Here is a 72089-nt window from a genome sequence, read left to right on the forward strand (position 1 = left end):
TCAGCAGATGTGACTCACTGTTGAGAAAAGTGTACATTATTAAAACACTTTAAATGACATATTTTCATAGGACTTTGAACTGTTTGAACATCACTTATCTAATTGAAATACATCTTTGTATACCTAGAAAACTTAACGAATATGGCTATAAGTTTGACTATTTTAGATGACTATGAATCTCTATTTTTAATTATACATTACATTTTCAAACGAACATAATACCTTAAATAAGAGTAGAAATAAACATACAGTACAACAAAGTTGATTTTACATGTGTATCAATAAACTAAAATATATATCAATGTAAAATATTTTGATATTAACAATTATTTTTTGGATTAAAATATGCTGTGGCATGTTCTGTATGGCAAATGTGTTGCTGATTGATTAGTCAATAAATAAAACACTGATTGGCCATTGGCTAGGCAGGAAGTATAGGCGGGACAAAGAGGAGAATAAAGTTGGGAAGTGGAAGGCTGAGTCAGAGAGACACTGTCAGCCGCCATGATGAGAAACAACATGTGAAGATGCGGGTAAGCCACGAGCCACGTGGCAAGGTATAGATTAATGGAAATGGATTAATTTAAGCTGTAAGAACATTTAGCAAGAAGCCTGCCACGGCCATACAGTTTGTAACCAATATAAGTCTCTGTGTTTACTTGGTCGGGTCTGAGCTGCTGTGGGACTGGCGGGTGACAGAGATTTGTCCTGACTGTGGGCCAGGCAGGAAAACTTTAGCAACAAAAATAGATTCAATAATCTAAGCTGTTCTTCATCATAATAATCTAGCCTTTTCCCCACCATTTCTATTTCATATCCCCCTTTCTTCTTCAGAAAGAGGTTGACTATGACCACCAATAATTTATAACCAATCCCCCTTATATGAAAACAAACATTCAAAAACAATATTTTGGGAATTTGAGCATAATTCTCTAGACCATTTCCTGTTGATTGGAGGTGTTAATAATTTTATGGGGATCCTGAGAAAATTTGGAATTATTCTCAAGTCCTGACTTGGGTATTTTGTGCAGCTGGTACATCTCAGCCAGCAGCCTTGGAGCTGTTTTGGATGCAGAATTCAGAGGAAACGATAACAGAGGTATATTGAAATGTTGGATCATTTGGGTCATCCATCCACCATTTTACTGGTGTCTGGCCCCTTGTTCTGAAAATATATAAGCTTTTAAAGGTAACATATATATTTCTGTTAATATAAGTATAAATTGTGTATTGTACAAAATCCAGCCAAAGATAATTTTTTGTTTTATGTTTGAGCAGGTAAAATATACATCACATGTTTTATAATTAATTTAGGTTTATTTTCCCATGTCTGTAGTCAGGATTTTCAGGGGGTCTTCCTCAATCAAACCTGATCTCTTCCAACCTGGAATGAATCCATACACTCTCACCTTTTGTGGAAACAAAAGCAGAATCTCCTTCCCAAAGTATTACATCCCCAGACTCAAATTTTGAAGTCAAGATATTTTTAAATTATATAGGTTGGTTTAACCTAGCAGACCCACAATGAAATGTCTCTCAGCAGTTAGCTCATTAACAGTCAAAAAATCCAAAGAAAACATAACAATATACATCATCCAGACTGTATTTTCTGTCATAATGTGGCTCATTTTCTTTATATTATTTTACTCCCCCTTTTTGTTTTTGTTTTGTTTGATGACTCTATTTTTTTCTTTTCTTCTTATTAAAACATTTTCTATTCCTTTTACCTACTAATCACAGATTCCCCTCTCCTCCCTCCTCTTACCACCCAGCCTTCCTCCTCACTTGATCCACCCCCGATTCCCACCTCCTCCAAGGCAAGACCTCCCATGGGGAGTCAGCAGAGCCTGGTACATTTAGTTGAGGCAGGTCCAAGCCCCTCCTCCCTGCACCAAGTCTATGTAAGGTGTCCCACCATAGGCACTGGGCTCTGAAAAGCCTGCTTTACTCCCGTTTATAAGCAGTTTGTTTTATTATTTTAAATTCATATTTTTAATCTATGTCTGTATATATTTTTTTTTCTTTTCTCTCTCAAGCCTAAGTACGTCTTTTAAACACACCATGATCCATTTAGAGGCCTTTCTGTCTGAATCTGTTTTTACTGTGTTTCCTTTATTTTTTTTTTAAACTTTCTGAGTTTTATTTTGTCCTCCAATTGGAGATTCATTTTTTCGGCATGTATTTTTTTTTTTTTTTTTTTTTGGTTTTTCGAGACAGGGTTTCTCTGTGTAGCTTTGCGCCTTTCCTGGATCTCGCGCTGTAGACCAGGCTGGCCTCGAACTCACAGAGATCCGCCTGCCTCTGCCTCCCGAGTGCTGGGATTAAAGGCGTGCGCCACCACCGCCCGGCTTCGGCATGTATTTTAAAATAGTTACGGGGGCTTGGACTGTTCAGAGTAGACATTAGACAAGCACAGGTTGAAAATTTCTGTTTAAAAAAGTGGAACTTGCAGCCGGAAATAGAGAGGTCACATGTGATGAGTGGTACTTTAATCATGAGGTCCCAAAGGTGACTCCAGATTTCATTCACATTCTGTGTTCAGTGTTCTGACTTGCTACAGAGATGTGCTCAGGGGATGGGCTCCCCCTAAATGTATGGGCTCCCACTTCACAAGATGCACGTGGGTAAGTGACAGACTCTTCTAGTGTCTCCCCAGCCTCCTTTCTGGTGTCTTGACCTGTTGAAGGACAGCTAAGTCTCAGTTCCCCTTGAGTCACTCTTCCTAAGTGGCATATTTCAGAGAGGGACTGGGACCACGGCTGGAAGACTTGGGGCAGCTGTCTAAAAGTATTTCCCTTTGGATCCCAACCTCCATTACTACCTCTAAGAAGTGAGGTCTCTAAACTCAGGAAACGACAAGCCAGGGCTCTGAGAGTTGAGTACACTGTCCTTTGTGCCCGAAATACTTTTGAGTAGGTCGAGTGCTAGAAACAGCTCATGCTATTCCTCTCTCAACATGAATTAATAAAAGGACAACCGGGAGATGGGATTGACTACTGAAAAAGACCTGGGTCTTTGGTACACCTTCCAGGCAAGCCTGGCACACTGTGAAGAGGGGAGGGCTTGGCAGGACTCCAGCCTCTCCTGCCTTGAGTGTTGTCAGGGGATCTGTTCAGGCCTAAAGCCCAGGATGAAGAAAAGTGGAGGGGGAGGGGGAGGGGAGAGGAAGAGCTACCTGTGGGGCAAACTATGGTGCCGCTGAGAACAGCTGGGGTCACTCATAGAGCCCGTCACAGACCAGTAACCCCTGAGCTAGATGTGGAGAGACTGAGCATTGCTGCAGAACCACCCTCCTTGCCCATCCCTGCATGCCTGACACTGGGAAGGGCTTAGACTGGGAACACAGACTCTGGCCTTTATTTAGAGTCTGTTAGAGTTTCCATAGCACCCCTGCTTCAGCTGCATGTGAGACATACATTCTCAGCTTCACACTTTCCATAGGAGGGATGGGGACCAAAGAAGTTGTTTACAATTTTGAGAGGTAGCATTCTGTTTCACATGTTCTTTGTTTTCCTGGCAGTATTGTTGAGTGGGTTAAAATATTTGAGCTGTGGTTTGGTGGACTTGATACTGTTTTTTAAAAGTTCATTCTCTGTGCTGTCTTCAAAACCTCAGGTTTGGCCCTCTGATTCCTTTGGCATTTATATGTTTGAAGTCTATTTATCTTGGTTCATAAAAGTTTTCTTCCTCTTTGTGACAAAGTGATCTCTCTCTCTCTTTTTCTCTCTCTCTCTCCCTCTCTCTCTCTCTCTCTCTCTCTCTCTCTCTCTCTCTCTCTCTCTCACACACACACACACACACACACACATACACACACACACACACACACACACACACACACACACACACACACACACACACACACATTTATCTGCTCCCTCTTTTCTGAGTCCCACCATTCACTTTATGGACAGCAGGTGTTGAGAACCTTTACTTCACTCTTCAGAGCCATGAAGAATGGCCAAACCATCTTATGACATCCAGAATCATTTTGGGTCTGAACCATAAATAGCTCTTTAAGAATAAAGACCCAGACAACTGGGTGAGGCCTGAATGTGGAAAAGGGAGGAAATCCTCTTCCCAGCTCCTCACCCTGCCACTTACTACATAGCATCCATTTACTATGTTTCTTAACCCTTTTCGTCTATCTTACACCTGTCAGAATTGCTAAGATCAATAACAATAACAGCTAATGATGGAGAGAATTTGGAGCAAGTGGCATGCTCATCCATTGCTGGTGGAAGCTCAAACTTCTACAGCAACCATGAAAATCATTATGGCAATCCTCAGAAAGATGGGAATCAATCGAGCTCAAGATCCAGATATTCCTCTCTTGGGCATATACCCAAAGGACATTTTACCTACCACAAAGACACTTGCTCAACCATGCTCATTGCTGCTCTATTCACAATAGCCAGAAATTGAAAAAAATAACCTAGATGTCCTTCAACAGAAGACTGGATAAAGAAAATGTGGTATATTAACACTATGGACTATTACTCAGCTGTTAAAATAATGACATCATGAAATTTACAGGTAAATGGATGCAACTAGAGAAAAGCCATCCTGAGAGAGCTAACTCAGACCCAGAGAAATGATTAAAGTATGTATTGTCATATAAGTAGATATTAGCCATTAAATAATATAATAAACAAACTACAATAGACCCAGAGAGGCTAGGTATACATGAAGGGACTGAGGAGACATATGAATCTCTCTGGAAGGGGAATATAGGTTAAATTTTATGGGTGGACTTGTGGCAGAGTGTACTATTATGTGAGCATCAGGCTGAGAGTAGGAAGGAATGGGAGGAGAGACAGAATTTGAGGGGTGGTGTGCAAACCTAGTTCAGTGGAAACTTCCTAAAATATGTGAAAGTGATCTTAATGAAGTCTCCACATAATGAGGGAGACAGAATCAAATCTGGCCATTTCTTGTCATGAAACAAAGCTTCCAATACTGGGACTGGGTTATAGTCAATTGAGTTTCTGGACAAAGGGGTCACGCGGAAATCTCCAAAGACCTCAGGCTGTTGCCAAGACAATAGATTGCTCCCCACAAACTAACAGCAAGTCCCCATTGTAGAAAACAATACCCACACAACTCTGACCATGTAGAGGTTGAGCTAGTGCCTACATAAAAACCTTCAATCCCACATTCTAATGTCTTTGGTATGGGAAGGTATTATATAGGCTACGAAAAGAGAAATGTAAACACTTAGCCATCCACAAAACCTTTGATCTACAATCCTATCCTGCCTGAAAAATGTGCTATGGCAATGGTGGCACAAAGTTTATGGAAGTAACCAACCAATGTTTGTTTTCACTTAAAGCCCACTCCATGAGGTGGAACCCATATCAGGCACTGCTTCAGTGACCAAGAATCAGACACTAGATAGCATAGAGACCTAGGGTAAAACCAAATACTGTTGGTCCAAAGAAAACTATAAATGGACTTCTCATTATATTCTGCTATACTCCTATCAGTACCTTATTCAGCCATCATAAGAGAAGTTTCCTCTGCAGCAGGTAGGAACAAATACAGAGACTAACAGACAGACATTACACAGATTGAGAAAGAGAGATATCTTGGAACACACAGCTCGAAATGAGAAGTCTTCATCAAATTCCTCCCATTAGAGTTCAGGTAATTCCTAGGAAGAGGAGGCAGAAAGAGTGTGAGAGGCAGATGGAATGGAGGACACCAGGAGAACAAGGCTCTCTAAATTAACTGAGCTCAGCTCATATGAACTCTCAGAGACTGAAGCAGCAAACACAGGACCTACACAGGTCTGTGTCAGGTACTGTGCATACATGCTATAGCTTTCAGTTTAGTATTTTTATGGGCCTCCTGAGTGTGTGAATGAGTTGGGCTCTGATTCTTGTGCTTTCTATTTGGGATTTTTTTTCCTTGTATTGGTTTGTCTTTTGTGGGACGACTCATCCCTAACAGGTTTGAGGGCCAGACGGCCCAAACAAGTAAAAAAGATACTTTCTGAGAGCCAGCCTGGGTCTGCCTGATGGTCTTAGCAACAGCAGCTGAAACATGATCTGGAGATGACCTGGACCAATGAGAGACAGCATGTCACACCAGCAGATGCATATTCATCAGACCTTCCCCCAGGGTGGGGTATATAAATAAGGCTTGCCTCTTCCTGAATAAACTGAGCTTGTTGTTTTGACATTCTCCCAGAGTCTGTGTGGTTTGACTCTGCACCTACTTGGCCCCCACCCGCAAAGGGAACAACAGCAAGGACCCTGCTACATCTGTTGCCAAAACCCGGGAAATTTGGTACTTGAACAGGGTCTATTTGTCTCCCTTTACTCATGTGCGGCACTGGTTGAGAAGTCCCCTTGAGCGGTATATTTCGGTGAGTAGGCCCCTCTACGTTGTGTAAATTCGGTACCTTCAGCAGGTAAATGCTGGGACCCCCACTTTCTTCTTTCTGTTTGTCTTGTTTGTGAATCTGTCTGTACGGTAGGGTGGCATATACTTTTGTTCACGCTTGCCTAGTGTTTCCATATAAGGGCTGGACCCTCGGGAAACAACAGCCACCATCTGATTATTTTTAGTTGTGTATGTGTGTGTATGTATATGTATATGTATGTGTGTATGTGTGTGTTTGTGAATGCATGCGTGTGCTTGTGGGTTGTGATGCCTGGAGAGATGGATCAGTAGTTGGTAATGCTTGTTCCATAGATCTTTTCAGAGAACATGTGGGAACCTGATCTGTGGATAAAAATTCTGTTCCTGGCCAGAAACAGTGAAGTGGCCTCAAGAGTAACTCTCCAATTGTTTGTTATGCCCATTTTGTTGACTATAATCGCAGGCCTAAAGTCATCCTCTACTGAGGCCCACAATAAACACTACCAGAAACAATGTAACACTAACTTGTCTTTTGCCTTCATTCCATCCATGGCTGTTATTTCCTCTGCCTCTGCTGGCAAAGAGAGGCATGAGAATAGGCATAAAGTAAAGGAAAGGGATGGAAAGGGAGAGGAAATGCTTGCAGCAGCATCTAAGCCTATACCGGCAGCCCTTCTCTCTGCTTCCCCAATGCCTCGAGTGCCTACCCCGCCACTACAGTATCCATGGAGTGATTTGCCTGGATGTCTGCCTGCCGAGCCAGCTGCTCTGCATACCTCCCAGCCTCTTCTACCTATGGTGCCACACGTGCCCACCATGGCATTTCCAGTTAATGTGGGCCCCAATGCATCTAACCAACCATGGATACCTACCCCTCTTGTAGACCTGTCTTTGGTCCATAGGCTGCTAATGAATCAGGTCCTGACTCACCATATTTTGAGCAAGTCCTACGGCAATGGGCAATGCATTTACAGACTTATTATGACTGACACCATTTGATGAAGGCTGTGTCGGAGCCTATGGTCTTCCTTAATTGGCGAGCTGCCTATGATAACCAGGTTGAGGCTCAGGCTCATTTTAATATACGGCACAACATGGCTATTTCTCTTGAGATGCTGACAGGCCGAGGACCGTATGTTCACCCTGACACACAAGACCAAATTGGACAACACGCTTATTTACTTGCCTTGGGGGATACCATTGCCCTTGGTGCATTGAAGGGATCCTATCACCCTTTAGTGGCAACACTCTGTTCCCCTATTAACCTGGGGGCAAGGATATGCTTGCTTTTTTCCCCAGGATACCACATCAATATGGGTACCCTCCAGAGATGTGCGTCCGGCAACAGACCAAGAGACTTTGGACAAAGAAAAAGCTTCAGAAGGGTAATATATGATTTACCCTGATACTGTGGTATTAGTAAAGGTCATGTCATCACTGGCATGTGACCCTAGATATTAAGCAATTGCCTCACCCCCTACAAGGTCACTAATGCATCACCAGAAGGACTTTGATTGGCGCAATAAAAATGACTGGGGTCCCATCCATGTCATTGAGATTGAAATTTTTGACTAATCCTTCTCTTGTTCAAATATCTTCTACAACAGGTTCACCAACGAAAGGCAGCCACAAAGGCGACTCTACAGGTTTTATTGGCTCTCAGACACCTAGATCAAAGTCCTCCTAGAGAGATAATGCATATATGACTCACTGAGATACACAAGGCTACTGCCTAAAGTCCACCACCCAGACAGCTCTCCAGGATTGATGCTCTTCCAGGGCTGGTAGTCAATGACAGATATGAGCTTGTTTGGCAAGCCAATCTAAGACAGGCACAGCCCATTATGCTGAGCTCTCCTGAGGTGGGGTCAACAAGGTTAGGGCAATGCACCCTAGCTCCCACTGAGCATGTCCTATGAAATAATGAAAAGGGGTGGATATGTGGGATGACTCATCCCTCACAGGCTTGAGGGCCAGACGGCCCAAACAAGTAAAAAAGATACTTTCTGAGAGCCAGCCTGGGTCTGCCTGATGGTCTTAGCAACAGCAGCTGAAACATGATCTGGAGATGACCTGGACCAATGAGAGACAGCATGTCACACCAGCAGATGCATATTCATCAGACTTCCCCCCAGGGTGGGGTGGAGGGTATAAAAGACTTGCCTCTTCCTGAATAAACTGAGCTTGTTGTTTTGACATTCTCCTGGAGTTTGTGTGGTTTGACTCTGCACCTACTTGGCCCCCACCCCCAAAGGGAACAACAGCAAGGACCCTGCTACAGTCTTTGCAACTTTGATGAGATGGTTTTTGTTTCATCTTATTATATTTTATGTTGTTATATTGTGTTATCTCCTAGAAGCATATTGTTTTCTAATCAAAAACAGAAATTAGTGTATCCAGATGGGAGGGGAGATGGGGAGAACCTGGGAGTTGTAGAAAGAGAAGGAAATTTAATCAGGATATATTGTGTAAGAAAAAAATGAATTTTCAATAAAAGGAAAAATAAAATAAATCTCTAACAGAAAAAAAATCTTAAATCTCTTTCTTGTTGACAAGTAGATGTTTCTTGATCTGTTCAGTATGTGTAAAAAGAGATGAACAAAACTACATATGACAAGGATGCTTACATGAACTTTCAACAATATGATAACCTACAAAAGACATACACAAGATCATACTAGTTGACATGTCAACATGACTGGGGGACATTTAACAAGTCCCACCCCTAGATAATATGTGATAGGCTGTCAATGGCTGCTGAAGCAGATAGAATCATTTTTTCCATGGTAGAGCCTTGTGATATCTCAATCCTAAATGCTCATCTGTAAGCAAAGGGACATATGAGTAACACTAATCAGACTTATTACATTGTGTATATGTGTGTATAAATATATTGAATAGTAATACTCATAGCAGTAGAATTTGTAAATTTTTGAAAGGATGGTAAGGGAAATAAGGGAAGAGGCAGAACAGAATGGGGTGGGTGGTAGAAATGATGTAAATAGGGTGACTCAAGTGTGAAGTTCTCAAAGTTTAAAATTGAAATTAAAATTTTATAATAACATTCTTTTTAGAAAGTTATTTATTTTAACTAGAACTTAGAGAACAAGGGAAGTTTGTTTGATTAGACACATGGGCCTCAGCCCTCTTCAATATCCCCCCATCCCTTCTCCCAGCCCTTCTTATCACAGTTGTATAGGTGTTCAAGCCTTCTGACAGGTTAGTGTTGTGGTTGATATATTGTGCACCCCAATAAACTTATCTGAGGATGAGAGAACAGAACAGCCACTATATTAAACATAGAGGTTAGGCAGTGGTAGCACATGCCTTTAATCCTAGCATTCTGGAGGCAGAGATACATCTGGATCTCTGTGAGTTCAAGGCCACATTGGAAACAGTCAGGCATGGTGACACACACCTTTAATCACAGGAAGTGATGGCAGGAAGCAGAAAGGTATATAAGGCATGAGGACCAGGAACTAGGGGCTTTTAAGCTTCTAGGCTTTTAGCAGCAGTTCAACTGAGATCCATTCGGACGAAGACAAAGGCTTCCAATTTGAGGAAACAGGATTGGCTGAGGAGTTGGCAAGGTGAGGTTAGATGTGGCTTGTTCTGCTTCTCTGATCTTTCAGAACTCACCCCAATATCAGGCCCCAAGTTTTTTTTATTAATAAAACCATTTTAGAAATTCATGTTACATAATGTTCCATCCATGACTATACTTCCATAAACCTGGGAAATTTTTTTCAATAAACTGAAGTTCAATAGTTATGAATCAACTAAGTATGGAAGAAGTTCGAGCTTTCAGAAATAAAGGTCTTAGTACAAACTAGCTCAGATTTTATTTTTGTTTTATCTACTAACAATTCTACTGACTTAATATAATTTAAGTATTTGTGTATTTCAGTTATTTCTTACACAAAACAGGATTCCATAAAGAACTCCAACATCATCTTGGATTTTGCAGGCAATATGGGCCCATCCTTTACTTTATATGTTGGTGTTACATAATCCTCTCCTCAGAAGACACAAACAAATAAATGTGCACTTATTCGAGAAGGAAACAATGACAGATCAAAGTAACAATTCCACAGAAGTCTATCTTGGTGAAGTAACAAGTTGACTGGGCTTAGAGGATCATGGATAAAGGCTTAAATACAGGAGCTATGGGTGGTCTCCAAATGGCCACATCACTTAAAGCTTAACTCTAGTATGAATGATGGCACTTCCATGACCACAAAGATGGAGCATCACCTTCAGTTAATCTTCAACAGTCTCTGTCCTCCAACACCTCTGGAAGTCATATATCTGTGACTCAGAATTACATGCAGTTGAGGGGAAGGACGAGGAGAGTGTGCTTAGAGAGTCTGGTGAGGATCTAATAACCCTTTCCAGTTCCTCTTAAGGCAGTGGTTCTCATTCTGCTGGTTGTGACCCATTTGGAGGTCAAATGACCCTTTCTGAGGTCACCTAAGACCTTTGGAAAACACAGTTATTTACATCATTCATAATAGTAGCAAAATTAGTTAAGAATTAGTAATGAAAATATTTTTTATTATTGGGGGTCACCACAATATGAGGAACTATATTAAAGGGATGCAGCAGTAGGAAGGTTAAGAACCACTGTTCTTAAGGGAATATGAACAAGCTCAACGTTAATTCTCTCTTAGGCTAGGTACTCACAGCATTCTGAGCTTTTATATTTGAATGACAGTTACACTACACTTCCACTGCATGAGCTTGGGCATCTTCAGGACATTCTCCAAGTGATGCAAACCTTTCACAAGCCTTAGTTTGTTGGAGTCTTGATATAATTAGAGCTTGAACTAACCTCCATGTATCCCACTTCATTGAACTGTGTTTATGAAAGGAAAACAATACCTTTCTGTTTATGAATTAAAAGTTTATTACATTAAATGGTATTACATGCTAGGCTCAGTTCTGGAACTAGGCATACAGAGATGTCTGGTACACTGCTCATACTGTAGGAGCATAAAGACAAAGGAAACATGTTACCATTTATATGACAAGCATGTGTTCAAACAACATAACATTGACATGGTCACTGACATTTGGAAACACTATTTTGAAAGAAGGCAAAAGTAACTTCACAGAAAGGCATATTTAAAAGTTGCTGCGTTAAGTAAAAAATAAGTATTAGATATTTTATTAGATTATGTTCAATTTAGTGATGCCACAATTAATACTTAATATGCATGCTTATGTGTATGCTGTACAGGCATAAATAATACAATGTAACTTGTACATTCCCTGTGCAATTATATTTACTTATAGCAAATAAGGAGATGTACAACAAAAGGGTAAAATAATTTCCCCAAGATCACAGGAGGAGCAAAAGTTCAAGCTGTGATTTGATGTAATTTATGCAAATAATATAAATTAACATTTCCTCAGAAGATCTGATTAGAGAGCATTAAAGGAGTTAATACAGTTTTATTTTTCCAAACATCATACAGTATGAATAATTTTGACCACATGCATAAGGATATGACACATACATACATAGTCATACCTTAGAAGAACACTTTTCTGAAGGCATGGATTAAAAATGGATAAAAAAAAAAGAAATGAAATAGTCTTCAGTCATGCATTGCACAATCCCGTCAAACATCTTGTAAGCACTCTAAAAAATTAATTAGAGTTTTAATTTTTTGTTTAAATTATTATCATTTAAAAACTTTAAAATTACCTATCTGCATATCCAAGTAGATGAAATAATATGGGGGACTGGACTTTCTGATGGAGCTAACGGCTTTGTCTGGGATTTTGCAGACCAGAAGTGAATCTCATTTAAAAAGCAGCCAGAAGGCAATGGACAGAATTCAAACCCTGAATGCAGAAGAACAAACATTTTTACCAGCGTCTGTTTGGTAAACCCTGACAGCTGAGCATCTGGACACGATAGAAAACAGGACTTTAAAGCTATCATTGAAACCTGTCCATGTGAAATAGATAATCCATTCTCTGTAATTAAGACTAAGTCCTCAGTATCTGTCACAAGCAACATTAATACAAATTAATTCAAGAACCTTGGAAGAGACATGCCATGCTGATCTGTGTAGCATGACCCTGAAGAGCACATTTTATTGTGAGTAAGATTTCACTGTCAGAGAAGAAATGTCACTCTCGCAAATGTTGAACAAGGCAATGAAGTATTTCAGTGAGTAAAGTGCTTATCAGTTAGATGTGAATTGGCATGCTGAGGACTCCATTTGATACATGACTGTTTTCAAAAGTCAAATGGTACCCTCTTCTGTGGAAGAGTTACTCACTCAAGAGTGAGGACATGAACTTGAAAGAACACCCTGTTACCTTTAAGATTGCATGAACTTGCTCCTTTAAAAGTGGCATAAGATGTTTACACCTTTTAAGTTTGGAAGTGCAGACTGAAGGACCAAGGTCACCTTTCTCAGAAATCTTGCCTTTAGCCATCCATATTGCCAACAGGATTGGGATCTAACAGAAGTCAACAGTGATCCAACTCTCATAAGACAGTGTAATTTCTACCATCTTCAGGACTTCATTCTGTAAAGTGGCGCTGAAGGCAATTAGACCATAGAGAGAAGCCACACATGTGTTTAATTACGCAGTTCACATTCATTAACTATACACTGGTTTGGGGGGAGGAGGGACTTTGTTTACACATTAAAATTCCAGAGTAGTTCTATCACCCTTACAGTTAGGCTTCTAGGCACTAACTGTCTGTGCCGATCATAAAAGAGGCAAATTTGGAAGAATATATGTTTTATGTCCCTAAGAAATCTTCAAAAAGACATCTGCTGGGCTATCGTCACCTGCTGATTTGCATTCTAGATTGTCTTCCACGTTCTCTCCACTTTTCCTCTCTGTTTTGGCTCATTCTTCTGTGCCTCTGCTTTAGCTTTAGCTTGTATTCACTAGTGCCTGCTCATGTGACCTGGTCCGAAAGCAGTGTCACCTGTATCACCTCTGAATTTCTGTCCCTCATAGTCTCTTCTTCCCCTTAGTTGTCACTTCTAATTTTCCATCTTAGATTTCACTATTATTTTTCTTATTTTAAAGCTAACTTTGCTAAGATATGGTTGACAAAATAGTATACAATTAGAATAGAGAATACAATGTTTCTGTAATGCATATGCAGTATGTATTATATATACATATAATAAAATAATGAAATCAGGCTAATATACATATTGTCTCTCTTTGCCAACACATTTTAAATATCAAGAGCATGTCATATCTGCTGTTAGTAATTTCCAGGCATGCTGTATTGTTAATGATGTTTACCACATAGTATAGAATAAATCTCTACATATTGTTCATCCTACATAACTGAATGTTTCCACCATTTGATCAATATTCTATCACCCTCAAAATACCCTTAACCCTTTGCAGCAATGATATTGTGTTTCTCTGTCTGCAAACTAGTGGCATAGTAAATCAAGTGATATTCCAGTGCAAGTCCTAGAGTCTGAGAACCCAGGGAGACAATGGTGCAAATTCAGACAAGAGAATAGAGATGAAATGTCCCAGTTTAAGCAAGAAAGCAGGAGACCAAAAAGAATTCCCCCTCCTTTTATTTGATGGCACCCCATCCCTAAATAAGTTAGGTGACACTTGACCTCACTGCACAGCAGTTTCTAATTAACTGATCACAGTTATACCAATTGTAATATCCAACCTGCCTCAAATGAATGTACCAGGCTAGGCTGACACCCCAGGGGAGACCTTGCCGTGGAGGAGGTGGGAATGGTGGGTGGGTTGGGGGGGAAGGCTGGGGGGTGGGAGGAGGGAGGACAGGGGAATATGATATACAAAACGACTAGAAAATCTCTTATATAAAATAAAAAATTTGTAATATCCAGGAATATCTTCGCAGACATAAACATAAATAATGCAAGCAATGCCATTAAAAATGATATATTAAATCAATTACCCTGTCTCTCTAAATGTTTATAATGCAGCTCATATATAGAATTTTCTTGTTCTTCTACAGCATTTTGTTGATATTACTTAATACAAAAGTTTTATTGATTTGAAATTGTATATTTAGTATCATTTTTACTACTGATAAAAGCACGCTTATTTGCCCATTCATTCTCTTTTTTAAACATTTTGATTATGTTTTAGTGTATTTGATTATATTTTAGTGTATGTGTGCACATGAGCACACATGCATGCCTGAATGCCATGGACACATACGTAATTCAGAGGATAACTTGAGTGATTTGATTTACTCATTTTGCCATGTGGGTCCTAAGTTTGAACTCAGATCTTCAGGCCCGGCATCACCTACTGAGCCATCGCATCAGCTCCTTCCCATTCATTCTTAAATGTGTTGTACATTTTTTCTGACTAGTCAAGCCTGCTTGTGAAAATATTCGTGTAATAGCAGGAAAAGGTAGGAGTTAGGAAAGAAGGGACTCTTTTCCTTCCTTTCTCTTGTCTAAATGACTCAGGGAAAAGTCAATAAGATACCCGAATTTCAGTTTGTTACTCTGTGGTCTCATTCTTCCAGACTTCTCGACATAAAGGGTGACTTATTTAATAACACAATCCTGAATCCAATTAAAACTATCTTCAAAACGAAAGTAGGATAGAATATTTCTAACAATTGAATTTACTGTCTTTGTTTTATATTTCCTAAAGGTAATCAATTCATGATTAACTGCATTGTTTTAATTAGTTACACTATGGGGTAGATCTAATTTAGTCAATTGAGAAGATTCTGTACTGAAGTTCCAGCCCAAGACAATGATTTGGAATCTTTTCACTGTCTTATACAACAAAAGTATCATTATCTGTGCTTTATTATTAGTCTAAATACTCTTCTCATTAGTCAAATCAACCCTTAGGCTTGTATCCATGAAATTATGTCAAAGATAAGGAAATTCTGCTTTATATTTCATTAATATAATTGCCAAACCTATTAATGAGAGCTCATCAAGTCCTCACATATTAATATGGAAGAGTCACAACCACACAAAAATAAAATGATATCTGATGATTGTAGTTTAATGTGATAATGCATTTTACCAGTGTTTTTAGCTACTATGATTGATTTAACTAAACTTCCCATTTTAATCAATGGGAAGGGACAAATTCAGGTAGGAAGTCAGAGCAGTCTTTAACAAGTCAAAGAAAAGGTGCTGATGATTTCTCTAGGAGGAAAAATATAACTTTTCTGTTAATCTAATTCATATTTCTCCACTGCTCTTGCTCTAATTCATTGCATCCTATTTGCTTTTCTCCATCAGCTATGTTTCTCTTACTCACACTCCATGAAACTTGACCTGATTTGCCCAGGAGAATTTGACACACTGATGAGTATATAGTATTTGGGAGACACATCTAAGTTAGACTCTCAGTTCTGCCAGCTGTTAGTTTGATGAACATGGAACTCTCTCATTTCCAAATCATAATTGATAAAAACAATATGTTTCACAATAGTATTGTAGATCTTATTTAACATTGGATAATATTTATCAGAGTGCTATGATTCTGTTGCTGATATTGTTTGCTTCTGTGCTTTGTGTATGTAAAGTAGGGATCTACGCTTGAGCCTTACCCTCTAAACCACTGTTATTGGTTGGATTTGCTTGCTTGTTTTTTGTTTTTTTTTTCAGGCAGGCATAGGCATAATTCCATTGTTTAGTTGCAGTCATTGACCTTCAGGTGCTCTAAGCAATTCCAAGATCAGTGTATGGAGACATAAATATATAGAGGGTAAGTTTGTACTTCCTCAGACTGGAAAAATTGAAGGTTAAAAATTGATATTTTCATAAGAATTTCCATCATGCAGTCTTAATAACAACCACTTCTTATTGATGCTTAATAGGTGGGTTCTAAAGACAAATGATATATGATATTTCAGAGAATAATTAGCCTCAAAGCAGTAAATAACATTTAAATCATCTTTGCATTCCCTCTAAAATATATTCTCTGCAGGAAATCCTTAAACTACAAATGGATGTATTTGATTAAAATGGAAAACTCTGCTACATTAATAGGTAATAACAAACTGAAAAGGCTATCCACAGAAGGAGATTATTTGTAAAAACATATGTGATAAAGGAATAATATATACACTATGCAAAGAACTTCAACACTTCAACAACAATAAAGACAAGCCAATTAAAAAAATAAAACACTAGCAAAATTTATGAGTAAGTGAGTTTCTGAGGAAGGTACACAAATGGCCAAGAGAAAGATGAAAAGCACGGAGTATCAAGCATCACGAAGAAATGCAAATTACACCCACATCCAAATGAAATGCCATTGGATATCAATTAGAGTGATTGTGGTAAAGAAAAACATAAAAAAACTAAATGGTAGGTTAGTGAAGATATGTGGAGAATTTAACTAGGATCATTGTATGTTGAATATAAAATGGTACAGCAACTGCAAGAAAGAAATATAACAGTTGCTCAAAAAGTATTTTTGGATTGTTCTAAGGCTGTTATATATAATTATGGGCATATCTCTCCCCTAAATGAAAGAGCAGAAAGCAAAAATGTATTGTGCTTTTGCATGCAGGTGTCCACACCACTGTGTATCAAAAGAACCCAGTACTGTCATCACTAATTTAACTTCTTCACTATTAAGACCTGAAATTTCTTGATTGTTGCTAGAGTTTTCCTGCCTGGCCCACAGTCAGGACAAATCTCTCTCTCCCGCCAGTCCCAAGCTGTTCAAACCCGATCAAGTAAACACAGACACTTATATTGGTTTCAAACTGTATGGCCGTGGCAGGCTTCTTGCTAACTGTTCTTACAGCTTAAATTAATCCATTTCTATTAATCTATACCTTGCCACATGGCTCGTGGCTTACCGGCATCTTTACATGCTGTTTCTCATCATGGCGGCTGGCAGTGTCTCCCTGACTCAGCCTTACTTCCCAGCTCTATTCTCCTCCTTGTCCCGCCTATACTTCCTGCCTGGCCACGGGCCAATCAGTGATTTATTTATTGACCAATCAGCAACACATTTGACATACAGACCATCCCACAGCACTTGATCATTAATTCAATTAAGTAAACATTCATAATTTGAAGCAGTAGAAAATCTTTCAAGTTTACATCAAGAATAATGTATGTAAAGCAGAAGCAGATGTATTGCTCTGAGTTTGGGACTAAACTGGTCTAATATAGTGAGTTCCAGAACAACCAGAGCTATACAGTAAGACCTTGTTTCAAAATAAAACAACAAAACTACCTGTCTGTAGTGGGTAGCTGTTCCAGCTTCTACCTGGAAGTACTGCCCCCATTGAGGCTTCCAGTAACTGTCACGACTACCTATGGCCTGCCCCTGAGGCAGGACCTAGACAGGAGCCCTTAAGACCCAAGATCCGGATGTACCAGCTCTCTTGGTTCCTGGTGATCCTGGACACTGGATGGTAGACCTGGTGGAGTGGAGTTCTCCAGAGAACACTGCTGGACTGCACCCCACCTCTCCTAGATCCTGTAACCAACCTTTACTAGCTGTAAGTTACCCCCCAAAATAAACCTTCGTTTTAACTATGTGGAGTTGCCTTAATAAATCCTCCAATCTCTCTCTCTCTCTCTCTCTCTCTCTCTCTCTCTCTCTCTCTCTATATATATATATATATATATATATATATATATATATATATATACATACTTAATTTATATGAACAAGTTTTCTCCAGTATCTGAGTAATTATCATTATTATACCTATAAACAAGGAGCCCTAATGTTTTAGCTGTCTGTAGTTCACAGGTGTATTAAGTATAGTACATCTCATGCAGGGTTTATTCATGTAGACAGTGCTGCGAGATAAATAGGGAGAGTACAAAAAAGGCAAGTGAAATGTAAAGAATTTAAAGCTTTCAAAATATTTTTTTCATATTGCACGTTAAATATTTCCAGATACACATTTTATTTATTTATTTATTTATCTATTTATTTATTTATTTTCGGTTTTTCGAGACAGGGTTTCTCTGTGTAGCTTTGCGCCTTTCCTGGAACTCACTTGGTAGTCCAGGCTGGCCTCGAACTCACAGAGATCCACCTGGCTCTGCCTCCCAAGTGCTGGGATTAAAGGCGGCGCCACCACCGCCCGGCCCAGATAAACATTTTAATAGTAGACACATGCATATAGATTTTTAGAATTGGTTTAATAGACTTTGTTCTCAAACATACTTCTTAGTGTAATGATAATAACATAGAGTTCCATGGTTCTTCTTGTAGGCTAACTTTCCAGACAAGTAACTCAGGTCAAATAGGTTTATGAGAAGCTTATCAGGGAAGGGTTTTAATATCACTATGTATGAGTGGAAAGGAAGGAAGCAGGATTGATCAGGATTGAGGAGAAGTTATGCTGTAACACAGCCTGAAAAATGGTACACATTTTGTAGGGGCTTTGGGGATTTTCAGCTAGAGGGAACCATATAAATTGTTAATATGTTATGCATGAACCTAGGAATGGGATGGGATTGAGGACCCGAAGAGAATCTTCAAGTCAGTTAAGTCTAAAGCTGACATCTGAAGTCTGTTTGGTGGCAATGGTGATGGAATCAGAGAAAATGTGATTATGGGATGGAAGTAACATCTGGGCAGCAAATCATGACACCATAGAATATTTCCAGGTCAGATGCTATATGTTTTTGATGATCAGGGAAGACAGCCGAGACAAGTAATTTCAGCCCAGCTGTGAAGCAAGTTGATAATTGGAATTGGCAGTTAACACACATGCTAATAATTTTTATTAAGTGCGTTATTAACCTGTGTAAAAAATTTAGAGGTAGTACAAATGTATCTACTGATGCTGGAATTTCTAGTATATGTTTGAGTGATTTAGAGTTGGTATGAAGAAAAATATTACATAGAAAACATAATTATAAAAATAGAGATAAATTTAAAGTCATTGACGAGGAAGATCAATTTCTGAAATTATATATCATCTACGGCTAATATGAAAATTTAGAAGTTGGTAATGAGAGTAGACTTAGTTAAACATCAGAGGAGCAGACAGAAGCTATTCTTTGCTTCCTGTCCTTATTTATTTCTTTTGGTTTCTTTTAAGTTTTATTCTTTTTTTTGTGCTACATCTTCAGACAGGCTCTTACTAAGAAATGAAAGGTAGACACAGCAGTGGATCATGTTTTTGACAAGCCTAAAGCTTGATGACCCATACACAATATACTCATCTGATGCCTTTTGTCAATATCTTGACAAGGTCATCATGCATTACAAGGAAACTTTCAGACTCTAACACACTAATGCTCACTTTTTCCTGAGGAAAGTACACAAAAGGTATAATTTTAACACATCACCATTATTTCTGACTACATAGTAGGCAGTTTTGTTCAACTTAAGTGAAGTTCTTGCATGCAAATACATCAATCAGAAACTAAAGTGTTCCAAGTAATAGCAGCAACAAAACACAAAGATTCATTATCTGACCTCCAAGTATCATTGTGGCACAGAGCAAAACCAGGCATTTTTCCAGCATGGTTAGTGTTAGAACCCTTTCATTAAATACAAGCTAAAGACAGAGTTTTTGCTTCTGAGGGTGTGATCCATATGTCAGACACATAAACGATCAGAACAAAATAAAGATTGTAGAAATAAAGTTGCACATCCACAGTCAACAAATTTTTGAAAAATACAGAAGAATATAAAACAGGAAAGATTATCTTTAATAAGCAGTGTTAGAAATATTGCATGTTCACATACATATATATAGAGAAAACATACCTGAGTGTGTGTATATATATCTCCAGGGCTTTAAGTACACTAAACAATTGTCAAATTCAATTCAGAATGTATGAAGACACCAATGCTAGTATTCAAAGAAATAAAAAGGACACTCTAAAACCTCTATAGAATAAAAAAAAAAAAAAAACGAATACAAGGGAAAAAGAGAAATAAATATTCCAGACAACTTACTTCTTCTGTTTATTCCAAATAGTTTTTTTCTGCTTCATAATTTAGGTTTAAATGTTAAATGACCTCAGCTACTCTTAGAGCAAATTTAGAAAACTAGCTTACTCTTTATCAAAGTTTAGAGCATATAGGGACTAAAATCTCAATGTCTCAGACCCCATATTGACACAGTTATAGTATGTTTGTTGCTACCTAATGGTGGTATAAGACAAGCTTTTGGACATTTATTACTTACTGCGTTGTAATTCTCCGTTGCACCTTCGTTCTCTTTCTGTGTGTCTCTTCACATTTTTAACGAAGAAAAGTTGCATAGTTGCAGTTAAGTCTACAGAATAAAATATAATGAATATTTTTCTAATATGGCGATCAAACAGTTGAGAGTAACTGGCATTCCTATAATATTATTCCTGTTACAAAATCTGAATAATTATATGAAAAGATGGTGATTGTAAATCTTTAATTGATGTACAGCAAGTTCCTCTGTAATGGCTGCCTACGTTTTTCACAGGCTGTAATCTTATATCTGAATGGGGCACAATTTCCTCAAGGCAACAAGTCAGACAAAGACATTATAAAGACATTTTTAATTCAAACCAGCACACTTGTCTTGTACAGAACTCTCAGAGATGGTATTAGCAAGCAGAACAGAATATGTAAATTCATAACACATAAGTTCAGTAACTGCTTTGCTATGAATATCATTGGTAATTTGATCTCATATAAACTCAGAGACTAAACAACACTTCACTGAATGGTTGTAGGATTAATTGAAAAATCAAGAAGAAAATTTTAAAACTTACTAGAACTGAGTATGCATGAATTCACAACATGTTAAAATGGATGGGACACAATTTCATCAGCGCTAAGTAAGAGAAAAACCTACAAAGTCAATTTAGAAAAAGGTCAGACTTCAGACAAAACTTAGGCAAGAGTCATACACAGGAAATGATAAAATACAATTTAAAATTTATCAGATCACAATTATTAATTTAGCGATGAACATGCAGGCTAGTCAAAAGAAAATAGTGCAATAGGAACAAAACCAAAACAATGAACTAATGTAAGATTCAGTTGGCTCAGGCGGGTGGTGGTGGTGCATGCCTTTAATCCCAGCACTCGGGAGGCAGAGCCAGGCGGATCTCTGTGAGTTTGAGGCCAGCCTGGGCTACCAAGTGAGCTCCAGGAAAGGTGCAAAGCTACACAGAGAAACCCTGTCTCGAAAAACAAAACAAAATAAATAAATAAAAGATAAAAAAAAAAAAGATTGAGTTGGCTCTTTGAAAAGAAGATCAAGATTGATTAACCCTTAACCAACTTAACCAAATAAATAGAGGACCCAAATCAATAAATTAGAAATAAAAGATAGATATTAAGACAGATATATATTGTGCAGACTAGTTTCATGTCAAGCTAGAGTTATCTGAAAAGAGGGAATTTCAATTGAGAAAGTGACTGCTTCGGCATTTTCTTAATCAGCTGTAAGGCATTTTCTTAATTAGACATTGATGGAGGACAGCCCGGCCTGGTTTCAGTGCTGCCATTCCTGGGCTGGTGGTCCTGGGTTTTATAAGAAAGCAGGCTGTGCAAGCCATGAGGAGCAAGCCAGTAAGCAGCATCCCTCCATGGCCTCTGCATTAGCTTATGCCTCCAGGTTACTTTCCTGCTTGAGTTCCTGTCCTGGCTTCCTTTGGTGATGAACTGATATGGAATTGAAAGCCAAATAAACCCTTTCCTCCCCAAGTTACTTTGGTCATGTATTTACTACTCTAAGTGATAGTGGGACCTGGGAGAATGGAGTCAGTAAATGAGGCAGACTGAAGTCTCATGGCCAACTTTATTCGGACAATTTATACTCTAAGTGTTAATAAAAATAACGTGAATAAAGTGTGCAGCCATGAGGACAAGCTTCATGTGGCAAAAACATGTTTTTCCATGCAGGTATATAAAGAAATAACAATAGCCAGTTCTGATTAATAACCTGAAGCAAACTTAATATATGCTTCAAGGGGCATTAAAGCATATCTCAAGAACAATTTTGTATTTTGAAGAAAGTAAGGTCGAGACGTTTGTTTGTTTTGTTTTGGGTGCTTTCTCACAAGCACTCAGAACTCCCCTTGCATGACTCCATTCTTGGACCCTGTGCTGACAGCCAGAGTGTTTCATCAGAACAATAGCATTTCTATCCCCAACACATATGAAATTCAGAATAAGGTAAGATCACACTTTTTAAAATCCTCTATTCAACAAAATTGTAAAATTAAAAAAAATGAATTCATAAAAATGTACAATATTTAAAATCAAACCAATATGAAATGAATTATTTAAACAGATTCACAAAAGGTATTTGAATAGTAGTAAAACTTTTTCAAATAAAAATGGCCCATAACCAGGTGTATTTATAGAAGAATTCTAACAGAACCTCAAAGAAGAATTAATAACCATAGCACTCAAATTATTCCCTGTAACAGAAAAGACAGGAGGGCTTCTAAATAATTTTGATGCTGCCAGTATCACCCTAATACCAAAAATGAATAAAGAAAAAAGAAACAAATCTGAACTAAACAACAAAATACAATGCATTCTTCCTAATGAGGTGAAATCATGCTCATCTTAAAAAATGTCATTAATCATGGCCAGGTTGGTTTCACATGAGAAGTGCAAGAATGGTTCAATATATCAAACAATACATATTATCATTGTACAAATAGGTTTTAAAAGCAAATTGAAAGATCATCTCATTAGGTACAGAGACTTGGACAAAATCCAACATACTTATATAAGAAAAGTTATGAAATCTCTAGAAATAGAGAACACACCTTACCATAATAAAGACTGTATATGCCATGCCTATAGTCATTATCAAGGTACTAAAGAAATGCTCAGAGGAGACACTAAGTCAGGAACAAGAGAAAAGTGCCTACTACCTATACAGAAGCATTGTCTTCTTAATCAATATAACTAGAGAAGCGAGAAAAGAAAATTAAGGGGGTATAAATAGGAAAACAAATTGATACATACATACTTACAGATAGTAGGATTCTTCATATAAGAACCCCTAAAGATTACAGTAAAAGACCAGACCTCTGAGAGATGAAAGTTTCAGCAAAGTAGCAGGTTACAAAATTAATATATAAAAATCAGTAGTCTTCTTCTAAATCAATGACAAAAAAAGTCTGAAAATGAAAGAAAAAACAATTCTTTTCACAATAACACACACCCATACACACAGAGAGAGACACACAGAGAGAGAAAGAATAAAATGTCTGGTAATAAATATAAGCATGGAAGAAAAATATATACAACCAAAACTTTAAGGCACTGAGGTAAACTAAACAAGGTGAGCACTAGAAATTGGCAAGTCCTTCCATAGTCATGGTTTGGCAGTACAGATTAACACTATCTCAATCAAAAGTTGCCATAAGTTTCAGAGGAGATTTTGAACTTTGGACTTAAAAACAAGTTTGATACTTTAACAAAATTGAACTGGATGGATTTTATATTATCATAAGGCTACGTGCCTTTGGGGGCCGGGGAGTATAGCCCGAAGTTTCTGTGGTCCTGCCCAGCCTGCAGTTGGGACGAATCTCTTCCACTCGCATCCCACAGCTGCTTGATCACAAGTAAACACACAGAGGCTTATATTATTTACAAACTATAGGGCCTATGAGTCAGACTTCTTGTTAGATATCTCTTGTAACTTAATTCAACCCATTTCTACTAATCTATATGTTGCCACATGGCCATGGCATTACAGGTCTGCTAGCATCTTGCTGTTCCTTTGGCAGCAGCTGGTGTCTCCTCCCCTCCTCTCCTTTCTTCTATCCATATCTCTGCTTGGATTTCCAGCTCGCCTCTAAGCTGCCTTGCCATAGCACAATGCAGCTTTATTTATATGAACCAATTAGAGCAACACATATTCACAGTATACAGAAAGATATCCCACAGCACTTCTGCTATGATAGGATAAAACAGAGAAAGATGGGCATTGAAGACATTCCATATGGAGTTTATCTTCTTCTTGGCACAAAATGGTCTGCTGGGCAAAGAAATGCTTTTGCCTGGACTGCTTGACAATATACTATATAAACTGAATATGCAGGACCCACAGAAAAATGATCACTAAATATTGCCAAAACAAGGCGAGATGGTCCTTCAAGTTCCTGTTTCACAGAGGAGACTGCCAGATATTCTACAGGACACAGGGAGAAGTAACTAAACATCTCCAGGCCTATAGGCTGAAGATGGATCCTCCCACATTACAGACAGACTTTGGATGACTCTCCAAGCAGCTAGATGTCTTTGTCATTTCTAGAATTATGGAAGTTGCTTGCAATGCATTTCCTGTTTATTTAAGTAATGTTATATCCTTCTGGGTTCTTTGATGTAGTTGAAGACTGAATAGTTATAATTATAATTTTCCTTGGTTATGATAAAAGATAAATTATATATGAAATTTTAGACTCATGAAAATAGGATAGATAATAAAATATTTTCTTTAATTTTGTCAAATACAAATAGACTAGACATTATAACTGTCATTCCTGCTTGAAAACTCTTCTATTACGTGTAATTTTACTATGTTAAAGTTAAAACCTTCCGTTTTGATTAGACATAAAAGGGGAAGTGCTATGAAGTATCTTTCTATATGCTGTGAATATGTATTGCTTTGATTGGTTGATAAATAAAGCTGCATTGGCCTATGGCAAGACAGCTTAGAGATAGGCAGGAAATCCAAACAGATATATGGAGAGAAGAAAGGAGAGGAGGGAAGATGCCAGCTACTGCCAAAGGAGCAGCAAGATACCAGCAGCCTGGTAAAGCCACAGCCACGTGGCAACTTATAGATTAATAGAAATGGGTTGTTATAAGAACTAGCTAGCAAGAAGCCTGCCATAGGCCATACAATTGGTAATTAATACTAAGCCTCTGAATGATTAATTTATAAGTGACTGAGGAACCTCAGGGGCGGGTAGGACCAGAGGACCACAGGACGGCGGATCTGAGAGGGACCTGAGAAAACTTACAGCTACAAGAGAGTAGAGTGTGATTGCTTGAATAGCAATTACCCCTATAGGCTCGTATATTTGAATGCTTAGTCACCAGGGAGTGGTACCATTTAAAAGGAGTAGAAATATTTGGAAGTGTGGCCTTGTGGGATTAAGTGTCCCTGGGAGTGGTCTTTAAAGTTTCAAATATCCATGTGAAACCCAGAGTCTGCCTCTCTGTCATTCTCCCTAAGGATCAGGATGTAGCTCTCACCAGGAGCTCTAGCACTTGCCTGCATGCTACCATGCTCCCTGCCATGACAATAATGGACTAAACCTCTGAAACTGTAAACAAGCCCCAAATTAAATGTTTTCCTTCATAGCAGTTGCCTTGCTTGTTCATGGTGTCTCTTCACAGAAATAAAACAGTGACTAGGACACCATGAATAAAATAATAAAATAAAGGACCAAAAGACAATGGGAGATGAGGGATTTGGTTTGAAATGTCCTGTATGCTTCACGAGTTTAAGCACTGTCATATTTCATTAAAGGAATTAGCAATGACAAAGAAAGCATCAGTTTACATATTTTGCATTTTATCTCTGTGCTTAATAAATGCCATTATTAATCTTTTGTTCCACAAATATCCAGGCAAATTTAAACACTGTCTTGCTACTGTCACCCTCATGGATCTCAGAGGGGTCCAGTCAGAGGAGCCAAAGAGGTATCCACAGAATCATTGTCATTACAACAAGCCAATAGTGGTAACAGCTGCCAGAAGGAAGCACACAGTGATGATCCAGGCACTACAGCATTCAGCATCTTGTTGAGCCTTGAAAATCCTATGCAGTGTGCTGGGCTCATAGTGCTACCACCAGTGGGAGATGATGTGTTTAATCATCACCTGGCAACATAGTGCTTCATTGTAAATATGCTCACTGCCGTGTCTTTTAAAGATTTCAGCTTTAAGGAAGAAAATAGTTACACTAAAAATATCATATATATAATAATTTGTATATATATATATACTCCAAATTTGCAACACTGAATTTCTAATAGAATGTTGTTATAATAGTTCTGTTGCAGGCAATGTTGGTAACAGTTAAGATTAACCAATAAACTTGACACTGCATGAAGTAATCATTAAGCATGAGTAAATTCCCTACTCCCTGTCATCCTGGCACAGAAAACCTGCATTGCTAATGTTATTACTGAATTTTCTTTAATATTTTACAAAATTATGTCTCTCAAAATGACAGTGAACAACAAGAAGCTGCACAGTGTTTTACTTCCACAATTTAAATGGAATATTTTTAAATGATAAAAAAAATCCCTGAGTCAAATAAGTGATATAAACCAGCAGTTTTAATTGCTTTTGGCAGAACATAAAATTTAACCTTTAAGACATTATTATGTGGTCAACATTTATGATTGTAAGCCCTAAAAAGTCAGTGCCATTTACATATGTTTTTAAAGAAGACTGTGAAATACTTTCAACACATTTATGATTCTGATTCAAACAGAAATCCCTTTTAATGGTAAAATGTCAGACAGAAAAGACAAGAGGATGCGAGCAAGAGTCAGGGCCACACAGACACTAAATAACATTTTGGAAACCGAGGCTTCGATATAGCGTCTAACTGCATGTTGTGGGTTGCAGACAAAGACTCAAGGAACACTAGTTCTGCTTTATTTGGAATGAACATTGCTGTGGGATGATCTGTATGTCAAATCTCTTGCTCTGAGTGGTCAATAAATAAAACACTGATTGGCCAGTGGCCAGGCAGGAAGTATAGGCAGGACTAATAGAAAGGAGAATGGAGAGAACAGGAAGGCGGAAGGAGTCACTGCCAGCCGCCGCCATGACAAGCAGCATATGAAGACGCCGGTAAGCCAAGAGCCATGTGGCAAGGTATAGATTAATGGAAATGGATTAATTTAAGCTGTAAGAACAGTTAGCAAGAAGCCTGCCACGGCCATACAGTTTGTAACCAATATAAGTCTCTGTGTTTACTTGGTTGGGTCTGAGCAGCTGTGTGACTGGCGGGTGAGAGAGATTTGTCCTGACTGTGGGCCAGGCAGGAAAACTCTAGCTACAGAACATAGTAGGGCACATTGCAAGCTGTTCTGTTTCAAGAAAACTCACAGCATAATGTAATTAAAAGTGGTATTAGAGGAGGTTTAATGGAATCTCTCTGATACAGATAAGAGAACAAAACCTCCTAACTCAAATTAAACTAAGTTAAGGAAATAATTTATAAAATATAAAATCTCAATGTATTTTCTCAATATTATTCCATAATATTTTATCTCTATACCCTTTGTCCACAAAAGAAACATCTCTCACCTCACAGGAAAAGAAATAGATGGCTTATAGTGGAGTCAAATATGAGTGGCTATGGCTTGGTTATCCACAATAACATGCTCCAATGAGGGAGCAATTTCATGAGCTTTTCATAGTACCAGAGCAATAGTCACAAGTCATACATCAAGACACTTTTCAAATACATCAGTGTGTATATTAAGTCAGTGGGTTATAGTAAGGTAGAAATACTTCTGCTATAGGCCTTAGCTATGGTGTGCTTAGTACCGTAGGCATTTAGTTGGTGGAAACTAGGGGGTCAGTTTTTATGTTCCAAATGATTTGCCTAATAATCACAAAAGATGGTAGATCCTGTACAGAGAAATGCAATAAATGGCCATGAAGGGGCTAAAGATACCCTGAGAAAATTTGTGTTCTAGTCAGTCATTCAGATAAGAGTCAAGAATAAGTCGTGGTTCTTTCCAGTAATTCTCACTCACACAGATACATATAACTCCTGAAAAGACGGAACCTAATAAAATTTACCCAACGAGTGTTTGTGACTATAACTCACATTAAATCAACATTCTTGGTATGCTTTGCGCTGCTACAGCATTCCTGAAATGAGGCCATTTATAAAGAATAGACATCATTATTTCTCTTAGCTCCAGATCAGGTACAGGCCCAGAGTTTGGTGAAGGATGTAGCAGGGAGTAGACCTGAATGAGGCATGGAGCCTATGCTATGAAAGCCTTAATCTCCTGTAGGAATAGACCCTCTCAACTGACCAGTTCTTATAAGTCCACGTCTTCAAAGGACATGTTAAAAACACATGAATTGTAGAGGAATACAGAAATTCAAATCATAAAATTGAGGGATATATTTTAAAAATATATTGCTTTTAATGTCTTCCCAGACCCTGGAAAGCTGGGGTTTGAATTTTCAGACAATCGCACCCAGCCCAGAATGCATAGCATGAAACATTCTATGGGCTCACTTAGTCTCACAGGCACTCATTTCTGTTCCTTGCAGTATTTGCTTTGTGTTTTCTGGGCTTCTCTGTTGATGTAACAAAAATGCATAACGTATTTACCCCTGTATTCATCAATGTTTATTTCTTATAAGTACAAAACCTGGAATATAAGCACATTAAATGCCCACCATGTCATTCTTAAACAGAAGAGAGATCTGTATTCACAACATAAATTTTATCTTGTCTTCCTTTTTCACCCTGGGTAGAATCTGAAAACAAGAATCTCTCCAAAGATGTATTGCGGTCAAACACCAGGTGTCCACATCATTACTTGGATTTATATCACACTTTTCTATTGATTTCTCTCCCTTGTCCACTCTACTACTTTGAGTTCATTTCACCTATCTCTTCCCTGGTCCTTTACACTTCATTCCTATTGTCCCTGAGACAAGCATGCTGTTGTTCCTGTATCTGTTTCCATTAGAACATAGAAGAAAAATTGTAGATCTCTTTTAATATAACGAGTTTCTCACATTATAGTTATGGATGAGCAGTCAAATTGTTGACAATTTAAATTTGAGCATCAGCAAAACTGTACCTTTATGCAAGCTATGCACACACTTCACAGTGTGGATCTTTGCCGTCACGCAGAAAAAAGCTACGTTTGCAAGTATTGATGATAACACAAATAACACAGTTTTATTTTTAATTCCAGGACATTTATAGAGTGACTCAAATGAAAAGTAAATTGTGGTTGAATTGCAATTAAAAACATCTCAGTGTATTGATTCCTACCTAGATACTACTGCAACCAGTGGCAATAATACTGCAAATAGCCATAGTTAACTACAGAGAGTAAATAGTCTTATCATTAACAATTTAAATTAGATAATAATAGTAATTTTGAAGCAGGAAACACACACAATTTTCCTAAAATACTGGAGCTTAGATACTACATAATTAATAATTTACTCCAAATTCTATTGATTGGGTTTTGGATCCTATCACTCTGTGTGATGACTTTTACCATAACACTGTAATATTGTTCTGAAAATTTACATGAAATAAATCAAATGACTTGATAATCTATAGTTATATACAAATATATAGAAATATAGATAAACAAATATATGTCTATATATAACTATAGATTATATATGTATATATATATACATTTATATAATGTAGTTAAAATATACATACTTTTTAGTGCAGAAACTTGAACCTGAACCTTAAACATTCAGGGTGAGCACCCAGCTATTCAACTGCAGCCTCGATACCTTATTTAAAATATTTTAATTCCAAAATGAAATTGATCTTAGCATTACTGCTAACAAGAAATGCCTCATAATTAGCAGGTCCATTGAGAACTCATGTAAAATTCTGATCACATTCTCAGACAGTTTTGGTACACATTAAGTGACAGACTGTAACATTTGTCTCCTTATCTGAGCTTTAGCTACTGCAAACTCTCCTCAATTAGAGATGAAATGCTGACTCTCAGCCATGCCAAAGGACTAAAGCACTGATAATAATTCTTGTAGAAAAGAAGTACAATTAAAATTGATAAGTAACTTTTTATTTGTTGTGGGACATCTGGATTGTTTCTGTTTCTGGGTATTATAAACAAGACAGCAATGAACATGGTTGATCAAGAATCTCTGTGGTGGGACAAAGTGTCCTTTAGTTTTATGTCCAAGAGTGTTATAGCTTGATATTGAGGTAGGTCAAGTTCCATCTTCCTGAGGAATGACCACATTAACTTCAGTGGGGGATGGTAGAAGTTCATACTCTTACCATCAATGAATGAGTGTTCCCTTTACTCCACATCCTTGCCAGCATGAGCTGTTACTTGTTTTATTGATCTTAGTCATTATAATCGGTGTAAGATTAAATCTCAAAGTATTTTTGATTTGCATCTCTCTGATGACTAAGGATATTGAACATTTTTTAGATGTTTCTCAGCCATTTGAGTTTCCATTTTTAATAATTTTCTGTATCCCACTTTTCAACTGGATTATTTATTTTATTGATGTCTAGTTTGTTTTGTTTGGTTCAGCTTGGTTCTTTATACATTTTGGATATTATCACAAATAGAATGTGAAGTTGGTAAAAAATATTTTCTCATTCTTTAGCCTGCTGCTTTTTCTGAATGCTAATGTCCTTTGCCATGCAGAATTGTCTCAGTTTTGTGTAGTCCCATTCACTAATTCTTAGTCTTAGTGCCTGTGCTAATGGTGTTTTGTTCAGAAAGTATTTTCTTATGCAAATGAGTTCAAAGCTCCTTTCTTCTTTCTCTTATAGCAGTTTCAGTATGTCTGATATTAAGGGAAGGTACTTGATCAATTTGGAGTTGAGGTTTGTGCAGGGTAATAAGTATGAATCTATTTGAATTACTCTAAATGCATCCATTTTGAGCAAAACCATTTGTTAGAGATGTTATCTCCCCCCCCCCAGTGTGTATTTATGGTATCTTTACAAAAAATCAGGTGTCCATTCATCGATGTGTGGACTTATGTCTGGATCTTCAATTTGACTGCATTGCAATATGTCTATTTACATGCCAATACCATGCTGCTTTTATTACTATAGTTCTGCAGTTCAACTTGAAGTCAAGACAGTGATACCACCCTCAGTACTTTTATTGTTCAGGATTGTTTTAGCTATTCTGTGTGTGTGTGTGTGTGTGTGTGTGTGTGTGTGTGTGTGTGTGTGTGTGTGTGTGTGTATGTGTATGTGTTTCCACATGAAGCTTAAAACTGTTCTTTCACAGTCTGAGGAGAATTGTGTGGAATCTTTATGGGCATTGAGTTAATCCTATAGATTGCTTTTGCTACCATGGCCATTTTTATTGTATTATCCCTACTGATCCATTTCTATCTTCTGATATTTTTTTCAATTTCTTTATTTAATTTTGTCATGGGCCATGGCATAAATACAACAGATGGCAATTAATAATTCAGGTGTCGACCCACTCGATCAATAACTCTCTGATGGAGGAACCTCATCAAGTAAGATTAGTGGACCACAGACTCTTAAAACTGATTGTTTGTATCTGTAATTTTTCTCATGGGCCATTATATTTCTTCCCTAAAAACAGCTATGGATATTTTCCCTACTGCCTGTGTGTTTATCACATGTATATTTTCCATCTACTGGGCACACATATATCTGTGGATGGTCAGGAAGATGAGTTTTTCTTAAGCTATATAATTTTGATGAATAGGAATAACACTAGAGTATTTTTCATAGCTCAGACAGACATAGGAAAATAGCAATATTCTCAGTTACAAAGATAGCTTTTTACACCATTAGTTGATTAAGACTTCAAAACAAATTTAAAGCAAACTGGTTGCCCCAGCATATGAATGTCAAGGATAAATTCCCAAGGGTCTGTTTGTTAAACCAAGGTCAGGCATGAAGCAACTTTAACAGACTTACTTCTCTCAGCAATTGATTTGCATAAAATCTCAGTTTTATGATATAAGACTCAAGGTTCAGGCAACTAACTCTTTATGTTTAGGTCCTGGGACACTTTTAAGGTTACTGTCCCTTGAGACAATGTGGAGCACTCCAGCTCTACATATCTCCCTCCTTGCTTTACAGACTGCATATTATGGAACCTAGCTAACAGCTAAGTGATGCCATGATTATGGTTGGCATGACAGCCCAAGTCCGAGAGAAAATGTGTGATTTCTCATGCATTATCAGAATGCCTCTGACCCTCAAAATGTAACACATATTTGTCCAGAGTTTTTCCTGGGTGAGAGAGATGTGTAGAAGAGCAGGTATGTAGCGGTGTGGAGATAGAAATGAGTTACTTAGTGGAAGAAAGAAATAGCTGTGTGGAGAGATGTAGCTGTGTGGAGACATATAGCTTTGTAGAGATAAAAAGATTTTCAGAGAAGATTTTTTCAAGATGAAGTAAAAGAGAAAGTGTGTGTTTCTTTTCTATTCCCTTCAGATAGAGAAAGTCTAGCCCTCATCACATTCATGGATTATTTTTTTCAAATCCTGGGTGCTGCTGGACATTGGCCCTCCAGGCAGCAAAATAATGCCTTAAAGTTTTTATTGTTACAAGTCTTTCACTTGCTTAGAGTTACCCCAGTATATTTTATATTTCTGAGGCCATTGTGAAAGATAATATTTCCCTGATTTTTTAAAATTATTCATTGGTTTATTTGTATACAGCAGGGCTACTAATTTTTGTAGTTAATTTTGTGTCCAAACTACTTTGCTGAAAATGTTTATGAGCTGTAGGAGTTTCCCAGTAGAATGTTAGGGTCTTGTGTATTTTATCTTGTCATCTGCAAAATAAAAAAGATACTTTGATGTCTTCCTTTCTAGTTTGTATCTCCTTGATCTCCTTCAGTTTTTCTTATTGCTCTAGCAAAGACTGTAAGTGCTACATCAAAAAGTAGGCAGAAAGTGGGCAAGTGGACTCTGATTTTTCCCAATTTAATTGGAATTGTTTGGATTTCTCTACCTTTAACTGATATTGGCTATGGGCTTTCTGTAAACTGCCTTTATTTTACTGAGATATGTCCCTTATAACCCTAATCTCTCTAGGATTTTATCATGAAGGGACATTGGATTTTGTCAAAGGCCTTTTCTTCATCTAAGGAGATGGTCATGTGGTTTTTGTCGCCAGTCTGTTTCTATACGGGACATGCAATCAATTTATGTCATTAAACCATCTCAGCTTCTCTGGGATGAAACTTGCTTGATCATGGCACATGATAGTTTTGATGTGTTCTTGGATTTGTTTGGCATGCATATTACTGAGAATTTTTGTTTCCATGGTTCTTTGTATTTTTGTTGTGTTGTTAAATTTATTTAGTTCAACCCTTAGCTTGATTGTTTCTTGTCTTCTCCACTTTTGGTTGTTACTTATTCTTTTTGTTCTAGAGCTTTCAGATGTGCTGTTAAGTTGCTAGCATGAGCTCTCTCCATTTTTTAAAAATGTAGTACTTACTGATATGAACTTGCCTCATACACCCATCCTCATTGTGTCCTATAGGTTTGGGTAAGTTGTGTATTCATTTTTATTTAATTCTAGAAAATCTTTAATTTCTGTCTTGATCAATTTTTCTTTCAGTACTGAATTTTTCAGTTTCCATAAGTTTTTAAGCTTTCTGTTGTTTTCTGTTTTTGATATCCAACTTTAATCTGTGGTGGTGTGATAGGATGCAAGGTGTTATTTCAATTTTCTTGTATCTGTTGAGACTTTTTTTAATTTCCTTAATTTTTGGTAAAAGTTCCATGAAGTTCTGAGAAGAATTCATATTCTTTTGTGTTTTGGTGAGATGTTTTGTATATATCTGCTATGTCTATTTGGCTTATAATATCAGTTATCCTCAGAATTTATATGATCGGATGTTATTCTGGCATTAAAAAGAAGTAAATTTGCAGGTAAATGGATGAAATTATAAAAAAAGTATCCTCAATGGTAACCCAGACCCAGAAAGACAAATATAGAATTCATTAGCTGTTAAATTAATGGTAATAAAGCTAGAATCTCTAGAACCACAGAAATTAGGTATAGAGTATGGGACTAGGGGAGACAGATAAATCTCCTTAGAAAAGAGAAATAGAATAAATAATTATGAATGGGTGTGGACGATGGAATGGGAGGAAATAAAAATGCAGAGATATAAAATAAGAGCCTTTTGAGAAGCAATATTGAAACCTAATACAGTAAAAGATTGCAAAACTATATCCATAAATGAAGACATTCTAAATGGCATCAAATAATAATGGGGAGAGAGAGAGTCCCCAGCTAGACATCTCTTGTCACCAAATGAAGCTTCCAGTACTGGGGTTGGGATACACCTAATTGAGTTTTTGGTCAAATGGTCCCATGGAAATCTCCAAGCAACCGAAGCTGTTGCTAAATCTGTAGGTTGCTCTCCACAACAGACAGCAAGGTGTTATTGCTAAATATAACACCTACACAATTCATTGAACATGAAGACATGGAGCTGGTACCTCCATTAAGCCTTCACCCCTACCTGCTAGCATCCTTATTACAAGAAGGTATTCTGTAATCTACCAAAGGAGAACTGTAAATTCCAATCCAGACACAAACAAAGGACACCCTTTGATCCACAATGTTATCCTGCCTCCAAGATATGCTAAGGTAATGGTGACAAAAAACTATGGTAGTGAAAAGCAATGTCTGATTCAACTTAAAGCTCACTCTAGGGAATGGAATTCATACAAAAAACTATGGTGATATTTTATTTGCATTAAAATGCTATTTGTATGTTAATAAATAAATAAAGTTGCCCGGGGGTCAGAGCTATTAGCAAGCCATAGGAAAGCAGGGCAGTGGTGGCATATGCTTGTAATCCCAGCACTTGGTAGGCAGAGCTAGGTAAGTCTCTGTGTGTTCAGGGATACATCCAGTATTGGATACGCATGCCTTTAATCTCAATACCAATCATAGAAAACCTGGAGGTCTATACAGACAGACCGTAATGAGGCAGTCATGTGGTTGGGTTTACAACCAATGAGAAGGCAGAACAGAAACACTATATAAAGACTTTAACACAGGAAGTAGCTCTGGTTCAGAGAGGTAGGACCACCGCAGGAGGAAGGGTAAGGTTTTAGCTCTTAGCTCTGACCTCTTGGCTTTCTTCTTTGCATTGTTTCTGTGTTTCTTATTTAATAAGACGGTTGGTTACATCTATAAAAAACTGCTTAGGGGGCCAAGAACTTGACACTAGATAGTCCTTGGACCCAGGATAAAACCAAATACTATTGTTCTATGAAAAGAATGTATCAATAATGAGTCCAAATAAAATGACATTCTGCTACACTCATAGATCAGCCATCATCAGAGAAGCTTCCTCCTGTAGCCAATGGGAACAAACACAGAGACTCACAGGTAGAAAATATACAGAGAATGGGAGACCTTGGAAGATTAAACCTGAAAGGAGATGTCTACACAAAATTCATCCTCTCAGAGCTGAAGAAGAGAAAATAGAAAAAGTGTAATAGCCATAGGCAATGAAGTATACCAAGGAAAAAGGCCCTTTGAGTTAATAGGATTGATGAACATATTAATTCACAATGATGGAGGCAGCATGGACAGGATTACATGTGTCTATATGAGGTGAAGTCCTGGAGCTGAATAGAGGTGGACATATGCCTCCATCTCTAACACATATGCTATCTCCAATTGAGGGCCACTTTCAAATGAAAATTTAGTTTCCTCCAAGTGAGTCTAAGTAGGGAAACAAGATATTCTTAAGAGTAGGTTGCATGTCCAGCCTATGGTCAACAGAAAATGCACTCAGGGGCAATTTTGCATGTTCGTTGTCACATAATGTCATGTAAGGATTTTTTTTAGTTTATTTTATCATTTTTAATTTTAAGTTTTACTTATATATTTTCCTCTGTTTACCCTACAGATCCTTTGAGTATAAATTACAAACTTCAAGTTTAGTGTTTTTATGAGATTTTTGATTTGTACTCTTCTGATGTGTTAGACTTTTAATAGTATATTATTATGTATATTCTGCTATATTATACTGTATCATATTATATTCTTATATTATTTTTTTTTTTTTTGGTTTTTCGAGACAGGGTTTCTCTGTGTAGTTTTGGTGCCTGTCTTGGATCTCGCTCTGTAGACCAGGCTGACCTCAAACTCACAGAGATCCACCTGGCTCTGCCTCCCAAGTGCTGGGACTAAAGGCATGTTCCGCCACTGCCTGGCGACGTTATATTATTCTTATCACTTAGAAACCTCTTTATTTTTCTAATGAAAGACTGAAAGATTGTGAATCTGGTTGGAAAGAAAGGTGGGGAGAAACTGGGATGGGTAGAAGGAAGGGTAACCATATCAGGACATATTATATGAGAAAAATATCTATTTGCCATAAGAGGAAAATAAGTTTAATAAAAGAATTCAAATTAACTGTACAGTAGCATTAGGAGAAACTATGAGTCTATTATGTCACTAAGATTTATCATATTGATGGTGACATTTCCGTAGATATACTTGGATTCTTATTGTGCCAGATTTTCAGGTTCACTGTGGCTGCACAAACACCGCACTCTCCAGTAAGGATGGACTCAGAGCGAATGACCTGGCTGCTGGCCCTTAGACTCACAGGTAAAACTGAACTGAGGAGTTGTCCAACTGCCTTTATTCTACTCCTGCTGATCAAAATTGAGATTTTCTCTCGAATTGAATGCATAAAAGTCTAATATAAAAATATTTAAAATATAGCCCTTAGCAACTTAGGAACTGAGCACACCTCATTATATATTCACTGCTACTTAAATATACTCTTGAAAATGCTCAGTCTTTTCAGGAGTCAGGACATTTTTCTGACAAAGCAGACAAATACTGGGCTGACAAGATCTAATACATAAAAGAATATGTTATCTCCTCTCTGCTCCCTGTGTTTCATCCTCCAGGCTGCCCCTGGGAAAATTTTCCAAATGCTAAAGTCATCATCTTATATACTTTGTTACCATTCTTTAATTGTTTAACAAATGTGGCTTCTGGTCAATCATCTTCTGACATAACTACTCAAAAACATTGTTGGTGGCAGCATAGATGACGACAGGACGAGAAGGACCCTGAATCCTTAGGATGGATGAATGGAAAAAATGTGCCATTTTTACTTTGTGATTTCTGCTACACAGAATAGAGCAGGATGCTCCAATGGAATTTAAGAGGCTCTCAACTTGTCCTTAAGATCTATGAGGCACCTCAGCCTTCGTGCTTCCCAGTCCTCCTTTGCACCCACCCCTGTAAAATGATCACAGTTCCACAATACCTATTCCCTCTGCGAGAGTGTCTCCCAAGCTCTACACCTGTGGAAGACCCAGATATTGTCTAAATCAGGATGGCCTTATTAGTTGTTTCTCTAAGGAAGCATATATAAATGGTATAAACGCATGCCCCATCTTCAGTTGAATTAAATGCATAACTTACTTCACTCCTCCAATTAACTTAGCCTTTTAGCAAATATGGCATTAGGAAATGGGCCAAACATACGCAGTTTTGAAATAAGCTGTATCAGTGAGTCAGTTATATAAAAATGGAATGTTTTTATTAATTTTTATGGTCAGTCGTTGTTAAATATCCCTAACAATCATGACATTATTAATTTTATTGGTCTTCTATATTTAACCACATGTTCTTTAAAAGAAAAATTAGAAGCCTCAATTACGTGTACCCCTTGAATTTAGTACAGTGTATTACACACTCAGGGATTAAAATGCATTTGAAAGCATACAATTGTTGTTTGTTTTCTCTCTTTTGGGGGGCCCGCCATTCAACTCCTAAATAAATCATACACAAAGGCTTATCCTTAATTTTAAATGCTCTGCCTTAGCCTGGTTTGTTGCATGCCAGCTTTCCTTAACTTATGTTATTCCATATACCTTTTGCCTCTGGGCTTTTCCTGTTCTCTTGCTTTTGTAAACCTTATTCTCACTCTGTGGCTTGCTGCTGTGTAGCTAGGTGGTTAGCCCCTGGAGTCCTCCTCTTTCTACGGCTCTTCTTCTTTTTTTCCTCCCATATTTCTCTGTCTATATATTCTCTCTGCCTGCCAGCCCTTTCTCCTGTCTTGCCTTTGGCCATTCAGTTCTTTATTAGACTATCGGATATTTTAGACCGGCACAATAGCACAGCTTCAGAGACTTAAACAAAAGCATCATAAACAAAAGAAGCACACTTTAAATAATATTCTACAACATACAATTGATGCAATAATTCATTGGGTTGGTATCCTAATTGCATGTTATTTTCTTGTAGGTAGTTATGCATGCTTGCATTACATATACATGTACATTGTATGTCAGTCAATGATCTGAAGTGAATAGAGGGTAAGGAAAGACAATGAGTGTGGATGTTTGTGATAAGTAACTTCAACTGTGTGTAACCCATTAGTATTGCTCATTAGAAGAATGTACAGAGAAAGAAACATCATTTGTTAGCTATTCAAATAGGTGTACTTATTTAAAAAATCCTGTTTACTCTACAATGAGAATAGAAAAATAAGGGAATATATATATATATATATATATATATATATATATATATATATATATATATATATACAGAGAGAGAGAGCAATTGTTTTTAGAATCTTAGAAAGAAATGGCAATAATTAAATTATATATATATAGTGGCCATGGAAAGAGAGAAATGTGCATCTATCAACAAAGCCAATGAGAAAAAATTAACTCACATATTAATAATATTCTTATGATTTTAAGACAAAAATCCTGTTTACTCTATAATGAGAATAGAAAAATAAGGGAATATAAATTTATTTACAGACATTTAGAACTAAATATGTACTCCCTTTTCCCCTTCCTCTTCTACCAGTCTCCATCCCATTCTATATAGGCTTCTTTCTACTTTCATAACTTTTTCTTAAAGGCTCACTGAATACCACTGGGATGCTCATATATCTCACTCTTCAGACTCAGGAAACAATAGAGAGTGAGGGGCACAATGAGTGGATCCAGCAGAGGAATATGAGGAGTGCTTTGTGGCCGTGAAAATGGATATGACATGGCTATTGCACTCTTTACTCACAGCAACCACGGTTACTTAACTCACAGAAGATCTGCACAAAGTTAGACATCACGTTGTGGAGGAGACAGGTGTTCCTGAAGCCTTATCCCCCTGAAAAGATGTGTGCAGTTAATGATAGAAGAGGAAGCTCCTGGTGAGTTATCAATGCTGTCGTGATTGTCTCAGCCTTTTGATCTTCACTAGAGTCACATGTGTGTCCTATATTCTTTCTTTATTGGCACTATTTCACCCTTCCTCTAGGCTCTGTCATCTTCTGGTTGTACTTCCTCTCAAACTCATGATCTCTTTTTGTTATTATTACATATATGTGCATACACATACAACCTTCTGAGATTGTTTTACTGTTGCTCTTGTGTGTGTATGTGTCCGTGCATACATGCATGTGTGCATTCATGTGCATTCAAGTGTGTATACAAGTGTGTTTGTGTACAGTGTGTTTAAAACTGACTGCTTAAAAATAGATAGCCTATCAGAAAGATCATCCCTGATGGCTGATTTTCTCTCTTTGAAGAATATCTTTCCAGCTGTATACAGTTGATTTTTTTTCACACCGGATGCCAGCACATTATGGCTTCAAAGGCTCATCCTGTGCATTCCTTCCATTCCTCTTCCTCACAGTGCTTTACATAAGCATTTGATATTTTATCTAAATTATAAAAATAATATTTTGGAACATTCATCATGAATTTCGTAAATTTTCTGATAATATTATCATATGCTTACAACAATTACTTTAGCATATACAGGAAAACTCACATTAAATGTGAAGAAAAGAATTATCTTACCAAGTGGCATACACAACATAGTATGTAATATTACATTGAAAAATTGTTTGTAGTACTTCTTACTAAAGGTTTCTCATGCACAAAATAGTTTAGATATAATTATTTTGTTTTCTCTTTCCATTATAAAAGTAAGCATTTAATTGGAGCCTTCCCTACAGTTTCTGAGTTTTAATCCGTTATGATCACTGTGAAGCACATGGAGACATCCATGGCAGGCATGGTGATAGAAACGTAGCTGAGACCTACATCCTGATACTTCAGGCAGAGGAAGAAAGCCACTGGGCCCATCATGGGCTATTGAAACCTAAAAGTCTACTCCCAGTGACACACCTCCTTCAACACAGCCACACCCACTCCAGCAAGTTTATACCTCCCAAGCCTTCCAAGCAGCTCTTCATGTAGGCCATACATGCAAATATATAAGCCTATGATAGCTATACCTATTTAAACCACAACAAATCTGAGTACAAGTGGATGATGATTTTCTCTCTGGATCACTCTATTTCCTGTCTCATATCTCCTTGACTCATTGGAAAGATCAGGTTAGAGCCAGAATTTCCATTGTTTCAGAATGATAGTACACCACGATCAGCAGGAACTAGGCAAAAGACTAAAACAAAAATATTCATGCAGTACAGCAGGTGCTGTATATGCACCTAAGGGAAGAAGTGGGGGTTGTCTGCAAAAGCAAGTTTGCAGTGGGCATGATTTGTCTTTGATAAGCAGAGACCGAGTCTCGAGACATGTGGTGTGTGGATGCAGATGAGGCAAATTTTTCAAACATGAAGACGTGACCTTTGCTGAGGTCTTAGAACTGGTCAGATTGGAAGGCCAAGTTGGAGGTGAGAGGACAAATAGACAGGGGTGAGCCCCCACAGGCCTATAATAACTCTATGACAATCAGGCTGTTAAGTCAGCACATGTGACACCACCAATGAGGTCTTGAGTTCAGGAAAAGAAAAAGAGGGTGAAAAACATGAGACCAGAACAGAGTGACCAATTGTCTGATAGGCTGGATGGAACAATCACAGAGGGGCTAAAGCACACCTGAGGCTGATCTGCTCAAAGAGACAAGGGTATTTTTATGAACTGGCAGGACTGACCAAACTTCATAGCTACAGACCTTCACCAGCCAGGCCATCAGTGTGTTACTATTTCTACATAATCCTCTGAGATTATCCACTAGTGCACCAGCTTCCACATTCAGTGGGGTAAAATTTACAAAACTATATACTTCTAGAGATCAAGTCATGTAGAAGATGTTAACAATGTTTTTTATCTTAATCATGGCTCACATATGTGGTAAGGGTAGAATAAATGATCAAGTAGAATTATTTTAATTTTATATATTTCGTTATGAAAATTGCAAATAAATAAAAACATCTCACACAAATATTAACCAGACCCAAAGTCTATTTTTATTAATATAGAAAAGATTTATAGCAGAAGAAATGGAGCAATTGTTATAATAAATCTCTATAATAGGGGTTATAGCACAATCCTACATTTAGAGAAGCATTTTGATCTTAATGTTTTATGAATTCTTTTATATTTTTAATTAGTTATTTTAAATCTCTAGAATTCTTCTCTAGAGTCTCCAAGACACATTTTAATTTATTAACAAAATAAAATGTCATAGATAAAATAAAAACCACCACATCAAAATTAAACAAGGCAAACCACAGGAGGAAAAAAGCCTCAAGAGAAGGCAAAAGAATCAGAGACTCACTTGTTCACACACTCAGGAATCCCATGAAAGTACTAAACTGCAAGTTATGTACACCGAGGACCTGGTACAGACCCTACGCTTGCTGCCTCGGCCTTTGTGTGTTCATATGAGCTTTGCTCAGTTTATTTACATGGCCTTCTTCTCCTGGTGGCCTCCCTCCCCTCTGATTCATACACTCACTCTTTCCGCCTCCTCTTCCTTGGAATTCCTTGAGCTCTGAGGGTAGGGATTTGATAGAGAAAAACCTGGCATTCCAGGGTATCTCGCTCTCTCTCTGCAAGACATCTGGCTGTGAGTCTCTTTATTGGTTCCCGTCTGCTGCAGGAGTAAGCCTTCTTACTGAGGATGGCTGAATAATGTACTGATCTATGAATATAACAGAATATAATTAGGAGTGATTTTATTGTTATTTTTTTCCTTACAAGGAGTATTTATTTTATCCTAAGTACTAGGGCTATCTGGTCTCTGGTCCATTGTCATCTAGGTAGTGTCATGTACGGATTCCATCTTGTGGAATGGACCTTAAGACATATCAGACAGTGGTTGTTTATTCCCACAAGCTTTGTACCACCATTGCCCTAGTATATTTTGCAGGCAGGACAGATTGTATATAAAAGGTGTTGTGACTGGGTTGGTGTTTATGGGTTGTTTTTTTTTGGTAGCTTCCAGAGTACCTTCCCATACCTAAGACATTAGATCTTAGGGATGAAGGGTTTGTGTCGGTACCAGCTAAATCTCTCCAAATTTAAAAAGAAAAATGTGTGGGTGGGTATTTTGGTTTTTGTTTGTTTGTTTAATACTATAGCTCTATAGTACAATTTAAAATTGGGAATGGTGAGATCTCCAGCAGTTTTTATTATTCAAGATTGTTTTAGTTATCCTGGATCTTTTGTTTGTACATATGAAGCTGAGAATTGTCTTATCAAGATCTGTGAGGAACTGTTTTGGAATTTTGATGGTAATTACATTGAATCAGTATATTGCTTTTGGTAGGATGACCTTTTACTAAGTTAATACTACTGATTCATGAGCATGGGAGATCAGTCTATCTTCTGACATTTTCAATTTCTTTCTTCAGAGACTTAAAAGATTTATCATCTTTGTCTTTAACTTGCTTGTTAGAGCTACCTCAAAATATTTTGTATTATTCGTGGCTATTGTAAAAGGTGTTGTTTTCTTTATTTCTTTCTCATACTGTTTACCAGTTGCTTGTAAAAGTATCCTGATTTTTATGAGTTTTGATAAAAATGTTTATCATCTATAAGAGTCTCTGGTGAATTTTTTGTGTCAGTTACATATACTATCATATCATCTACAATTAAGGATACTTTGACTTCTTCCTTTTTAATTTGTATCCCCTTGATCTCCTTCGGTTGTCTTATTGCTTTAGCAAAGACTTCTAGTCTGATATTGAAAAGGTATAGAGAGGATGGAAAACCTTGAATTATTCATGATTTCAGCAGAACTGCCTTGAGTTTCTCTCCATTTAAGTTCATGTTGAATACAGGATTACTGAAAACTACATTAATTATGTTTAAATGTGTCTATTGTATTCCTAATCTCTCCAGAACCTTTATTATGAAGGGATGTTGGATTTTGTCAAAGGATTTTTCCGCATCAAATGGAATGATCATTTTTTTTATTTCAGTTTGTTTACATATTCAATAACATTTATTGGTTTTAATATATTGAATCATCCCAGCATCTCTGTAATGAAGTCTACTTGATCATGGTCAATGATCTTTTAAATGCATTCTTGGATTTGGTTTGCAAGTATTTTATTGAGTATTTTTGTATCTATGTTTATAAGGAAAATTGGTCTTTATTTGTTGGGTCTTTATGTGGATGGTGTATCAGGTTAACTTTGACCTCATAAAATAAATTGGAATGTTCCTGGTTTCTATTTTGTAGAATAATTTGATGAGTATTGGCATTAACTCCATTAAAATTATGGTAGACCCAGCACTCGGGAGGCAGAGCCAGGCGGATCTCTGTGAGTTCGAGGCCAGCCTGGACTACCGTGTGAGTTCCAGGAAAGGCGCAAAGCTACACAGAGAGACCCTGTCTCGAAAAACCAAAAAAAAAAAAAAACAAAAAAAAAAAAAACAAAAAAAAAAAAAATTATGGTAGAATTCTGTGCTAACACTTTCTGGCCCTGTTTTTGCTGTTGTTGTTTGTTTCTTTTGTTTTTTGTTTTGGTTTTGGTTGAGAGAGATTTAAGGATTGTTTCTATTTTACTGGAGGTCTATTTAAATTGCTTGTCTGATCTTGATTTAACTTTGGCAAAGGGGACCAAAATTATCTATTTCTTTCAGATTTTCCAATTTGTTGGAGTTCTTAAGTATAGATTTATGATTGTCTGGCCTTCCTCTCTGTCTGTTGTTTTGTCCACCTTTTAATTTCTGATTTTGTTAATTTGTGTATTCTCTCTACCTTTTAGTTAGTTTGCATAAGTTCGTTTATCTTGTTTATCTTCTCAAAGAACCAACTTGTTTCATTGATTCTTTTTATTGTTCTCTTTGTTTCTATTTTATTGATTGCGGCCATTAGTTTAATTATTTCTTTCCTTCTACTCCTCTTGGGTGTGCTTTCTTCTTTTTGTTCTAGAGCTTTCAGGTGTGCTAAGTTGCTAATATGAGATCTCTCCATTTTTTTTTTAATGTAAGCACTTAGTGCTATGAACTTGCCTCTTTACACCACTTTCATTGTGTTTCATAAGGTGGATATGCTGCATATTCATTCAGTTCTAGAAGGTTTTAATTTCTTTTTTAATTTATGTATTGAACCTTCTTTTATTCAGTAGAGAGTTGTTTGGTTTCCATGATTTTGCATGTTTTCTGTTGTTTCTCCTGTCGATAATGGGCTTTAATTGACAGTGGTCTGATAGGACGTAGGGAAATATTTCACTTTTCTTATATCTGTGGAGACTTCACTTGTATCTGAGTATTTGGACAATTTTGAAGAAAGTTCTATAAAGTTCAGAGAAGAATGTGTATTCTTTTGTGTGTGGGTGAAATGTTTTGTAAATATCTGTTAAATGCATTTGTTTTATAATATCTGTTAGCACGGCAATTTCTCTGTTAATTTTTGCTTGGATGACCTATCCATTGGTGAGGGCAGGGTATTGAAGGCTCCTACTTCCTGTGTGCGAATCAATATGTGATATAAGCTGTAATAGTATTTCTTTTACAAACCTGGGTGCCCATGTGTTTGGGGGCATAGATGGTAAGAATTGAAATATCATTTTGGTGGATTTTTTCTTTGATGAGTATGTAGTGTTCTTCCCCTTATGTTTGGTTAATTTTGGTTTGTAGTCTAATTTCTTAGATATTAAAATGACTACACTATTGTGCTTGCTTCTTTGGTCTATTTGCTTAGAATATCTTTTTTCAACCCAGTATCCTGAGATAACTTTGATACGGAGGTATGTTTCTTGGCTTCAGCAGAAAGATGGTACTGTTTTTGTATCCATGTTGTCAGCTTATGTCTTTTTATTGGGGAATTGAGACCATTGATATACAGATTACTGATTCCCATTATTATACTCTTTTGTTGTTATTTTTGGTGATGGTGGTAATGGTGATGTGTGCGTGTGTGTGTGTGTGTGTGTGTGTGTGTGTGTGTGTGTGTGTGTGTGTAAAAGAGAGAGAGAAAAAGGAAGACAGGAGTGCTTCCCTTCCTTTGATTTTTCTGGTCTGAGATTATTCCTTGTGTTTACATTGTTGTAATTAACCTCATTAGGTTGCTTAAATTTAGTGTTATTAAAGAATATCTTATTTTAGTCATCTATGGCCATAGTTTTGCTGGGTAGAGTAGTCTGGGATGGTATCTGTGGTCTGTTAGAGTCTGCAGCTCATCTGCCCAGACCTTTCTGGATTTTAGAGTCTTTATTGAGAAGCCTGGTATAATTCTCATTGATCTGCTTCCATGTGTTACTTGGTCTTCTTCCCTCTTACAATTTTTACTATTCTTTATTTATTTATTCTGTAAGTTTAGTGTTTTGATCATTATGTGCCAATTGGAATTTCTTTTCTAGTCTGAACTATTTGGTGTTCTGTATGGTTCTTGTAACTCTATAGGCATCTCATTCTTTAGGTTAGGAAATTTTTCTTCTATGATTTTGTGAAAAATGCTTTCTGGGTCTTTGATTAGGTTATTTTTCTTTCTGCATTTGTATTTTTTGTTCTCTCATAGTGTTCCAGATTTCTTGGATGTTTTGTGTCAGAACACTTTTAGACTAACAGTCTCCTTGGCCAAGGTATCTGTTTCTTCTATCATATCTTCAGTGCCAGAGATTCTGCTGTATTCTATTGAGGAGGCTTGCCTCCACATTTCCTGCTCTAGCTCTTAAAATTTTCATTTTCAGATTTCCCTCAGGTTGTGTTTTCTTTATTGATTCTATTTCTACCTTTAGTTCTTGAACAATTTTTTTTATTTCTTTCCATTATTTGTTTGTGTTTTCTTGGGTTTCTTTAGGGGATTTATTCCTTTCTTCCTTAAAGACCTATATCATTTTCATAGGGGTTGTCTTAAGGTCATGTGTGTGTGTATGTGTGTGTGTGTGTGTGTGTGTGTGTGTGTGTGTGTGTGTGTGTGTGTGTGTGTGTTTCAGCTATGTTAAAATTCTCATGGCCTTCTGTGGTAGGGTTGGTGGGATTTAGTGGAGGCAGTCCTGGCTGTTATTGTGTTTTTACATTGGCATCTAGGCATCTGATTTGGGCATGATTGTAGGTCTAGGTGCTGATGTCTGGTTTTGTGTCTGCGGGTGGGTATTTTATTCCTTGGTTTCTGCTTTCTCCCTGGACTTTAGGTGAGTTTCATGGCTGTGTGTTGACTGGTAGGAAATTTTCTATGGACCTGTTTCTCTGGCCTCAGCTGATGTGCTCCCAGGTTATGCCTGCTGTTTTTGGAAGCTGAGATATTGGGATGAATTTTATGAAGAGAGGTTGGAGAAGAATTTTATGATCCATGGGAGCAGGGGTGGGGAAGAAAGGGAGACTCTAGGGGGTGTTCTGCCACAGGGTTAGGACAAAAATGGAGAGATTAGATCTGCAGGAGCAGGAGAAGTGAAGATCAGCATTCAGCCTCCTTGCTTCCCTGACAGGAGCTGCCCTTGGGTTAGCAAGAGGTATCTGCTGGCATTAGAGGTTGTTCCAAAGAAACAGGTAGGGGAAGGGAGGATAGAAGAGGTATATCTGTGTGATCCACAGAGATGGAAGTAGGGGTGCCTGAAAGGATGCCACAGTTTTGCTCCTGCTGATCTGAACATGTGACAAGGGGATTGGCACCGGGGGAATAGAAAGAGAGGTGAAGATCCACAGTTAATCTACCTGGTTTCATGACAGGCATGGTAGGTTCCCCGTGGTTTAGCAAAGGGTGTCTGCTAGAACCGGTGACTGCAATAAAGCATTGGTGGAGAGAGGTTAGGAGAGGTAGTCTATGAGATCCAAAGGAGATGTAAGCAGAGGATGAAGGAAGACTACAGCTGGTGTTCTATTTAGAAGTGAGGATGCAGTAGTGAAGATCTTCAGTTGGCTTACCTGTTTTCCTGGCCTGCTCAGCTGGTATGTGTTCCCGGTGAATGCCTGCTGGTATTGGAGGCTGGGATAATGGGGTAAGTTGGGGGAGGAAGGGTTGAAGGAGAAGATCTTGAGATCAGCTGAGTCAGAGAGTAAAGGGAGACTGCAGCAGGTGTTCTGCCAAAAAAAAGGGAGACTTAGGGAAGGACTGAAACTGGAGGAAAAGATGGAGAGGTGTGGATGTGCTTTCTGCTTACTTCTTACCCAGGAGGAATGGCCCTTGAGGTAGCAGGGGTTGCCTGATGCCTGCCAGAGTGGGGGACTGTGACAAAGGATTGACGGAGGGGAGAGAATTAAAAGGGGGCATCTGTGGGATCCAAAGAGGATGGAAGCAGGGAGCAGACAAGGCAGCTGCCAAGGTGTTCTTTTGAAGACCTGGGGACGAGACTAGGCGATTGGATCTGGGGGAACAGAGGGAGAAGAGGAGATCTACAAGCAGCCTACAGTGTTTGTGGGAAGGGAAAAAAGGGAAGGCACAACATGTGTTCTGCTGCAGAGCTGGGAATGAGGCTGTATGGATTGGATCTGCAGGCGCAAGAGAGGTGAAGGTCAGCAGTTAGACCGTTTCTCTCGTGTTTTGTTATTTCAATACATATTCATGAGATTTGCTTTATTTAATTTCTCCTGATTCAAATGCTATATATTACTTGAGTTCTGTAAATCATTATCTCTTCTTGGAAATGTAGCATACTCTGATTTTTCTGGAATAATTTAAATAAAATTTACAATAAAAGATTAAGAGATATACATAGTACAAGTAAATATGAAGAATTGTGAATTCAAAAATCTCATGAGGAATAAAAGGAAGACAACTGGGCCAATGAGATGGCTCCATGGATAAGGCTGCTTGTTGCTAAATCTAATGATTTGGTGTTAATCACAGGAATCCATGCAAATTTTAGGAGATACCTGACTGCACTAAGTTGTCTTCTGACTTCCACATACATGCCTTGAAACATGCACACATATAAACATACAGGCACAATAAGTAGATAATTTTCAAGTAAAAATTTTAATTAAAAATAAGTATAGTTAACTAACTTGTTTTATGGTATTGAAAGCTTTGGGAAGGAATAAAATATGTCTCCTTTCAAATGTTTAATATAATAATTTTATCTTCTAAATTAGTCAAATAAGACAATTAGAAAAGTTAAATAGAATGAATATATCCAATTACTCCAGCACTCTGGAGAATTGAGATAGATGCTAAAGAAAATAATTATCCTCTTTGTAAACAATTTTGTAAAGAAATTAGTATTCAGTGAAGTTATGTTTTGCTTAAAGAATGACACTGAGGCATGTAGCATGATTCTATGGGATGATGCTTTTCTTTTGCGTGTGTGTGTGTGTGTGTGTGTGTGTGTGTGTGTGTTGTGTGTGTGTTATATTTTCTTCTCACAATGAGAAATTGGACTCAAATCAACATTTTAAAGAATTTAAGAGTTCATATTTAAGTGTCTTCTCTGGTATATACAACTTAAAGTGAAATATGAACAAAACATATCCAATTTATCTTGAAATTGTGGGTTGAAGATTGAACCTCAGAAAGTATAAAGTCCCAATTACTGATATACATTCCAGCCATGAATTGGCTGTTGTTAATAAAAAATGTAGACAAGTTGTAGTTTATGTATGAAATCAAATAATAATAGATAAAAAACCTACTGCACTTTTATGTGAATAACGTATTTTAGTTTTCCTAAAAGATGATAACAGACAGAATCTCACCACAGAATCTCACATCAAAGTGCTTCATGCTGTTGTTTCTCCTCTACAACAATGTGATACCTGTATTGAGGAAGTAGCAAAATAAACCACAGATTTATTTTAAGAGTTTAACTTTTTTCTTTTTCTTATTCTTCTCTCATACAATATATTCCAACTGCAGTGTTCTCTCCCTCCTCTCCTCCCATTTCCCCTTTGCCTCCCCTCTCCCCCAGATCCACTGCTCCTTCATTTCCCTTCGGAAAAGGTAACAGTGGTTTTCAGAGTTCTTTATTCTACAGATGTAGGGAAACTGGGAGAGTATGTACGATGATTGCCATTCACCCTGTGAAGTAGAAATGAAGCAGGAAATGTAAAGTAGTCAAAAAGAGAAAAGCAGTAGTGTGGGGATGATGAGGAGTGGAAGAAATAGAGGAAACCGAAGTGACATGTTCACACGAGGTTTGGATTATTGAAGAATTTTGTTTTGCTTTGATTTTTTAAATTTTTACAGGCAACTAAAAAGCCTTTGAGAATTCACATCAGTTGTGAACATTTGTTAAACAAGAATGTCCTACACCATTTGAATAAAAGTTATGCTTTTGGAAGATATTATACTACTTAGATAAAAACATTCTAGTTATTCATGTATTTCCTAGAATATTTATTTAAAATAATGCCCCAATGCTTGATTTTGATCAGTTAACCTAACATTGTAAAATGGAGAGAGAATTTATAGAGAATATAGGAAGAATAGGAAGATTCAAATTTGAAACTGTTTATTTGGAGGAGATGACATTAAGAAACCAGAAGTATTGAAGACTAGACAGGTCTTCCATACCAGTTGATCAGAGATTTTCCTGTACTAAAGATGCTCAAAGGCCACAAAAAGAATTACATAACTAAAACTTTTTCTTTATGAAAGATAAACTTCTAGAGAAATGTTTTAGTATAAGACATAATAATGTAAGTGGTAGTTCTTCTTATCTATGACATTACCAAATAAAGAAAATATCCAGGGATTTAAAGAAATCCCACCCTTCTCTCAGCAGAACTATAAATAACAATGTTCCATCAGGCTATTGTAATTTAAGCCTACAAACAATTTATGCATCCTCTTTGTACTAATTATATGCAATCTAATCAATTTTAGCTATAGCTCATTGTCTAGCACATTCTCCAGTGAGGTTGAAAATTCATGATCAGGTACAACCACCTTTTTTTTTTAATTTATATTTTTATTTTGCAATACAATTTAGTTCTACATATCAGCCACGGATTCCCTTGTTCTCCCCCTATGGCCCCCCTCACCTTCCCCCCAACCCACCCCCCATTCCCACTTCCTCCAGGGCAAAGCCTCCCCCGAGGACTGAGATCAACCTGGTAGACTCAGTCCAGGCAGGTCCAGACCCCTCCTCCCAGGCCGAGCCAAGCGATCCTGCATAGGCCCCAGGTTTCAAACAGCCAACTCATGCAATGAGCACAGGACCTGGTCCCACTGCCTGGATGCCTCCCAAACAGATCAAGCCAATCAACTGTCTCACCCTTTTACAACCACCTTTTAATCACTCAATCTTCTGTATTTATCTGAAGAAAAGAAGCAAATTAATTTCATTTTTGACTGTTGTTTGAACAAAACGTTCCTTGACTCCTATGGAAAAAAAAAATCCTCGGTATAAAAAAGTAACACTTTAGGACATACTTGTTTGATAGCATTTTTTACAGTTAATATCAATAGCATAGAGAAACTACATTGTAGTGAGAAATTTAAGCTCAAAAATATTAACATGTTACTTAACAGACTATAAACAAGTAGAAGAGCCAAAAACAGAAGTAAATTCTTTATACTATCAAAGTCTACATATTTTCATGATAATGATTATATTGTGAATGCTTTTTCAATAATTAAAGATACAATATGTGTATGAGTTAAAATTTTATTTTTTCTTTTTGATCGTTTTAACATGAGTTGTATTTTTACAAAGGCAAACTCCTGTCATATGCTACCCTCCATTTCCCATAGGGCCTCATGAGAAATTAAGCCATGCACTCAAAAATTAGTATTAATTTATCTCTTCAATTGATGTGTTGTGTTATTAGGGAAGCCTAAAGTAGCACTAAGTAACATGATTGTACTTAAACATAAACTTTTTTCTTAGGCTGTAATGCCTTTTAACTGTTTTTTCTAATTTTTTTCTTTAACAAACTGTTATAGAAACATAAAATATTATTTTCAGAGGGAAAGGAAAAGAAGTTGCAGATGGTAATTTACAATGAAAGCCATTTATCATTCTGGGGTAATTAAAATTATGCAGCTTTTTCTCATTAGCTTTTTCTTCAAACTTAGTTTCTATTGATTTTTGTCTGAGATAATTGAAGAAAATTATTACTAATTTTATGTACTCTTGAGTACTGTTCTTAAACTAAGGCCTAATTGCTAAATTTTAGCTTCTCTGTTCATCAAATTCACCTGGCTTGCCATTATTTTTCTCTGTTGCAATTAGGCTCAGTCCAATATTATCAATTTATCTTGAAGACTCAGGAAAAGTTCTCAGGCCAATTTTTCAGTTCTTCATCTGATAAATGAAGCTAAGCATTTAACTTGACCTTTCACTTAAGAAAACTGTCGTTGCATACAGCCTCTTAGCAGCACCTAAGATGACTAGTGAGCACTATGAAACACTCATTCCTGGGAGTGTTCCTAGCTCATCAAAGGTCCTCAGTTCTTCCAAACACTCAGGAATTCTAGAGACTCTGAACTGGGAATAGAAATCATACAGCTCTTGAATGAGGCTCATCCTCACAGTTGCCAGGCCTGCCTGCCACCATTGGATGAACATTTACAGTGGCTGGGGAAAAAACACTCTGAGAAAAGCCCATTGTAACAGGTCATAGCACTCCCATACACTGAATCACTTTCCCAAAGTTATTTTGATTAGAGTTCCCACATTTTGTAGTTTACATTCAAATTTATGTGATTTTTTTTAAAGTATGTTTTTTTTTCTGGTATGGGTTTACAAGCTTCATCCCTTCTGGATAGTTTTCATTGTGCTTGAAGTTGCTATGCAAGATACTGGACAAGCTTCTTCCTATTCTCATGTGGTCTTCATTTACCATGGTCTCCTATTCCTTGTTCTCCCTCTCTGTTGTTGATCCAGCTGGGATCTCCCGCTCCCCCAAGCTCTCTTTCCCTCGACCCTCGCCCTTCACTACCCCCACTCATGTCCAGGCTATTCTTGTAGATCTCATTCAATATCTCTGTCATTGGGCGATCCCCTTGTATTTCTTGGGGTCCTGCTTTCCAGGTAGCCTCCCTGGTGATGTGAGTAGCAAGCAGTCCAGTCATCCTTGTTCTACATCTAGTATTCTGCTATGAGTGAATAGGAAGAAGAAAAGTACTAGAGAGGCCCACAGAAATCCACAAAGATACCCTCACAACAGACTGCTGGCAATGGTCGAGATACAGCCCGAACTGACCTACTCTGGTGATGGGATGGCCAAACACCCTAATTGTCATGCTAGAAACCTCATCCAACTACTGAGGGATCTGGATGCAGAGATCCATGGCTAGGCCCCAGGTGGATCTCTGGGAGTCCAATTAGCGAGAATGAGGAGGGTTTATATGAGCGAGAATTGTTGAGACCAAGGTTGGATAAAGCACAGGGACAAATAGCCAAACGAATGGAAACACATGAACTACGAACCAATGGCTGAGGGGTCACCAACTGGATCAGGCCCTCTGAATGGGTGAGACACTTGATTGGCTTGATCTGTTTTGGAGGCATCCAGGCAGTGGGACCGGGTCCTGTGCTCATTGCATGAGTTGGCTGTTTGAAACCTGGGGCTTATGCAGGATCGCTTGGCTCGGCCTGGGAGGAGGGGTCTGGACCTACCTGGACTGAGTCTACCAGGTTGATCTCAGTCCGCAGGGAAGGCTTTGCCCTGGAGGAGATTGGAACGGGGGAGGGGGGGGGGCGGGCTGGGGGGAAAGTGAGGGGTGCGGAATCGGGGAGAACAAGGGAATCCGTGGCTGATATGTAGAACTGAATTGTATTGCAAAAGAAAAAAGAAAAAAAAAAAGATACTGGACAAGCAAAGTAGTCATCTACCTTACCTACCTGTGAACTCTACAAACTATAACAACAACTGGCCTTGCAAGACATGGAGTCAGGTGAATGAGATCAAAACATACACAAAACTTTAAACTCTCAAGGAATGAAAATTATAACTGTCAACTGTTATGTTGATATTGCTATCTTAAATGTGAATTGGTAACTTACTAGCTTTCTAATAACGTGTCTTCATGGCCTTTTTAACTTTTAATAAAGGGACACTTATTCATAAAACAGTAGCTATTAATATTTCTGGAGAGAAAAGAGAATCTCAATCAGATGTATTGTACTCATGGTACAATGTCAGAAAAGTGTTCTAAGGGGTCTTCATCTATCTTCCCTCAAGTATAATGAAAGGGAGAAGTCTGTTTGCTTCTATAACTAATATCTAAAAGAAAACTGGGCTTGCAAATTCTGTGTAGAAACTGCAGGGATTTTCTTTATTTTAATCAGTCATCTTTTGTTTGTCTTTTTCCTTCCTTCCTTCCTTCCTTTCTTCCTTCCTTCCTTCCTTTCTTCCTTCCTTCCTTCCTTTCTTCCTTCCTTCCTTCCTTCCTTCCTTCCTTCCTTCCTTCCTTCCTTCCTTCCTTCCTTTCTTCCTTTTTCTTCCTTTATTTTTGAGGTGGAGTCACACTTTAATTACCCAAGACGGTCTTAAACCACGAGTTCAGATCCAGAGTACAGATGACTACAAGTATGCACTCAATGCCTAGTCGTCTGTTATTTTACTATTCATTTTTTCTCAGCCAGAGAAAATGGATAATATAGTATAAAGGAGCTTCCTTTGGGACAAGAAAGTGTTCCAGCTTTTAAGAATGAAGGGCTGTAAATTTTCATCATCTTTCTCATAAGTGATTAACTTTATATTAAGCACAAGCATAATTTCCACTTGAAAGATACACATCCAAATGATAAATTGTGTGCTTAGGGTACTTGCCCAGAGAAGACATGTAAAAATGATCCCTCTTTCTTCAATGGTATGAGCAACAAGTAATTCAACAGTGAGAGTTAGGGACCTCTAAGACCTATCTTCAGCCATGCCTAGCTGTTTATAGGACTGTGCTCATGCATACCCTGTGTATCCTCAGCTGTTGTGAATCATAATTGCTATGACAATGTTTTGCCTATAAGATGGTATTTTGCAGTAATTTCTTTAGTCTTCTCTCTCTCTTAAATTCTTTCTACCTCTTTTTTACACAATGTTCCCTGAACCTTAGAAGGGACTCTATAACTATCTTGGTTAATATTGAACAATATTGGACACTATGGTTAGTACTTTGTGCAGCAATGAGTAATCTGCATTAACCACAGTTCAAGGGAAAGACACTCCTCTTACTAAGGCTGACAGTGTGTATATAAATATAAGCATAAATATTTAAAGACAACTTGATGCTATGATGACTTAGCTAAGAAACAGTATTCAGTTCTCCCCTGGGACCTATGATCTCTGTGCAGGAATTATGACCAAGGTTATAGTATCAGGCATGTATTTACTCCTGGGGCATGTTTCTCAAATCCAGTCAAAGAGCAGTTGGTTACTCTTACAATAGTAGTGCTAAAATAGCACAAGTGAGTGTATTGTACCTGTCAAGATGATCTCATCCATCACAGGAGTCTCAGCTGTATAAGATCATTGATTCCATTTCTCCCCCCTCTGCTGTGTAGTAACTTCCAAGAGTATGGAAGCTTTTCTGCAGGGAGAAAGCTTATGGCTCAGTTCCAAATTGCTTTACATACATCCTACAACTGAGATTTGTGGAATATTCAGCAACATTGTTGTGACTGGCTTTTGTTAACTTGACACAAACATAGACAATTTGGGGTAGAGGGAATCCTAGTAGAGAAAATGTTGGTCTGAAGATGAGAATGCAGGTCTTTTTCCTGATTAATGTTTGATGTTGGAGAGCCCAGCTCAGTGTAGATTGTACCACTCTTGGGCAGTTTGTCCTGGAGTGTATAAGAAGTCAGACTGGCCGGGCGGTGGTGGCGCACACCTTTAATCCCAGCACTCGGGAGGCAGAGCCAGGTGGATCTCTGTGAGTTCGAGGCCAGCCTGGGCTACCAAGTGAGTTCCAGGAAAAGGCGCAAAGCTACACAGAGAAACCCTGTCTCGAAAAACCAAAAAAAAAAAGAGAAAAAAAAAAGAAGAAGTCAGACTGAGCAAGCCATGGGAAACAAACCGGAAAGCAGTGTTCCTCCATGGTTTCTGAAGTGAGTTTATCTCCCTTCAAACATTTTTAATGTAAATTATATTTAAGACTGTTTACAAGATAGTAGCCTTCCATATCCCTTTTCATACCTAATTTATTTTGGTTAATACTGTTCCCTGCTATCTTGTCTCCTTTGTTTATCTATCTCCTCCCTCCCTGCTTAGGGTTTTCCATTCCAAGTATTTTCCTTCTCTGCTTTCATATTAACTAAATCTACTAACCTGCTTCCTTAAGGCACCCTTCCCCAATGTGCTCCTTTTAGTCTCCTGACATCTATAAGAATGCCATGATGAACACACAAAATTGTCCAAAATTGGATTCAATTATTAAGAGAGTATATGGCATTTGTTTCTCTGTGCATGAGTTATCTCACTTGAAACAATTTCTTTCAGTTTATGTACTTACCTATGAATTTCATTTTTTGTTTTTAGTATTGTGTATATGCACAATATTATCTTTATTATTTGTCAATCGATGGTCATATATGTTAATTTTATTTTCCTAGTCACTGAAAATGTAGTAGCAATGTATGTGATTAATCAAGTATCTGTGCAGTACATTATAGAGTCTCTTTGATATGTGCTCTGGAGTGGAATAGCTGGGCCACAGGGTAGCTTTCTAACTACCATTTTCAGGAATCTCCAAATTAATTTCTTTTTTGTTTTGTTTTGTTTTGTTTTGTTTTGTTTTTCGAGACAGGGTTTCTCTGTGTAGCTTTGTGCCTTTCCTGGAACTCACTTGGTAGCCCAGGCTGACCTCGAACTCACAGAGATCCGCCTGGCTCTGCCTCCCGAGTGCTGGGATTAAAGGCGTGCTCCACCACCGCCCGGCTTCCAAATTAATTTCTATAGTGACTGCTTCCCACTCAGTTTGCACTCACACCAATAGTAAATTAACACTTCCTGCCCTCACATCCAAGATAGCATTTGGCATTTTAATTTTTGATAATAGTCATTTGATTTGTGGTAACATGGATCTGAAAGTAGTTTTTACTTGTATTTCCCTCATGGCAAGTAATTTTAAATACTTTTCATTTGTTTATTAAGCATTTGTGTCTCATTTTTATAAATCTTTTATCAATCTATACCCCATTTCTTGATTATTTTTTCTTTTGTTTTCTTGATGGTTCACTTTGTGACTGTTTTTTGTTTGTTTGTTTGTTTATTTTGCTGTACCCAAGACTTATTTTCACTTATTTCAACTGTTAATTGTTGACCTTATTTCTTGATCCACCTCAGTCCTATTTTGAAAGTCCTTAAATTGTGCTTAGATGTTGTAACATACTCCCTACCTTTCTAGCAATTGCAGAGTTTCAGGTTTTATTTTGGAGTCTTTGATGTATTTGGAGTTTATGTTTGTGCAGGGTGAGAGATAAAGCTCAATTTTCATTCTAGGTATAGACATTTAATTTTCTCAACACCATTTGTTAAAGACATCGTATGTCTGTCAATGTATATTTTCATCATCTTTGTGAAAACTTAGTTGGGACTGGAGAGATGTCTCAATATTAGGAGCACTTGTTGTTTTTCCAGAGACCCCAGGTTCAAACCCCAACACATGCATGGTGTCAACAGCTGCCAGAGACTTCAGTTTCAGGGGATCTGATGTTTCCTTCTTGTCTCTGTGAGCACTAGGCATGAAAACAGTCTACAGATGAAACACCTATGAAATAAAATAAAATATAAAAATTTAGACATCAGGTGGCTATAGTTGCCTGAGTTTATATTGGGGTCTTCTAACCCACTGATATATACATGTGATGTTTTTTTTGCCAGACTCATGTTGTTTTGAAGAATAATGAAGTTGAGTATGGGACTATCTCCAGCATCACTCATTTTTCTCAGAATGTATCTTCTTTCATATTTAAGCCCCTCATGGTTAAAAGATTTCAATGTGCCGGGCGGTGGTGGCGCACGCCTTTAATCCCAGCACTCGGGAGGCAGAGCCAGGCGGATCTCTGTGAGTTCAAGGCCAGCCTGGGCTACCAAGTGAGTCCCAGGAAAGGCGCAAAGCTACACAGAGAAACCCTGTCTCGAAAAACCAAAAAAAAAAAAAAAAAAAAAAAAAAAGATTTCAATGTAAGGTATTTTACTTCCTTTCTTACTTTACTCTGAAGTATTTTTTGAGGAAATTTGTGAATTAGATTGATTTCCAAAGATCTTTCTCAGTGTATTTATTGCTGTACAGAAAGGATACAGACATTCATATGATATTTTTATATTCTGCCACCAAGGTCTAGGGGCTACAAATAGATCTATCTGGAAAGGGGAAATAGAATAGATTTTGCAAGTGAATTTGGGGCTGCAGGGGGATGGGAACAGAAAGAATCAGGTGCAGGATGGAGGGACAGAGTGAGAGAGGTATGGGAGAGACTGCTGAAGTAGACAGGCATTTAGGGGCAACGTAGAAACCTAGTGCAGTGGAAACATCCCGGAACTTAGGAGAGTGACCCTAGCAAAGACTCATAGTAATGGAAGGTATGGAACCTGAACCAGACATCTTCTGTAACCAGGCTTGGCTCCACTGGCAGAACACAAACCTGACACAAAACATAGGTCACCCAACCTGCCCTGCCTGTAAGATACACTGGGACAATGGAGGCTCAGAGCTTGTGGGAGTGGCCAACCAATGACTGGTCTAACTTGAGGCCCAAGCCATGAGAGGGAGTCCATGTCTGACAATGTCTGGATGGCCAGGAACCAGAAGCTGGATGGCTTAGAGACCTAGGATAGAACCAAACACAATTGACAAAAAAGAAGGCCAGTCAATGAAATGATTCCTAATTATCTTCTGGCATCCTCATAGATTGGTGCCTAGCCCAATCATCACCAGAGAGGCTTCCTCCAGCATCTGATGGGACCAGATACAGAGACCCACAACCAAACTTTAGGCAAAGCTAGGGGAACCCTACAGAAGAGGGGCAGGAAGAAGATTAGGAGATAGAGGAGTCAAGGACACCAAAAGAATACAGCCTACAGAATCAACTAAACTGGGCTCATAGGGGCTCACAGGGACTCATGTGGCAACCAAGGAGTCTGCATGTGTCTGCAATAGACACTCTGCATAAATTCCATGGCTGTTTAGCTTGGAGGTTTATTTGGACTCCTAAGAGTGCAAATGGGGGTGTCTCTGACTCCTTTGTTTGCTATTGAGACTATTTTCCTCCTATCTGGTTGCCTTGTCCAGCCTTGATATGAAGGTTTATGCTGAATCTTATTGCATCTTGTTATGTGGTGTTCAGCTGATATCGCTGGGAGGCCTGCTCTTCTAGTAAGGGAAACAGAAGAACAGTAGATCTAGGGGAGAGAGGAGGTAGAGGGAGGAAGAGAGGGAGGGGATGCTGTGATTGGGCTGTATTGTATGAGAGAAGAATAAAAAAAGAAAAATATATAAATATTATTTTGAAGATAGAAACTAAACTAAAAAGATTCATTTTATTAAATAAAACCCTGGAAGCAACATCACGTAAAGAAGAGTTATTAGTGAAAAATGTATACTACTATGAGCCTGAAGGACAAATACTTCGGTGATATAAATCTTCTGGAATATAGATATCGATTCATTATGCATTCTTTATGGCCAAGAGGTGTGATTTATAGTATGTCTGAATAACAAAACTACCATCATGTCCACATGTAGGAAAGTGTGGCCACGGATTCAAGCTTATAGACACAATGAGGTAGTATACCCTGCTAAAGCTTAGTGTGTTGCTTTATAGGTGCTTATTCCTATAATGGTCCCTAAAATGTATCTTGAATGTAAAGGAAAAAAGAAGAGGCACAGCTTGTATTCAGCACTTGGCTATGGCATAATTATGAGTTTGTGTAAGCACCGGCAGTTTCTCATTTACATGATCAGTGGGAATGAAACCAGGTGTGACTGGAGGGGTCTCAGCAAGACTGAGGCTGACACAAGTTTTTTCCAAGTACTCAGACTTTTTATACACTTATAAAAATAGAATAAAATTGTGGTTTCCAGGATATAATGGTGATTGCAAGTTATATGAATCATATAAACTAGTGTCTAATACTAATTTTTTCTGCCAACTTCTAAGGAACACAAAGACACACAGGTGGCCTGAGTGCATCACTGTCTGAGGGAGTGCCTCAGTTTCTCAGGAACTGAAAGGCACACAGTGCCACAAGAACTGTGGACTCAAACCTCAGAAACCCATGATACATGCCTCTCGAGGCAGCTAGACCAGGCCAATTTCATGATGCCCTGCCAGTTTGAGCCATTTATGCTCCACAATGAGATCTTTTCTCAGAAGACAAAATAAAAGCTTAAGAATTATGTGCTGTGTGATTTTTTGCTTTCTTTACTTTTTACTTTAATGATAATGCACAGATATACACATATATGTACTCATATAAGAGTGCAGCCACACACATAATCATACAAACAGATTTTTTTTTTCAAGACAGGGCTTCTCTGTGTAGCCCTGGCTGTCCTGGAACTCACTCTGCAGACTAGGCTGGCCTAAAATTCAGAGATCCACCTGCTTCTGTCTCCAAATGCTGGGATTAAAGGCATGTGTTACCACCATCTGGCTAACACACAAATTTTTATAAGTATTGTAGATTGCTATCAGCTATTGTAATTTGAGGGAATATGACTAGAATGTTTCTTACAGAATGCTTAGTTTTCATTATATACTTCTTGTATTATTGTAATATTTATAGTGTTTTAAATATATATGAATAAAATTATAGCTTTAATGTGTACGTTTAAAATCATGTTACCTGCAATTCTGTAAAGTCCCAATGCTGATGAATTAGTACAAATCATTTTAGAATGTCTCACATTATATCAACAATATATTATTTTAATAAAGTTTGTCTTTTAGACATCAGTATCATTCATGAATCCAGGAAAATACTTTTACAAATGTCTACCTTTTTTAATTTCATAAGCTTCAGGATGATAGACTAAATTTGAAATTATTAATTATAATTATAACTTATAAAACCCATTTCTAGTCTTTAAAAATTATATTTTTTATCTCAAGTGAGTATCTCTAAAACTCCCAAGACCAAAGTACTCATAAAACTACTGACAGTTTCTCCACATTATTTCTCTATTTTTAGAACTATTTCAGTGTAAATACCCCAAAGAAAATAATGTAGGTAATTCAGGGATACCATGGTAGATCTTTGTGAGCACACTTTTAATGCAATGATCAATTCTGGTTCATTTTACTATTTATTATTTCTTAATGAATTCAACTTTATAAAGTTTATACATAAATTATAATGGATACATATATAATACTATAACAAAAATTTATATTAATCAATTCATATGATACTTTATGAATATTTCTTACATTTAGTACTTGATCACTAATTTTTATCTTTAATTTCTTATTTTTTCAAAATAGGAGCTCTCATATCAACATGTCGAGATACTCAGGAAGATGATTCAAGGGGAACTACTGCAATAGTAAATGGAATTTGAATGGTTTAAAATAACAATTTTATGTTTTAAAATACTAACAATCTGTATCTCTTGTCTTAAACAACTCATTGTTAGAGCCTAAATACAGAGTTAAGAGAATATTTTTTACATTTAGTTTTAGTTATAATTTTATTTTACATGTATGTGTGTTTTTGCATATATTTCTGTGCACCATGTTTGTGCCGATGCCTGCAGAGGCTGAGGAGAGGGCAATGATCTTCTAAAACAGGAGTTACAATGGTTCAAGTTGCAAGTACAGATGGTTGTGAGCCACCATATAGGCCCTGGGAACCACCATGTGGATGCTCTAGAAGAGCATCTATGCAACAATTTCCATATCACCAGGCATTCACAGGTAGGAATACAATTATAAAACTCACCACATACAAACAGAAAATAAAACTGGATGATGTAATCATAAAATAAGGAGAAACTCAATGGTATCCACATATAGCATGAGAAAAGGCCTAAAAGCATTTACTCATTTAACAAATGTGTGTTGGAAGGTAACTATTTGACTCCTGTCTTTTAGAAATACAGGATGAAGTGGTGACAGAAGCAAATGATACTGAACTGTTTATGGAAACTTAGACCCAACCAAAGGAGATGGACATACACATCATAAAGTAATTCAGATGGTACAATTTAGTAAACGGATTTCCCAGGAAAATATTAATCCCAATGCATATTAAAGCAAAAAACAAAAGGATATACTGGGGCAGTTGAGAGAATTTTCATAGGGTTATCTGCAGTTACATGAACTTGTTGAGATCACCCAGGAGTAATATTCAGGCAGAAAGAAAAGAAAAAGAAAAGAAAAGAAAAAAAGAGAAAAACCAAGTGCCAGGAGAGTCCAGTGATGAAAGTTAATAAGAAGGGTAATACATAAGATTAGAAATATCTGAAAGGACCACCCACTGGGTATAACAGTTAATTTCTCAGAAAGCCAAGGGGAAAGTCTTATAGTGGTTCACAAAATAGATAGTGGCCAAATATATTTAAATTTATTCATAAATGAAGAAAGATGGAGAATGATGTGAACTTCAGGCACATAGGGTCTTTGGGAGATGGTGAGATAGGATTTTTATGTGTTTCTCAAGCTGACCTTGAATTCATAATATTCTGACCTTTGGCTCTCAAGGGAATGAATCAATTTGCCTGGCTTTAAGATAAGAAAGTTGCAAATCTTGTGCTTAAAAAGTCTCAATTTCGAAAATAAGTGTTTGACAGATTATTCATCAATTACACTTCATACACTTATTCATCATAAACACACCACTTGTTGTATACTTGTAAAACTATATATCAGTGTAAATAAATGTAGTAAACTATGACTATAAGTATTTCTACTCAGGGAAATAATTTATTAAATATCCAAATCAAAAGCATGGTGTCAAAGTTGGAAAGTGATTAAGAAAATTCATAAAGATGTTTTCTAAAATTCTATGTTTTCACAAAGCTTTCTGACAAAATCTTCATAAATATTTTATGTAGATTGTTTATATTTATCCCAAGTATGAATAGAGTCAAGCATAACCTCAGACCTTTTATAGTAGAATTGAGAGAGCAATTTTATTTCCTTCTAAGAATAATCATAGTCTTCAGACATATATTAAACCAATGTTTGTTCTGAAGCAAGAACTTTTTAATCTTACCAGAAAAATTTTAAGATGGATTTTTGTAAAGCATCAATAAGGCAATTCTGTTGGCCACACAGCATTGCATTGAATAAAGTAGGAAAATAGAACAATAAATTTGAGCATGCATTCCATAATAACAATGTCTTGAATCATGATACTGAATATTATCATTCATGTGTAAAATATGGACAGTAAAACAAGTGAGGGCAATAACTAAAATCCAGAGGATTCAAAAGCTGCTATTCTTAATTTTGTACAAACAATATTGAGAATTCACAAAATTATGTTTTGAACAAGGTAGTATATGAAATAATTTATTAACTTTTACATAAATGTAGAACAATGGTTAAGTAGTTTTGAATGGCAAAATTAGAGACCTAGGCACAAAAAAGTACAGGTTGATTGTTGTCAAGCAATTCAAAAAAAGAAACTCATGCTTGCAAAATTTAACTGTCCAAAAACAACTTCCTGAGAAAATATTTGCCATGGTGGAACTGTATCCCATGAAGGATAACATGCATGAAACAAGTCCACCACAAATGTGACTCAATGTGAAAATATATCCTCTCCACATCCAAAGATGTTTGAAATCCATCAAGCTAGGGCAAAAGTTGTCTTCATGAGAAATTTTAAAGTATACTTCATAAAGGTGCAAGTATTAGCCAGGTTCTCTAAAGTAACAAGACTTACAGAATTAATTTCTCTCTCTCTGTTTCTCTCTTTCTTTCTTGACAGATGGATGGACAGATGGACAGATAGATAAATGGATGGTTGGATGAATATTTAAGCATAGATAGATAATAGATGATATAGAGATAGATAGACAGACAGACAGATAGATAGATAATTAGATAAAAGAGGATTTATTAGAACGACAAATGTCTGTGATCCCCTAATCAAATAATGACTGACTATTAACTGAAAGTTCAAGAACCCAGTCACTTCTCAGTCCATGAGGCTGGATGTCTCAGCTGGTCTTCAGTACGCTGGAATCCCAAAGACATAGGTGTAGCATGAATCTTAAATAGTCTTAATAAAAACAAACCTGGAGTCAGGTATTGGGGTGAATGCTGAAAGATCAAAGAAGCAGAACAAGCCACAATCCCTCACCTTGCCATTTCCTCAGCTGAACCTGTTTCCTCAGACTGGAATTCTTTGAGTTCTCATCCAAATGGATCTCAGCTGAACTGCTGCTTAAAAGCCTAAAAGTTTAACCAGCTTAGTTCCTGGTTTTCATGCCTTATGTACCTTTCTGCTTTCTGCCCTCACTTCCTGGGATTAAAGGCTCATTTCTTGGGATTAAAGGCATGAGTCACTATGCCTGGCTGTTTCCAGTGTGGCTTTAAACTCACAGAGATCCAGATGGATCTCTGCCTCCCAAGCAATAGGATTAAGGGCGTGTGTGCCAACATTTTCTGGCCTCTACATCTGGTGGCTGTTCTGTTCTCTGAGCCCAGATAAATTTATTAGGGTGCTCGATATATTGGGGAATACAATATCACCACACATAGGCTTTAATACCAGTGAAGGGATGGACTTGCTAACAAGACCAGAGCAAGCTGACAAAGAGTAAAATCGTTCATCTTCCATGTTCTTAATCAGCAGTGGTTTTTTAACCTATGGGTCACAACACCTGTGCGGTTGAACAACATTCTTGCAGGAGTTAGGTAAGACCTTCTGAAAACAGATCTTTACATTGATTGACAACAGTAGCAAAATTACAATTATGAAGTAGCAACAAAAGTGATTTTGTGGCTGGGGGGGGGGGTCACCACAACATAAGGAACTGTATTATAGGGTCTCAGCATTAGGAAGGTTGAGAAACACTATGTACTATGTAGAATACATAGACTTCCAGCAGAGGGTATAGCCCAGATTAGATCTGAATTAAAGGTGAGTCTTGTTACCTCAAATACTAGGGTTAGAAGCAGATCTTCCCGCTTCCAATTAAACAGAATTCCCTTAAATATGTGCCCTCTATTTGTGGGGTCTAGTTAATTTCACATGTAGTCAAGTTGACAAACAAGAATAACCATCACAAGTCCACCCATTGTCTACTTAACACACAACCATATCTCCTTTTGTCATGATTAGTTTTCAAATAAAAACAATACCTAGGCCATAGTAGCACCTAATTATAATATATTTATAATCCCACATATAATTGCAAATGCTATATGTACTCAACCAGGTCATAATTATGCCTAACATGATATAACTGTCCCTCATAGAAGCACAGACGCAATAGAAATTTGGAATAAGTGTCAATGTCTTTTGTGGGACATTCTTTTATTATCTCAAATGTAAATATGAAAGCCATTGATATTCTCTAACTGATATTACATCACATGATAAAGAAATTGAGGAAAGAAAACACAAATATCTGTATAAACAAATTCTTTAAAAAAATACAATAGAAACACTCATGCCAATTGTAATCCCCCTTCTGCAACTGGTTGCATGGCCCCAGGTAGTATTACAACTACCTTCTTCTACTACCCATTCTGTATTTCCCCCACCCTCAGGAAGAACCTCAGCAGGTCTTGGCTCTTTACCTGGAAGAGTGACCCATACCTTTATTCCTAATGGGCCTGTGCCCTTTGTCATCCTGCCTGGATTAAATTGCTGTAGTTTCCTATCAGCTTTAATCACAGAGAGGGCATGGTAGCACCAAGAGATGCCCTAAAGGATCTCCGGCATTCTAGACATAAACTTTTTGTTTTTATTGTGGAGAAGCAATTCAAGGGTACTCTGGATCAATCGCCCCTCCTAATACTGTTATTCTTTTCTTAGCCTGTTGGCTGTTAAGGGCTTTAAAAACCCAAAGTGCCTGGGGGCAGTCTGAGCTTTCAGTTCACTGGGATATTTTTGGTGGCTTGTGGCAAGAGCACTTCTCAGCCCTTAGAACCAAACAGCAGAACCTGAGGCCAAGGGAACATGAGGAAAATTTTTCCTAGTGGATGACTAGGAGTGATAGTGAATGGATTTTCTCCCTTTTCCACCCCTTAATTCCGGGACCAATGCCTCCTGGAGAACCCTGCCCCAGCCCTCCAGGATGCTGCCACATAATTGGCACTGTAGCTGTGTCTCAAAAGGTCCTTCTTTCTTTCTATCAACCCAGTTGCTTCAGGATGGTGGGGAACATGCTAAGGCCAACAGATTCCATGTGTTCTGGGAACTGAACTAGCAGAAGGAGCTGCAAACCTTTTTAATCTCTACATTTCCTTGCTCCCTTGACCCCTGGAAATTCTTAATTTCCTTGTCTTTAAAATGAAAAATAAACTCTGGAAATAATGGAGACTTGCATTTGCATCCTGCAGCATCATAAGAAATGCATAAAAGAAAGGAAAAGAAAAAAAAACATAATAAAGGGAGAATTAGTATGCTGTCTCCCAGTGTTCAGATTTCCTCTCCGTGTTGCCTTGGATGAGAACTAGACTATCCTACTGGAGCTCTTCAACTGTGTCAGCTTCCCCTTTGCACAGTCAGGGTAAAGCATCCAGCAGAGAGATCAAGGAAAAGGAGAGAGGGTGGAGTGAGTCTCCGGTACAGGGAATTTATGTTTAGTTTGGTGTTGCTTTGTTGTAAATGGCTAACTAGAGTTTTCTGCATATTTGCTGTACGTTGAAATATATTACTGTTGTCATGTACTTAAAGATGCCATGCAAAATAATATCTGCAGGGAGGAAGGATAATGCAAACTAAAAAAGAAGGTGGATAAATAAATAACATAAAAATGTTTGGAAAAACATAGGAAGTTAAGTATATATCTGCATACATACACTTGCATGTATTATAATGCATCAGCTCAACTGAATGCAAGCCATCCCCACAGCTTGGGGCCTTTTGAGACTCCATATCCCCTCAAAGATTCCAGGAAGTTTAGACTGTACTAGATTAACACAACTCCTCCCAAGGGCCCCCATATTCGTCTCTCCCCATACTCTCTCCCTTCAAAACATCTCCCCCCACCTGATCCCCCAGCCCCTGTCCCCATATGTCCTCAATCCACCCTAAAACTTATTCTATTTACCCTTCCTTGTGATGTCCATGTATACCCCTCTATCTGGGTCTATGGATTGTAGCTTGGTTATCATTTATTTAATAGTTAATATCCACTTCTAAGTGAATACATACCGTATTTGTCTTTCTGGGTCTAGGTTACCTCATTCAGGATGATTTTTTTCAAGTTCTATCCATTTGTCTATATATTTAATGGTGTTATTTTTTTCACAGCCAAGTAATACTCCATTGTATAAATGTATCACATTTTCTTTAACCATTCTTTGACTGAGGAACACCTAGGGTCTTTCCACTTTCTGGATATTATGAAGAAAGCCAGAATTAACATAATTGAGCAAGTTATCTTATGGTAGGATCATGTTACCTTTTGGTATATGCCGAAGAGTGGTATAGCTGGGTCTTGAGGTAGATAGATACCCAACTTTCTGAGGAACAGCCATTTTGATTTTCATAGTAGCTGTATGGGTTTTCACTCTGACCAGCAATGGAGGAGTGTTCCCCTTGCTCCATGCCCTGTCTGATATAAGCTATCACTTGTATTTTTGATCTTAGTTATTCTAACAGGTGTAAGATGGAATCTCAAAGTAGGTTTGGTTTGCATTTCCCTGATGGCTAGGGATGTTATACTTTTCTTTAATGTTTCTCAGTCATCTGAGTTTTCTGTATTGAGAATTCCTTATTTGTTATTGTGTAGGCTGCTGGTTTTTCCAGTTAATGAGGTCCTTTGCTTTACAGAAGCCTTTTGGCTTCATGAGGTCCGATTTATTAATTGCTGATCTTAGTGCTTATACCATCAGTATTCTATTCAGAAAGTCCTCTCCTGTGTTAATGAAGTCAAGGTTTTTCTTCACATTCCCTTCTATCAGGTTCAGTGTATCTGGATTTATGTTGAGGTCACTGATCCCCTTGGGCTTGAGTTTTGTGCAGAATGAGGAGTATGGATTTATTTGCATTCTTCTACATGCAGACATCCAGTTTGACCAGCACCATTTGCTGAAGATGCTGTCTTTTTCCTGTTTGTATTTCTGGCTTCTTTATCAAAAATCGGGTGTCCATGGGTGTGTGAATTTATGTCTTTGTCTTAAAGTCAGTTTCATTGATCAGTATGTCTGTTTTTATTGCCATTACCATGCAGTTATTATTATTATTATTGCTCTGTTGTAGGACTTTAAATCTGGAATGATGAGACCTCCAGGAGTTATTTTATTGTTCAAGACTGTTTTAGCTATACAGTTCTTTATTTACTTGTCCATATGTAGTTTAGAATTGTCCATTCCAGATCTGTAAAGAATTGGCTTGAAATATTGCTAGGGATTGCATTGAATATGTAGATTGCTTGTAGCAGGAGGCCATTTTTACTGAGGTTAATCCTACTGATTCATGAGCATGGAAGGTCTTTCCATCTTCTGATATCTTCTTTAATTTCTTTCTTCAAAGACTTGATTTTTTTTATCATACAAGTCTTTTACTTTCTTGGTTAGAGTTACCTCAAGATATTTTATATTATTTGAAGCATTTGTAATAGATATTATTCAATTATTTCTTTCTCAATCCATTTGTTATGTATATATATATATATATATATATATATATATATATATATATATATGAGGACTAATGCTTTATTAACAGTTAATCTTGTATCAAGCTACTTTGCTGAAAGTATCCGTCAGCTGTAGAAGTTCCTGTTGGAAGTCATAGGGTCACATATATACTATCACATCACCTGCAAATAATGATACTTTGACATCTTCCTTTCCAATGTGTATCCTCATGATCTTCAGTTCTCTTATTCCTCCAGCTAAAACTTAAACTACTAGATGTAATAGATATCAAGAGAGTGGATAACTGTCTCTGAATCCTGGAATTGCTTTGAGCTTCTCTCCATTTAATTTGATGTTGGCTATATACTTACTCTACATTGCCTTTATAATGTTTAGGTATGTCTTTTGTAGTTCTCATCTCTCCAGGACTTTTAATGAATGAGTGTTGGATTTTGTCAAAGGCATTTTCTGCATCTAGTGGGATGATCACGTGGGGTTTTTTCAAATTTATTTCTATGGTTGGTTACATTTGTTGCTTTCACATTTTGAACCGTCCCTGAATCTCTAGGATGAAGTTTACTTAATTATGGTAGATGATCTTTTTGATGTGCTTTTAGACTCAGTTTGCAAGCATTTTATTGAGTATTTTTGCATCAATGTTCATAAGGGAAAGTGGTCTGTAATTCTTTCCTTGTTAAATCTTTACATGGTTTGGATATCAGAGTAACTCTGGCCTCATAAAATGAATTGGGCAATTTTACTTATGCTTCTACTTTGTGGAATAACTTAAGAAGTATTGGTATTAACTCTTATTTGAAAGTCTGGTAGAATCTGCACTAAAACAATCTAGACCCTGCATTCTTTTGGTGGGACTGCTTCTATTAATATCTGTCAATGAAGTCTTCTGTTTCCTTGGGGTTATTGATCTATTTAAATAGCTTATCTATGTACCTATTGAGAAAATTATCTATTTATTTTTATGTTTCAATTTGGTGGAGCACAGGTTTTTTAAGTATGTCTTTATGATTCTGGGAATTTCCGTGGTGTCTGTTGTTATCCCATTTTTGTTTATGATATTGTTAGTTTAGATATTCTCTCTTTGATTTTTAGTTAGTTTGGCTACTGGTTTCTCCATTTTGTTGATTTTCTCAAAGGACAAACTTTGTTTCATTGATTCTTTATATTGTGCTATTTGTTTCTATTTTATTGATTTCAGCTCTCAGTTTAATTATTTCTTGCCATCTAGTCCTCTTTGGTGTGCTTGATTCTTTTTCTTCTAGAGCTTTCAGGTGTGCTGTTAAGTTGTTAGTATGAGATCTCTCAAATTGTTTTATGTAAGCATGCATCGCTGTGAACTTTCCTTTTAGTACCACTTTTATTGTACAATAAGTTTGAATATATTGTGTATTCATTTTCATTAGATTTCATTAGAAATCCTTTAAATTCTTCTTTTACTTTGTCTTGACCCATTTTTCATTCAGGAGAAAGTTGTTCAGTTTCCAAGAGTTTATAAGACTTCCGTTGTTTCTGTTGTTGTTGCTATCGAATTTTAATCAATGGTGGTCTGAGAACAGGAAATTATTTTAATTTTCTTGCATCTGTTGATATTTGCCTTTTGTCTAAGAATGTGGTCAATTTTGGAGAAAGTCCCATGAGGTGATAAGAAGAAGGTTACTCTTTTGTGTTTGGGTGAAACATTTTATAAACATTTCTTAAGCATATTTGGCTTGTAACATTTGTTAGCTCAAACATTTCTCTGTTTAATTTTTGTCTGGATGGCTTCTCTAATTGTTAGAGTGGGATATTGAAGTCTCCCACTATCAGTATGTGAGGGCCAATATGTGTTAAGCTGTAGTAGCATTTCTTTTACAAAAATGGCACCTTTGTGTTTGAGGCATAAATGTTAAGAATTGCAATGTCATCTTGGTGGATGTTTCCTTTGACAAGCATGTAGTATCCTTCCCCAACTCTTGATTAATTTTTGTTTGAGTCTGTTTGGTTAGATATTAAAATGGCTACACCAGCTTTCTTCTTAGGTCCATTTTCCTGTAATACCTTTTTCCAACTTTTTACCTTGAGGTTATGTCTGTCTTTGATATCAAGATTTTTTTCTTGGATGCAGAAGGATGGATCCTGCTTTTACATTCATTCTGTTAACTGGTGTCTTTTTGGGGGGTGATTCTATTGATGTTGAGCGATATTAATGACCAATGATTGTTTGTTTAACATAATTAGATTTTGAAAAATATTAGATTTTCTTTTAATTTTTATCATTACAGAAAACAAAATATCTTTAATTTTTGTGTGTGTGTGTATGGTGGGGACAAATGGGTGACATAGCATATGTGTAATATCAGTTATGTTTTTGTACCATGTGTGTCCCAGGGATAAAACAGGCCAACTTACTTTGCAGCTAATGCCTTTATTGAATGAGTCATCATGCTAGCCTACAAGATAGCATTTTTTTTGAAGAGCATGAGTATAAATATTAGGTATATGTGCTCTGATTTCAAAAGATCTCAATAAATTTTTCATCATGAAAACTTCAAATATTGTACTTTCTGGATAGTAGATTTTTCTTTCTTATGTCCATCCATGACATTGTAATTTATAATTGTGAGCCTAATATTTCCAGAAACTTTCAATGTGGAAGAGTGCATAATATTTACCACTTAGTAGCTCCCTAATTTTCCTAAGTATTACGTACTCATGTTTTGCCAACATTGCTATGAAAAAAGTTATCTTTATTGTAAAGCCTTATAGAATAATGGAAGTGAAAATATATAACATAATTTATACATTAATTCATGGAATGATTTCAATCTTGAGGATTTGTGTCATAATATATGCTACAACAGAATGAAATGTAAGGACATTGTAAAGTAAGACAATTGAAAAAGGGGAATATCACAGATTTCACTTGAATACTTTAAATAGTCAATCAATAGATAGAAGGTGGAGGAGGAGTTTCTTCAAAACAGGCAGGAGGAATAGTAAGTTGTTTAATATATGTATACTTCCAGTCTTTAAAGATGAAAAAGTTACTGAATAAATGGTGGTAATGGTGATACTTGTGCAGATTAGGAATTTATATAATGCAAATGAACTAGTGAAGAAATTCTTGGGCATAGCTAAGATGGTTAAATAAACGTTATGTTGCTACAATAAGTTAATTAGAAAATACAGGAATGGAAAGAAGAGTTTTCTATGTAAAATAAAACAATTTAGATTGGTCTCAAAGAAGCCATGCTGAATAGAAAAACACCAATAAACTGTCCACTGCATGATTGCATGTGTACTATACTGCTGAAATTCAAACATGGTAAGCATTAATAGGTGGTTGGTAAAATTTTAAAGAAAATAAACTTTGAAGGTAAGTATGTTGACCATATTTAAAGCAGAAATAAACATGGCAGGCAAAAGATTTAAGAAACTGGAATTTCTAAAGCAGACATATCCATTATGAAACAAAATTAAATTTTAAAAGTTGAATATATATATATATATATATATATGGAACAAAATTATTAACATAATTACAGAAACAGATACCAAGGAAAGATATGTTTAGGAAATTAAGCAAAGCCAAATGCAATTTTTATAAAGCTTAAGGAAATTAGGACTGTTAGTAGAGTAGAGCCTAATTAGCAAAATTAGAAATGAATTGTATTGTGATTAGGTCTTGCAAATATTACATGATAGTGAGTTACATAATCTACTTTCTATAACAAAATCAAAGTTTCCATTGAAATAGATAAATAGTTAAAATTTGAACTCAAATTAAATAACTTAATCAAACAAACAATAAGAAATCACAGAATTAAATATCTAGTGCATATCTTTCTACAAAGAAAACTGTCAGCACAAATAAATCATAACAAATTTTATAAACAATAACATTTTATGAAACAATTTAGACTTTATAACAACAGAATATTTAATACAAAATTTGATTATTGCAAATATTTAAGAATCTATATTCCCCTTTCTTTGAACCAATAAAGCCAGCTAAGCCCTAATATATGTATATATATATATGAAAAAGCATCATAAACATATTGACTTGATCATAAAATGAAATTTAGCAAAATATTTTGAAGTTAATATTTCACATTAGAGAGCAAGAAATAAACATAGCTAAGAAATAACTTTAAAAACATTTGACATCTTTAGTAACTAGGACATTGCAAATTAAAACTACTTTG

Source organism: Peromyscus californicus, unplaced genomic scaffold (genome assembly GCF_007827085.1).
Source record: "Peromyscus californicus insignis strain IS unplaced genomic scaffold, ASM782708v3 Scaffold_5__1_contigs__length_169319896, whole genome shotgun sequence".
In the NCBI taxonomy this organism is placed as follows: domain Eukaryota; kingdom Metazoa; phylum Chordata; class Mammalia; order Rodentia; family Cricetidae; genus Peromyscus; species Peromyscus californicus.